Consider the following 71,676-nt stretch of genomic DNA (forward strand, 5'->3'; position numbering starts at 1 on the left):
TTCATACCAAGGTCACCTCTTAGCCTCTGTGGTTCAGAAATCAAACATTACTCTATTTTATTTCAAAAATGTGACCTCAGATTATGCCCTTTTCGTGCCAGTTAAGTTCAAACAAAATCTTGTAGATATTATAGCAGTGGTTCTCAATCAGAGGACATTTTTTTTTTCTGCTATATGCACCTAGTGGATAGACACTTAGAAGGATGCTAAACATCCTACAATGCACAGGGCAGTGCCCCACAAAATAATTACCTGGCTTAATATGTCAACAATGCCAAGGTTGAGAAACTCTGTATTAGAGAAAAGCTGATAAATGTCTTTTTTCCAGTAAGTTTATGATATGCTTTTATTATTCAACCATTCACAAAATATTTATTGAACATCTTTAGGGCACTATGAAGAAGAGCCACAAAGTCAAAGAGGAAATAATAATAAAAATTTTAGATTATTGTACATATTGTAAAAGAAATAAATCGATAACAACAGAGAGTAACCAGGAGGTGCACTAGATAATATGGTCAAGGAAGACTTACCTTCCTGAGGAAATTAGTGTGTGAGTGTGTGCTTTAAGGTGGACTGATTAAATAAAAGGGCGCTACAGAAATGTATTACTCAGCTTCCACAGTAATATGAATTGAAATAGAAGTTCTGGCTTTTCTTGAATAATTTGACTCCCACTGTTACTATGATTTATGGAATGCCTACTAACATACTAGAAATTTTATTTATATTCCAAATTCCCAGCAAGATGGGTACTATCTCCATTTTTACAGATGAGGAAACTGAGGCCCAAGATGAATTTGAAGACTACATAGCTATTACCTACTAATGACATGTTTAGTGCTTTACATACATTTTCAAATATTACATACACCCTATGAAGTGGAACACAGGAAGGCTTAGTAATTTCTCAAGGTCACACAACTGGCAAATTAATAAGTATATACAGTCAAGATTCACTCCCATGAAGTCAAATTCCAGGAGGGCCAGTGCTCTTACAAGCTGTACTCTTGAGTATATCACTATTGCCCAGGACTAAACCTGATCCAAATCTGTCTGGCTCCAAAGACTAAGAAATGTTCCTTTCTCTTTTCTGTACAAGATTCCGCATATGAAATGTGGGAAGCAGTCCAAAAAAATCTCAAAGTTCTATTTCTGTTAAAAAATGCTATTATTCCTTCCCAGCTGGTATGGCTCAGTGGTTGATTGTCGACCCCTACACCAGGAGGTTGCTGGTTCAATTCCTGGTCAGGGCACAAGCCCAGACTGTGGGCTGATCCCCAGTGGAGGTGGGAGCATGCAGGAGGCAGCTGAGTGATGCTCTCTCTCATCAATATTTCTATCTCTCTCCCTCTCCCTTCTTCTCTCTCTAAAATCAATAAAGAAAAATATGTGTTAGAAAATGCTATTATTCCTATGTTTACCTGGCAGGGGAGCTACCATGATCAGGAAGGTGGTTTTCCCAGGGCAAGGCTCACCCATTGCACTCTGGGTGTGTTGACCCTTGCGATTTACCGAAATGTGGGAAATTTGACTGCATAATTTGTGATAGTGGAGGACTGTGTTCACATTCTCCCCTAGGGGAAAAATGCTATGATTCCATGAATTTTAATATAAGGTTTTGATATGTCAAAAAAATGGCAGGGGAAGGGGGGTTGTAAGGTTCAACAAAAATAATTATACCTACTTATATTTTCAACTTTAAGAATACAATCATTATGTCCATTGGTTGCAGTGTCATCCTGTACACCAAAAGGTGGTAGGTTTGGTTCCTGGTTGGGCTTCTACCATCATTTTATTAGGAGTACTCTAAAAGAGCAGGACTTGCCCTGGCCGGTTTGCTCAGTGGTTAGAGCATAGGCCTGCAGTCTAGAGAGACCCGGGTTCGGTTCCCGCTAAGGGCACGTACTTTGGTTGCAGTTTGTCCCCGGCCCTGGTTGGTCGTGCGGGTGGCAGCCACTCGATGTGTACCTTCCACGTCGATGTTTCTCTCTCTCTCTCTTCCTCTCCCTCCCTCCCACTCTATCTGAACAAAAAATGGAAAAATGTCCTCGGGTGAGGATAAAAAAAATAAAAAAATAAAAAAAAATAAAAGAGCAGGACTTTAAACTTAAAGAAAGGGGGTTTAACATGGTGGCAAAGTAGGTGGATCTTTCTCACATCTCCTCCCAGAATCAAACTGGAATTAAAACTAAATTGGGGAATATCCACCCTGAATCGCCAGCTGAAGACTGGCTAAAGAGGAGACTTTTAAACAAGAAAGGGCAGAAACCACTTTGAGACTGCACCTGTACAACAGCTTGCATGATATGGTTGGTGTTGAGCCTCACATTCAGCCAGCGTGAGAGAAGATCCCACTGATGAACAGGACAACAATCAAGACCCAATTACAACAGGGGAGCCCAAAAATCCCACAAAAGGGACACTGCTAGAACATCCAGATCAAGAATTCAAGGAGATGATACCTCTGCGTCCCACAGGACACTTACTACAAAAGGCTACCCAAATAATACTGGGAGTCATAGTAGTTATATCTAATAACTAGAAACAAACATAAAGAGACAACTAAAATGGGGGAGACAGAGAAACAAATCTCAAATGAAAGAAAAGCAGGACTCTCCAGAAAAAGTGCTAAATGAAATGGAAGTAAGCAACTTTCAAATATATAGAGTTCAGAGTAATGGTTATAAGAATACTCAAGGAACTTACTGAGAACTACAAGGAACTTAATGGGAACTACAAGGAGCGTAGTGTGAACTACATCAGCATGAGAAAGGAATATAGAAACCATGAATAAGAACCAGTCAGAAATGAAGACTATTATATCTGACATCAAGAATACACTGGGACGACTTCCGGTCAAGATGGCGGCGTAGGTAAACGCGGTATCGCGTCCTCCCACAACCACATCAAAGTTACAACTAAACTACAGAACAACCATCATTCAAAACCGCCTGACATCAAGCTGAATGGAAGTCCTACAACTACGGAATTAAATCAGCAGCCACATCCAGACTGGTAGGAGGGGCGGCGGTGCGAGGGGCGGCGGCAGCGCGATGGGCTGGTCCCACACCCAAGCGTGGTGAATAAAAATCAGGAGGCTCCCGCGGCTGGGAAGGTCCTTCCTGAGGACTGAGGGGTCCCTGTACCACACCAGGTGCCCCGCTCAGGGTTCCAGTGCCAGGAAGAGAATCCCCATAACTTCTTGCTGGAAAAACCAGCGGGAACTGAGGCTCAGGAAAGCTGACCTGGCTGGAGCCCCAGGCAGCTCCTTAAAGGGCCCGCGCACGGACTTATCGGACTCTCTCCCTCTGAGCTTGGAGGGGAGGCAGCTCGAGGGGCACCAGAGACATACAGGGAAGAACTGAGCTGTTTGGCACTGGAGCGAGGGCTGGAGAGGGGACTTTCTCTGGGACAAACGTGCTGTAAGAGGCCTTTGTTCCCTTGGTGAGCCCTTCCCTGGGGCGGCAGACAGTCTCCATATCTGGGACTCCAACAACCTGGCTCACACTGGTAGCCCCGCCCTGCTGACTCCCTGAGGCCCCGCCCCACCCAGCTTTCAGGCCCACCCAAGCTGTTGCCACTTGCTCAAACATAGGATTGGCCGGTCTTGGATCCTGATTTGGGTTTTTCCTAAATTCTTTCAAACGAGCAGCATCTGGTCTCAGCGAGCCCCATACCTCTCATTAAGTAATACACTGAAACAAACACAGGGAGGTAGCCAAAATGAGGAGACAAAGAAACAGGTCCCAAATGAAAGAACAGAACAAAACCCCAATAAAAGAACTAAGCGAAATGGAGATAAGCAACCTAACAGATACTGAGTTCAAAATACTGCTTATAAGGATGCTCAATGAACTTAGTGAGAACCTCAGTGAACTTAGGGAGGGCCTCAAGAGCATTAAAAAGGACCAGTTAGAAATCATGGATACAGTTAGAATTGAAGGAGGCATTAACTGAAATAAAGAGTAATTTACACAGCTTCAATAATAGAGTATGTAAATCCAAGGAGCAAACCATCAATTTGGAATATAAGGAAGCAAAAAACGCCCAATCAGAACAGCATAAAGAAAAAAGAATCCAAAAAAATGAGGATAGTGTAAGAAGCCTCTGGGACAACTTCAAGCGGGCCAACATTCACATCTTGGGGGTGCCGGAAGGAGAAGAGAGAGAACAAGAAATCGAAAACCTGTTTGAAACAATAATGGCAGAAAACTTTCCTAACTTGGTGAAGGAAACAGATGTACAAGTCCAGGAAGCACAGAGAGTCCCAAACAAGATGAACCCCAAGAGGCCCACACCAAGACACATCATCATCAAAATGCAAAAGGTTCAAGACAAAGAGAGAATCTTAAAAGCAGCAAGAGAAAGGCAGCTAGTTACCTACAAGGGAGTTCCCATTAGGCTGTCAGCTGATTTCTCAAAAGAAACTTTGCAGGCCAGAAAGGAGTGGCAAGAAATATTCAGAGTGATGAAAACCAAGAACCTACAACCAAAATTACTCTATCCTGCAAAGCTGTTATTTAGAATCGATGGACATATAAAGAGTTTCCCAGACAAGAAAAAGTTAAAGGAGTTCATCACTACCAAACCGTTATTATATGAAATGATGAAGGGTCTTTTTGAAGAAAAAGATAAAAAGTATGAACAAACAAAATGGCAATGAATACATATCTATCAACAATGGAATCTACAAACAAAATGAACAGGTAGAACAGAAACATTCCCATAGATACAGAGAACATTTTGTTGGTTGCCAGCTGGGAGGGGGGTTGGGGGAATGGGTGAAAAAGGTAAAGGGATTAAGAAGCACAAATTCATTGCTAGACTGACAAACCTCAAAGGGAAAGGGGTTGGGGGGGTGGGAAGAAATAAACCAAAGAACTTATATGCATAACCAATGGACACAGACAATAGTGTGGGAAAAGGTGGGGGGGGGGGGCGGGAGGGGGAGGAGGGGGTCAATGGGGGAAAAATGTGGAACATCTGTAATACATTTTACATCCAACAATAAAGATTTGAAAAAAAAAAACAACAACACTGGAATGAATTAAAAGCAGGCTTGAGCAGCAAAATGAAAATAAACAAACAAACCACTTAAAAGCATGAGGAGAGTTTATCAATATGAAATGGAACAACACCCACATCATAGGGGTACCAGAAGGAGGATAGACTAAGCAAATGATAGAGAACCTGATAATGACAAAAAACTTTCTTCACCCGGTGAAGGAAAAAGTCACACAAGTACAGGAAGCACAGAGGGTCCCAATCAAGATTAACACAAAGAGACCCACACCAAAACACATCATAATTAAAATGGCAAATATTAAAGACAAAGAGAGAATCTTAAAGGCAGCAAGAGAAAGACAGTTACCTACAAGGAAGCTTTTATAAGGTTGTCATCTGAGTTGTCAACCGAAACACTACAGGCCAGAAGGCAATGGCATTAAGTATTCAAAGTAATGAAAAGAAAGGATTTGAAACCAAGACTACTCTATCCAGTAAGGCTATCATTAAAAATTGAAGGTGAAATAAAGAAGTTCCCAGCCCAGCCGGTGTGGCTCAGTGACTGGGTGTCGACCCATGCACCAAGAGGTCGCTGGTTCGATTCCCCATCAGGACACATGCCCAGGTTGTAGGCCAAATCCCCAGTGGGGGGCATGCAGGAGGCAGCTAGTCGATGTTCATGCTCATCAATGTTTCTATATCTCTCTCCCTCTCCCTTCCTCTCTCTGTAAAATCAATAAAAATAAATAAATAAATATCTTTTTTTTTTAAAAAAGAACTTCCCAGACCAAAAAAAGGGGGGGGGGGGGGGTTACAGGAGTTTATTACCACCAAACCAGCATTGCAAGAAATGTTAAAGGGCCCTGGCTGGTTTGGTTCAGTGGTTAGAGTGTCAGCCCACAGATTGAAAAGTCATGGGTTCGATTCCCAGTTAAGGGCAAGTACCTGGATTGCAGGTCCAATCCCTGACCCCAGTTGGGGTCATGCAGGAGGTGTGTGTTTCTCTCTCCCTCTCTCCCTTCCACTCTATCTAAAAATCCATGGAAAAATATCCTTGGGTGAGTATTAACAACAACAAAAAGGAAATGTTAAAGGGACTGCTGTAAGAAGAAGAAGAAACAGAAAGAGAGAGGAACATAGGCATCAAGAATTAAAATGGCAATATATAAGTACCTATCAATAATAACCTTAAATGTAAATAGAATGAATGCTCCAATCAAAAAACATAGGGTAGCTGAATGGATAAGAAAATGTGACTCATATATATGCTGCCTACAAGAGACCCACCTCAGAAGAAAATACTCACATAATATGAAAGTGAAAGGACGGAACATTTTTTTCCATGCAAATGGAAACAAATAAAAAAAGTGGGGTTAGCAATACTTATATCTGACAAAATAGACTTCAAAACAAAGGCTATAACAAGAGACAAAGAAGATCACTACATAATACTAAAGAGGATATAACCCTGGTAAATGTATATGAACCCAATACAGGAGGACCTAAATATATTAAAAAACTCCTGGAGGATTTTAAGGGAGAGATAGACAGCAATACAGTCATAATAGGAGACTCTAACACCCCTCTGACGTCACTGGATAGATCTTGCAGACAAAAAATTAACAAGGAAATAGCAATCTTTTTTTTTTTATCCTCACCCGAGGACATTTTTCCATTTTTTGTTCAGGTAGAGTGGGAGGGAGAGAGAGGAACAGAGAGAGAGAGAGAGAGAGAAGACATCAATGTGAAAGGAACACATCAGGTGGCTGCCACCCGCACAACCGACCAGGGCCGGGGACAAACTGCAACCGAGGTACGCGCCCTTAACGGGAACTGAACCCGGGTCTCTCAGGACTGCAGGCCGACACTCTAACCGCTGAGCCAAACCGGCCAGGGCGGAAATAGCAATCTTAAACAACACACTAGATCAGATGGATTTAATTGATATTTACAGAACGTTTCATCACAAAGCAGCAGAATATACATTCTTCTCAAGCGCATTTGGAACTTTCATGTAAGGACACAAAATAAGTCTTTACAAGTTCAAGAAGATTGAAATCATATCGCGCATCTTCTAGGATCATAACAGCATGAAACTAGGAATCAACAACAATAAAATAACTCAAAAACATGCAAACACATGGTGGCTAAATAGGATGTTGTTAAACAATGAATGAGTTACCTATGAGATCAAGGAAAAAATAAAGAAATTCCTGGAAACAAATGAAAATGAACACACAAACACCCCAAATCTATGGGACACAGTGAAAGCAGTTCTGAGAGGGGAGTTCATAGCATTTACAGGCCTATCTAAAGTAACAAGAAAAAACTCAAATAAACTATCTAACCCTGTAACTAAAATAATTAGAAAGAGAACAACAAGAAAAGCCCAGAGGAAGTAGAAGGAAGGAATTAATAAAGGTCAGAGTGGAAAAAAATGACATAGAGACTAAAAAAAAAAATACAAAAGCCCTTGCTGATTTGGCTCAATGGTTAGAGCATTGGCCACGGACCAAAGAGTCTCAGGTTTGATTCCAGTCAAGGGCATGTACCTCAGTTGTGGTTTGTCCCCAGCCCTGGTTGGTGTTGCACGAAAGGCAACCAATCAATGTGTCTCTCTCATGTCAATGTTTCTTTCTCTCTCTCTCTCTCTCTCTCTCTCTCTCTCTCTCTCTCTCCCCCTCCTACTCTGTCTGAAGATAAACAGAAAAAGTATCCTTGGGCAAGGATTTAAAAAAATACAAAAGATAAATGAAACCAAGGCCTGGTACTTTGAAAAGATAAACAAGATTAATGAACCTTTAGCCAGACTCATCAAGAAACAAAGAGACAGGACCCAAATAAATATAAGCAGAAATGAAAGAGGCGAAGCAACAACTGACACCACAGAAATACAAAGGACTGTAAGAAAACACTATGAACATCTATATGCCAACAAACTGGCCAACCTGGGAGAAATGGACAAATTCCTGGAAACACACAATTTTCCTAAACTAAGTCAGGAGAAATCAGAAAAAATGAATAGGCCAGTAATAACTAATGAAATTGAAGCATTAATAAAAATTCAAAAAAATTAAAAACTCCCAGGAAACAAAGTCCTGGACCAGATGGAGTCACAGGAAAGTTTTACCAAACATTCAAAGAAGAACTAACATTTATTCTCCTTAATCTATTCCAAGAGGAGGAAGACTTCCAAACTCTTTTTATGAGGCCAGTATAATCCTAATTCCAAAACCAGATAAAGACACTACAAAGAAAGAGAATTACAGGCCAATATCCCTGATGAACATAGATGCTAAAATCATCAACAAAATATTAGCAAACTGGATCCAGCAATACATTAAAAGATCATACACCATGACCAAATGGAATTTATTCTGGGGATACAAGGCTGGTACAATATCTGCAAATCAAAAAATGTAATACATGACATTAACAAAATGAAGGATAAAAACCACATGATCATATCAATAGATGCAGAAAAAGCATTTGGCAAAATATAGCATTCCTTTTTGATAAAAACTCTCAGCAAAGTGGGAATAGAGGGGTCATATTTTAAAATAATAAAGGCCATGAATGAGAAGCCTAAAGCCAACATCATATTCAATGGGCAAAAACTAAAAGCATTTCCCTTAAGAACAGAAACAAGACAGGGGTGTCTGCTTTCACCATGCTTATCCAACACAGCACTGGAAATCCTAGCTACAGTGATCAGACAAGAAGGAAAAATAAAAGGCATCAAAATTGAAAAGGAGGAAGTAAAACTGTCATTATTTGCAGATGACATGATATTGTACATAGAATACCCTACAGACTTCACCAAAAAACAACCAGATTTAATAAATAAATTTGGCAAAGTAGCAAGATACAAAATTAACATCCAGAAATCAATGGCATTTTTATACACCAATAAAGAGAAACGAAAAAAACAATCCATTTACCATTGCAACGACAACAAAAATAAGATACCTACGAGTAAACTTAACCAAGGAGATAAAAGACCTGTACTCAGGAAACTATAGGACATTGAAAAAGGAAATTGGGAATGATACAAACAAGTGGAAGCAAATACCCTGTTCATGGATTGGAAGAATTAATATCATTAAAATGTCCGTATTACCCAAAGCAATATATAGATTCAACACAATCTATATTAAAATAACATCGGCATATTTCAAAGATCTAGAACAAATATTCCATACATTTATATGGAATCAAAAAGGGCTCCAAGTAGCCACAACAATCTTGTGAGAAAAGAACAAAGTTGGAGGGACATAACATCAGATATCAAACTATACTACAAAGCCATTGTAATAAAAACAGCCTGGTACTGGCAGGCATATAGATCAGTGCAACACAACAGAGGACCCAGAAATAGAACCACACCAATATGGTTAATTAATATTTGACCAGGAGGCAAAAGCATACAATGGAGTAAAGACAGTCTCTTTGATAAATGGTGTTGGGGAAATTGGACAGGCACATACAAAAAAAAAAAATGCAACTAGACCACCAACTTACACCATACACAAGAATAAACTCAAAATGGATAGAAGACTTAAAATGCAAGTTGTGAAACCATAAAAATCCTAGAAGAAAACATAGGCAGTAAAATCTCAGACATCTCATGTAGCAGAATTTTTACGGATACATTTCCTAAGACAAAAGAAACAAATAAAAAAATAAACAAATGGGACTACATCAAACTAAAAAGCTTCTGCACAGCAATGGAAACTATCCTCAAAATGAAAATGGTACCCACTGTATGAGAGAACATAGTTGCCAATGATACATCTGATAAGGGGTTAATTTCCAAAATATATAATGAACCCATACAACCCAACAAAAGTAAGACAATCCAATTAAAACACAAGGACGTGAATAGACACTTCTTCAAAGAGGACATACAGATGGCCAAGAGACATATGAAAAAATGCTTAACATTACTAATCATTCAGAGAGATGCAAAGTAAAACTACACTGAGGTTATCATCTAACACCGGCCAACATCAATAAATCAACAAACAAGTGCTGGGGCGGATGTGGAGAAAACGGAACCCTAGTACACTGGAGGTGGGAAGGCTGACTGGTACAGGCACTTTGAAAAACTGTATGGAGTTCCCTTAAGAAATTAAAAATGGAACTGCTGTTTGACCCAGCCATGACACTTCTGGGAATATATTCTAAGATTCCCGAAATATCAATAGGAAAAAATATATGAACCCCTATGGTCATAGCAGGGTTATGTACAACAGCTAAGATCTGGAAACAACAGACCCAGTGCCCTCAGTGGATGAATGGATAAAAAAAAATCTGTGGAACATTTACACAACAAAATACTATGAAGCTATAAAAAGGGATATCTTACCCTTTGGGACAGCATGGATGAACTTGGAGATTATTATGCTAAGCAAAATAAGCCAGTCAGGGAAATACAAATATCACATGATCTCAATTGATGAATAAATAGATCTAGAGATAGAGATGCAAGGAACAAACTAAGAGATCTCAGGGGGAAGGGGAGTAGGGGTGGGGACAGGAAGACATTAACCAAAGAATGTATATGCACGTATGCATAGCCCTTGGGTACAGCTAATAGTGTGGTGAAGGCTTGGGGTAGGATGGGGTCCAGGTGGAGTGGGGTAAAGAGGGGGAAATGGGGGACATCTTTACTACTGTCAACAACCACAAAGAATAAAATCACCTTTGGAAAGCTACTATTATTATCCCCATGTTAAGAGTGAGTTAAGTGCAGCACTTGATTAAGTAGCTTAAGTGCCAGGCCATCCATAAAAACAACACACACACACACACACACACACCACACGCACGCACGCACTTACAACTCATTTTATATGTAACAAATCAGGGCTTCTAGTCTTTTCTCTTTTCTCTAATTTAACGTAAGGATTGCCGCATTGCTCAGGAGTTAGGTAACAACTCCCAACTGCTCTAGTTAGACGCATTTGGACTGTGCTTGTATTTCTAAAGCCTGAGGGAGAGAGAGCAAGAAGATTCTAGGCAAACTTAAAGACACAGACGGGTATAAAAGACCTGCAATGGCAGCAGGGCTCCCCCATTTCTCTCTCTCTTCATGCTGGACTGTTTCCTGGACGCTTTGCAGGGCGAGACAAAGGTGTTTCAGATCAAGCAAGCAACACGTTATCCAATACGTACTATACGGCTAGGAGTGGCCGGGACAGGACCCGGCTGCCCGGTCAGACGTACCAGCAGTAAGTAGCACGTGGAACCCCCGAGTTCCAAACCACGCCTCATCCAAAAATGCTTTCTTTAGAAAACAAACAACAAAAGAAACCTGATATTTTATTCCACAAAAGAATACCCTGCCGGCTGATGAATACAAGAACATTTAACGTAAACCCTGTGCTTATCATTCGCGGTTTAAACGGAGAATTTCCCACATAACCCACCAGTTGTGCGGTAACCTAGACAGGAATACAAAACAAAGGAGCACACACCACCACAGGGCGATGGCTTCAGAATGCGCGGAAAAGCGCTGGAGGGAAACCTGCTCTCGCGAGAGTTCTCCAAGACAAAGCCAGTTCCCAGCACGCACCGCGGCCGGAACTACAAGTGCCAGCATGCAAAGCGCACACCGACACCCAGCAGGACTACATTCCCCGATATGCTCCCCTGACAAGTGGTCGGCCCCCTCAGCTGCGGGGGTCTCCTTCTGTCATCTCAGTCTCTCGTTAGAGTCTAGGGGTCGGACAGCACTATCCACGAATAAACCACGAAGATGACGATTTTGGGAGCCATTCTTCATCGCCCGTTGGATGAACAGCAAAGAGCCTGAGGCTAGGACGGAGGAGGGTGGCGCGGGAGGGTGGCCTGGCCGGCTGAGCCAATGGCGCGGGAGCGGCTCTCCTGCGCCATGGCAACGGCGGTCATCCCCCGCGGGGACCAGGGCCCCATTGGGTGGAATCTTTCGAGAAGGCTCGAGAAGGAAGCGGAAGTGGCACGTGGAGGGGCCGGTGGAGGCGCCGGTGAGTAAATGCCGCAGATTCTGGAAAGTTCTGATCAGTGCGATACATAAGGCAGAGGAGTTGAGACCTCCCCTTTTGGGCCGGTAGTTGGGCGCCAAGCGGGGAGCGAGCGGCTGCGGATCCAGGCAGTCACCGGAGCGGCCCGCGGAGACCCGGCGCTGCCTGCCTCGGGGTGAGCCCCCTGCGAGCTGCCACTGTCCCTGGGAAGCCGGGGCGCCCGAGTGACAGAGGAGCAGTCGGACCCCGCGGGAGCCGCGCGCAGCGGCCGGAGGACGCAGACCCAGACCCGGGGCGAAGGTGCACCGCCAGCCAGTCATGTCGGTGGTGGGGCTGGACGTGGGCTCCCAGAGCTGCTACATCGCGGTGGCCCGGGCCGGGGGCATCGAGACCATCGCCAATGAGTTCAGCGACCGGTGTACCCCGTAAGTGGAGCCTGCGGGTGCTGGGGCAGGGCCTGGGCAAGGGAAGAAGCCCGGAGCGGGCTGCGGGACTTCTGGTCCAGGGCTGGTCCTGGAGCGCCGGGCGGATGGAGAGCGGCGTGGGGGCCCGCGGCCCTGCCGGCCGGCTGTCCACGAGCTGGTTAGAGGGTGACTCCGGGGGGCGCCGGGCTGCGGCCGAGCCCACGACTTGGCTCTTTTGGGGCAAGCTGCAGCCAGCGCCTTCCGCGCCCGCCCCCGGCCACCACCCGGCTGCTCCGAGCCGCCCCCAGCCGGTCCTCTCCCTCCGAGAGCCCTGCGGCCGAGCTTTTTCTTCCGCATTGTGAATCTCGAAATTTACTGGAAGCTTCCGGCGCCTGTCTGCCGCTGCTTGTTCTGCGAGCAGGGGACTGTTGTTAGCGACCGCAGAGTCACTCCTTCAGGAGATGAATCTACCTTTTCTTACCCCTGCTCCTGGTTGCTAACGTGCTGTCCTCGGTGCCTGGAATCATTGTGGAAGATGGAAACATCCTTTTTCCCTCATTTTACAGAAGGAATCTTGTTCTGATTCCTTTATTAATTTTGCACAGTTTAAAGTAGGGAAAGTAAAAATTGCCTACTTTTGTGCTAGAGTGCTAGAACTTAATAGGGTGGATGTCCCTGAATTAAATGTTATATTCGACAGCAGCGTAGGGTGGGCAAAGGGTGACATTTTAAAAAGCAACCTTTTGAGCCTGCTTGTTTTCTGAAGATAAACATGCAAACATGCCCGCATGTGCATAGATGAAAACAACTGCTTCTCAGGGAAATGTACGTTATTTTTAATTTATTTTTAAATTCCTTTAACCCAAGATAAAAGGCGTAGAATAAAACTGAACTGAAAGATAAAATCATTGGGCTTCTATCACTGAGTGCAGACGAACATTTATGAAAGAGAATGGAAAATCAGAAAATAGCAAAACACTTGACAATACTAGCAGCACTGGGAAGATTGTTATTCCCCGAGCATGCCTTGAATCTACCATTTGCAAATCTACAGCCTGTTAGCTATGCAAAGGGTTCTGTAATTGGAGTTTGGTAAGAAAGAACACAGCATTGCAGGCTTCCATGCTTAAATGCTGTTTACATCTTTGTTCTCTGATCCCTATAAAGGAAAGAAAAGATGTTCAATTGAGGGTAGGAAAAATTGTATATGTGGTTGTAGTGACTACTGTAAAACAACAGGCATGGCTCTCAAAAATGTAAACGGAGGGCAGTGTTGGAGTTCCCTTTCATGTTTCTGATAAAATTGATGTTTGACTCAATTGCATTGGCTACTGTTAATTTCTGTTTAATGTAATTAACTTGCTTTCTTTGAAAAATGAGTACATTTGTTCTGCATGTGTATTTAAACTTGTTTTAGCCTGGTACTTAATGCCCTCAGTATGTTCTTCATTTTGTTCATCTAATTTACCATTACAACTACCTGCCCTAATTCCTAATTCACCTACCTCCTCCCTGACTCTTCCTGTGTTTGTGTTTGTCTCTGCTCTGTGCTATGCTCCTTTTCCATTCCTGGAAGGCAGTCTCACAGTTATAGGTCCCTTTTCCTGTCTTCAAAGCTGACTTAAATGCAACTGGTTATTCATGCCTTTCTTTCAGCGCTGATAACTCGGTTCTGCTGTTGTGCTTCTCTGCATCATTTTTACTTAGCTTTCTGAAGTAGAATCTTCCACGAAAGACCTTCTTTTGTGCTTTTAAACTCTAGATGCATAATTTAGGTCCCCTTGTGTGGTTTTAAAGAGTAACTTGATTCCAAAGAGGCAGGTGGAATCAGGACAGCAATAGAAGTAACAGTGATATTTAGATTTGTAGGCTTGGTGACTGAGAAGTAGAGAGGTACACCATATTTTTTGTTAGTCATGTATCTAGCGCCAAGTTAATAATACTCTTTAACTATTAAAAGCATTTTCAGAGTTAATGTCCACCTCCTAATAACTGGGGACCTGGAGAGTTGAAATGTGAAGTAAAATACACATGGGAACTATCCCTTGAGTCATGAGCAGACTTTTATTTTGGGGGGAGGTGGGAAGTAGGACTGCCACCAAGATTAGCAGTTAAATGGACAGACCCCAACCCCTTCTGAGTATTTGAAGTTTAGACTCCAAAGTTGTGCTATACCGGTGCCCCTCCCTGCCCCAAACCATGGGTGGACTCTTTAGATTAGATTTTCTCTCTTGTCAGTTAAAAATGTCCACATTTATTTTTTTTTAACTTTTTAAAAACATATTTTGTATTTCTTATAGATCAGTCATATCATTTGGGTCAAAAAACAGAACAATTGGAGTTGCAGCCAAAAATCAGGTAGGTTCTTTAAAAGAATTCTGGTCAATTTTTAAGGTGGAGGTTTTAAAGGTAAAATCTCAAGGACATGCGATAATATGAAATACCTAACTGTTGTTGAGTTTTAAAAATGTAATGTGAGTATCTCCATGAGCTCTTATCAGCAGTTCTCAACCTGTGGGTTGTGACCCTTTTGAGGGCCGGACGACCCTTTCACAGGGGTCCCCTAAGACATAACAGTAGGAAAATTACAGTTATGAAGTAGCAACGAAAATAATTTTATGGTTGGGGGTCACCACAACATGAGGAACTGTATTAAAGGGTTGCGGCATTAGGAAGGTTGAGAACCACTGCCTTAGATGGTTCATTTTTCCTTCTGTTCCCTTCTTAGTTTATTGAATAAGATCTACTTTTACTGTCTAATCTGCCAACCTTAATTTTTAGTAACGTTATTCACTACCTTCTAATTTATGTGAAGTTTCTTATGGTACTCATTTAAGAATTAAAGAGTCCTTCTAGAAGTTCTATGTTTAAAAGTGTTTTCAGGTTCCTTAATAATTAAAGAAGGACTGGGAGAATTTTTTGTCTAGACCTGTGCTGTCTTAAATGGTAGCCTTAGCTACACATGGCTGCTGAGCACTTGAAATGTGCCTAATCTGAATTGAAATGAGAAGGAAAAGTACACATGAGATTTTTGAAAACTTAAATAAAGTATCTCACTAGTATTTTACATTTGAGTACATGTTGAAATGGTAGTATTTTAGATGCATTAGGCTAAATAGCTATTGAAATTAATTTCATCTGTTACTACTTAATGTGACCAGAAAATGTATAAATGTCCTTCCCATTTAGGGCTAACCTTATAACTTTTGGAGTTGGGGGAAAAAATACAGTTAAAAAATATAAAATCCCTTTTGAGCGGCTTTAAGAAAGATACTTAAGCCCTGGCCAGTTTGGCTCAGCGGTTAGAGCGTCGGCCTGCGGTCCGGAGAGACCTGGGTTCGGTTCCGCTAAGGGCACGTACTTCGGTTGCAGTTTGTCCCCGGCCCTAGTTGGTCATGCGGGTGGCAGCCACTCGATGTGTCCCTTCACGTCGATGTTTCTCTCTCTCTCTCTCCCTCCCACTCTATCTGTACAAAAAATGGAAAAATATCCTCGGGTGAGGATAAAAAAAAAAAAAGAAAGATACTTAAGCCCTGGCCGGTTTGGCTCAGCGGTTGGAGTGTTGGCCTGCGGACCAGAGTCCTGGGTTCGGTTCCCACTAGGGGCACATACCAAAAAAAAAAGATACTTAAAAAATTATTTTAGCCCTGGTTGCAGTTTGTCCCCGGCCCTGGTTGGTCACACGGGTAGCAGCCACTCGATGTGTCCCTTTCACGTCGATGTTTTTCTCTCTCTCTCTGTTCCTCTCTCTCTCCCACTCTACCTGAAGAAAAAAATGGAAAAATGTCCTTGGGTGAGGATAAAAATATATGTATATATTATTTTAAACACAGAATAAGTATTTCTAAAAAAGAAACAAAATTCTAAACCCTGGGACACTATATAGGGCTAGTTGGAAGAGATACAAAGGAGAAAAGAGAAATAGATATGCATGCTCAAAACAACATACCCAAAAGGAGAGAAACACTTCTATTGTGTTTTTGTGGATATGTGAGGAGAATCAGTTGAGGATCTGATCTGGCCTGTGGATCACTAGACATTCTTCATCTCAGTTGTAGAATCACAAGGAATTTTAGATTATAAATATGTTTAAATTTTATATTGTTTAAAAACAAATAGTGCCAAACTGTATTCTTTCCTCTAAAAGAAGGTCAGAGAAAAAAAGTAGTTGGTGAACTATTTTGGTATTTTTGAGCTAGTTACTTTAGAAGTCTTAGTTTTTAATCTTTTATTTTAATTACTTCTGAATTTTCATTTATTTAATCCTCACCCGAGGATATTTTTCCATTGATTTTCAGAGAGGGAGAGAAGGAGAGAGAGAGAAAAACGTGGATGTGAGAGAGACACATTGATTGGTTGCCTCTCGCATGACCCCAACCAGGGCCAGGGATCAAACTGCAACAAAGGTACGTGCCCTTGACCAGAATTGAACCCACGACTCTTTGGTCCTCAGGCTGACTAGAGCCAAACCAGCCAGGGCTATTTATGTATTTTATTTTAAAAAATTTTTTTTCTTTTATTGATTTTAGAGAGGAAGGGGGAGGGGAGAGAAACATCAATGAGCCCTGGCCAGTTTGGTTCAGCGATTAGAGCATCGGCCTGAGGTCCCGAGAGACCTGGGTTCGGTTCCCGCTCAGGGCACGTATCTCGGTTGCAATTTGTCCCCGGCCCTGGTTGGTCATGCAGGTGGCAGCCACCCGATGTGTCCCTTTCACGTCGATGTTTCTCTCTCTCTCTCTCCCTCCCACTCTACTTGAACAAAAAATGTCCTCAGGTGAGGATAAAAAGAAACATCGATGAGAGAGAACATTGATTGGCCACCTCCTGCATGCCCCCCACTGGGGATTTGGCCCACAACCTGGGCATGTGTCCTGACCGGGAATTGAACCTGCGACCTCTTGGTGCATGGGTCGATGCTCAACCACTAAGCCACACTGGCTGGACTATTTCTGTATTTTAAATAAGGTTCTTTCTGCTGATACCTTTGAGTGAAATAATGTTGTGATGTGGGACTTTTTAATCCAGAGCCTAATCATCAAAAATATGTACATGCAGTTGAAAGCATTATGTCATTTAGAAAGGTTTGGATTTTCCTTGCCTCTTCTGCTTTTTGGCATAGATAATTAGCATTGCATGCTATTGGTAGGAAAGGTAGCAATCCATGTATTTTGTGCCACAAAATGTTTCTTTGGGCCACTTAGCAATTTATGAGACTCTAACAATGAACTCTGTATTTAAAAAAATGTAATTTGACTGTAGTGCATCTAGATCTCCTTATTTATTCATTCAGTGGGTAGAAAACAAGTTTAATGGGGAACAGGAATGAATTTAAGTGATGCACTTCTTGGTGGTTGCTTCAGAGTTTTTGTGCTTGTTTCACTATTTCGAGTTTATCCTGCAGATTTTGAAATCTGTCTTAAAGTCTGTGGTGGCAGTACTACCTCTTGTCTTTCTCACTGCCTATCTATAGGAAAAGGAGAAAAAATGAAGTCCGTTCATTGATGGAAATCAGGGCTCTGAGAAAGTTACTTATATCCCCGTGGTTTGAGTTCTTTCTACAAGTGACCTTTTTGTAAAATTTCTGTAAGTACTAATAGGTGTTCAAAGTAGGAAATAATTTTAAATCTCTAATTTCTTGTGCAGCAAATCACTCATGCAAACAATACAGTGTTTAACTTCAAGAGGTTTCACGGCCGAACATTTAATGACCCCTTCGTTCAAAAAGAGAAGGAAAACTTAAGTTACGCTTTGGTTCCGATGAAAAATGGTGGAGTTGGAATAAAGGTAATATAATTGAGCAACCTTAGAGTCTTTGTAGGAAACTTAACTCATCTATAAGGTACTTAATTCTTAATGAAAATTTAACTCTCATTTCTTAATTGGACACTATGGTCTTTTTTATTCCTTTTTTTTCTACCTAGCTTCTTTTAAACTGTAGGTATATCTTTCAATTGTCTTTGAAAATTATTTATACAGTGTATACTGCTATAACAATTTGTGTTTCTTGTAACTTCTTGGCAATTGTAAAATTTAGTGGTGTTTAAAAATCCTAAATTGTGTTGTCATGTTAAACAAAAGTGTCCAGTTGTGTTGTTTAGAGAGCCATCTTGTAATATAACCAGAAATCTTTTTTTAAACTCACAGAGGCATTCCTGTCTTATGATCTACACAAAATAATATTTATCCCAGTGATTCAGCTCTTTAGTTAGAGTGGAAATTTACTACCTTCTATAAATGTTTTGACTAGTACTTTGGGTGGGGAAAATATGCCCTAGTTTTTTTTTTTCCTCTTCATCTCTGGGGAGAAGTTTGTTCTTTTTTTTTTTGCTTCCCTTTCCCACTTTCCTTTTCTCTTTCTTCCCTAAACTGCTGTAACAGTAGAGATTTTGTGGAATAGAATACGTAATAATATTTGGGAGTTAATATTAGCAGGTAGTTTTCAGTACTACTGGTTAAAACATTGTCTTTCTTCAACATAGGTGATGTACATGGATGAAGAACACCTGTTTAGTGTGGAACAAATTACAGCCATGCTGTTGACTAAGTTAAAGGAAACTGCTGAAAACAACCTCAAGAAACCAGTAACAGATTGTGTTATTTCAGTAAGTAGAATTCAGCAAGGCAGTATGTTTCATTTTAACGTGCCTGCTTTATGTTACTCTAAAGTATCCAGTGTGTGAAAGCAGTTCTGTTACCAGGGATCACAATTCTGTGGGACTGTTAACATAGAGTATTTCAGAGGAGGTTCAAAGGGTAGTTTTACCGAGAAGCTGCAAAAGTTTTTGAGGAGATGCAAATCAAAGTATCCTATGAGGTCTTTTGAAAGACCGACTGGTTAGTAGAATCAGGGATATTCTGATAGTTAATGCACTGTTAGAAAACTTGTGTATGTCCATGAGAGGTTTTCCAAATTCCACCCCTCAAGTTGACAACCAGTGCGTTAGAAGTTTTAAAATGTAACCTATCAGTAGTGACAAAACCTATATTTTCAGCACTAGCCAACCCACCTTCAGTGGAAAATCGATCAATTATCAGAGAGTATTTGAAATGGACAAAAGCCACCTTTTATTTGGACACCAAAAAGGTCGTTTTAAATTCTGTCCTCCCAAATGTCCAGGGTAACGTCTTGATCTGCTCTTCCCCCGGGCTGTCTGTAATGGACTTACCTGCACCGTGGTCCTCATGCCATGGCAGGGTAGGAGGCCTGCCCTCACTAGTCAAAGCCTTTGTGGCAGCGTGTCCTGTGGTGTGAAAGAACAGAGACACAGCTAAAATGCCTCCTCTTGCCCTTGTAAGACAGAATGTGATTTACCGGAGTGGTATGGCCTGTTGACTTGGAGAAATTACATTGATCTCTGGTAAATTTAAAGAATTAAGTTATAAATCCGTGGTCCTTCCTTTTTTTTTTTTTTCCTTTAACTTGATGAAGAATACTGATGAAAGCAGTGTTCTGATTTGAAAGGTGAACAGAGACCCATGTTGGCTCTTGTACTTAGGGGGGGGTGGGGGGATGGGAAAGTCAGCCACAATGCTAAGTTTCCCCAGGTACTTTTCTAGTGAAGTTCTTTTGTGAATGTATTGTTAGATATTCTTCTCGAAGAGTATCCTAGTTAAAATGCGGTCCTAGAAAGTGATCAAAGTAATTTGGCTAGAAGCGCCAGTCACTTAGCACCATAAAAAGCTCCATCCCTTGAACTGTTTGTGAGTGTGGTTCTTTTTTCATGTCTTTATTGATTTTTTTAGAGGGAAAGGGAGCGTGAGAGAGAAACATCCATTGGCAGCCTCCCACATGCCCCATACTGGGGTCGAGCCTGCAGCCCCAGGCATCTACCCTGACAGAGAATCAAACCAGCAACCTCTTGGAGAGTGAGATGACACTCAACCAACTGAACCACACCAGCTGGGCGTCCCTAGAGCTATTTTGCTCTTCTTTCTCTTAGGAAAGTCAACAGGCTCCGCACTCCCCCTGCCCAAATGTTTTTACAATCTTAACAGGGCTACTGAATTAGAAGGTACCCCATCATCTAGTAATGCTTGAACTCAATAGATAATAAAACAAAAGGGCAGTGGCATGTGCTAGAATTAGTTCTATATTAAGTTTCTATAGTTTTTACCTATAGTTAATTATATTTAACATTAAATGTTAACTTAGCATTATAATTTCCAAATGTCAGTAGAAATTTAAGACTTTTGGAAATGGTATTTCATTCACTTAAATGTAAAGCTTTCCGTTAGATTTATGTAAGTCAGTATTCTTAGAAATATGGATTAATTTTTACTTTGAGTTAAAATTTGGTTATAATAAAACCTAATTTGATACTATAAAATTAGAACAATCTTTTCAAAAGTAAGTTACTGTTTTGAATGTTAATGAATATGCCAGAAACTTAGCCTGAAGTTCTGTTTCTGTCTTATGACTTGGTGAGGCACCTATTTAGCTGGCCTGTTAGGAATTTATTGCAAGTGGTTATAAGGAATTTGTATATATTTTTGTGTTCTAGATATGTTAAAATTCTCTCCTTCCTGTCTGTAGGTCCCCTCTTTCTTCACAGATGCTGAGAGGCGATCAGTATTAGATGCTGCACAAATTGTTGGCCTGAACTGCTTACGACTCATGAATGACATGACAGCTGGTAAGAAAAGCTTTTTGTGTGAAGTGACATGCTGTCAGAACTAGAGTTAAGACATACCAGGAACGATTACTAAACATTTTCTCGTGTTGATGTAGATATGCAGTCTACTAAAAAATGTGTTAGGTTTGAAAGCAGTGTTTTCAGATACTTACGTTTAATGAGAAATGAGCACTTTTTTAGACTTATAAATCTGTGTTCATTAGAACATTCTTTTATATTTATATAGGGTGGGGCAAAATTAGGTTTACAGTTGTGAGTAGGCAAAACAGAATTTGTTCTTACGTTATTATTTATTAATTGTATTATGTCCCATACAAACAACTGTAAATCTACTTTTGCTCCAACCAGTATATATCTTAATTTTTTGAATTAGGTGTGTTGGATTTGTTTTTAAATTTTCTTATGTTGTTTTTATAGTTAAGAAATAAGTTTTCCCAAAATCTTATGATTTCAGATTTCACAACTTTCTTAACTACAATTACTGATGAAGTTAAAAACAATTTCCTCCTATATTTCCTCAAATATGTCGTCAGGCACTGATCATATCTCTGGCAAATACCAAGCTGCCATGTGCCAGGTGTTGGTTAGGGGTAGATGTAATGTTGAGCCAAGTAGTCACCGTTAACCTCCTCCTAGAGCTTTTACCAGTTTATCACATTTCAGGTGAACAAAAAGTAGTTAAAATTTAGTGTCAGGAAAACAAGACTTTTTTTTTCTAATAGTGTATTTTAAGTCTTAACGTTTCAGAGGTGTGTACTTAGGTATAGTTGTTTAGAAAAACTGGTTTCAAAGTTCACAAAAGCTAACAAACTCTTTAAGGGAGATCAGTTTTTTTGCCTTGGATCTAAAAATAACTGGTAGGAGCTGGAGTTAATGTAGTTGTATATTAAGTTCTAAATGATTTTGGATGAGCAGTCTCCTGACTGGTCGAGGTTCAAATGTGAATATTGTGCAGTAAGTCTGATAACTGTTTGTGGTTACATGTCATCGTATGTGTTCTCCATCACATCTGCCTATATACTGAAAAGTAATAGAGCATTGTTCTAAAATCAGAGCCAATAAAAATAGTGTGAAGTCAGGTATAAAAACAGTGTGTTCAGCTTTAGCTGTTTGAAATATAGGCAAGTTTTCTGCATGTGTAATTATATTTTAACAGTGAAGTGTCTAAGAAAATGTGAACGAAAGAATTGAAACTCACTTATTTTTTTGTAGTTGCTTTGAACTATGGAATTTATAAGCCCGATCTCCCAGGCCTGGATGAGAAACCTCGGATAGTGGTTTTTGTTGATATGGGACATTCAGCTTTTCAGGTGTCTGCCTGTGCCTTTAACAAGGGAAAATTGAAGGTAAAGTCAAAAACTGGAATTTAGTGACCAAAACCTATTAAATGTATTATATTTGTCATTACTTTAAGCAACCGAGCTTCTTGACCGTGATCTTGGTAATGAAAAGTGTTGGGTAGTGGTATGAATAAGTTAATTGTTCCTAAGTTTGATGTTTATAAAGATGATGTCTTAGCCTACTCTAATATTCTTGCTTAGGCAAGAAAAGCTTTTTTAGCTCATCTTCTGTGTAATCATTAAAAATCAAAACTATCTTAGAGATTTAGTATTTCATTTGAATTTCATAGTCACATTTTTCCTAACTGACTTGGACTTCATGTTGTAACTTAGATATCAAGTCTTGAGCCTGTTAGTCTTCAGTTGTTTGAGTAGGGCTGTTTTAAGATTGTAGTAAAAAAAAATTTGCTTGAAAATAACCAGATTATTTATTGTTTTAAATAAATTAGGTACTGGGAACGGCTTTTGATCCTTTCTTAGGAGGAAAAAACTTTGATGAAAAGTTAGTAGAACATTTTTGTGCAGAATTTAAAACTAAGTACAAGTTGGATGTAAAATCCAAAATTCGAGCCCTACTTCGTCTGTATCAAGAGTGTGAGAAATTGAAAAAGCAGATGAGCTCCATCAGCATGGACCTGCCACTGAACATTGAGTGCTTCATGAATGACCAGGACGTGATGGGAAAGATGAACAGGTGCGTCTTGAATTCTGCCAGAGTAAATAGGGGTTGATTCTAGCTGTGGTGCTGTGTGTTTTGGCCCACAGTTGAGTGCTACATGAACACCTTTAGAACTAAGGGCACTTCTGCAAAGAGGCTATTTAGAAATACCTCCACTAAGCACCCTCATGATGAAGTCTTTTTGGCATTTTCCACTTTTTAGTACTTCTGGGCCAATAACTAAATAGTGGTTTCACCAAACATTTCACAGAAATATTTTGAAGTCTGTGGAAATATTTTAATAAGAATTGGACCACATAAAACACTTAGGAGTGTGATATGTCAGTCTTCGTGTATCTTCATGTAAAAGTGTTTCTTCCAGTGATACCCAGGAGAACTGATTTTTCTCCTCTACCCCCCCTTTCTGCACCTGTTTTGTAAGTTACAAATTAGTCAGTATAAACGTGGCCCATGTGAAATCCAGGGTGTCTGATAAAAAATGAGATTCATTGGGTTGATAAGATATATTGTTTAAAAACAAGATATTGGCCTTTAGGTAATTTTTCTAAAATTATTTATTCTAATCTTATTTATCAAGGGCACAATTTGAAGAACTCTGTGCCGAACTCCTGCAAAAGATAGAAGTCCCCCTTCATTCACTGATGGAACAGACTCAGCTCAAAGTAGAAGATGTGAGTGCTGTTGAGATCGTTGGAGGCACTACCCGAATTCCAGGTGTAAAAGAAAAAATCGCCAAGTTCTTTGAAAAAGATGTTAGCACAACACTCAATGCTGACGAAGCAGTTGCCAGAGGCTGTGCCCTGCAGGTATGTTTCCAAGCCCTTCTGCGCTCCTGCCAGACACCTCTTCCACATCACGGCGTCGTGGTGTGCACAACTAGGTATCACAGGGGAGCTGCTTTTAAATAAGGCCGTAAGGCTGTGGGCAAACGATCTTCAAATGCGGAAGATCCAAGAAATTTAAGATGAAAGGAACTGTGGAGCTGGTGTTTCTCAAACTGGTGATAAGGAACTGGCATGATTCTGGGGTGTCATAAAATGGCTATTGCTCAGGAATTAGCTGCAGGGTGGGTGACAGTTGTTACAAAGCACAAAGGAGCGCATCCGAAGGCAGTCCGGAGTAATGCAGAACTGATGTGGAGGACAGTTTGCCAGGGATAAGGGTATTCTTAACTGATTTTGGGCGAGAGCTTCTCCTCCATATTGCTTTTAACCTGCTTATCAAGTAAGAAGGCAGCTCAGAGGCCTTATGTTTGACAAAAGCCCCAAATCTAGAAGTTATTGATTTAAAAAATTAATAGTTTATATTTAGGACATTGTAGTCAAATAAATTAAGTAGTTTTAACTCAAGTTTCAAGTTAATGTGCTTGAGTTTATCTGGTAAGCCTATTTTTTTTAGTATAAAGAAGGAGATTCTGTAGACAAAGGTATTTAGATAGACTACCCTTTAAAACTTGAAAGAAGATGACTATGTAGCTACTTATTACTGATTTTCTATTGTATTATCATGACCCACCCTGGGGTTTTTGTTTCTGCTTTTTCCTTGATAATGGAATATGCCTCCTTAGCTAATTCTAATTCCCAGAAATCTGGGAAGTTTTTATAGTTGATATATACTGTCAGCAATTTTGCATTAGAATTTAATCCTACCCATCCATTTGAATTGACTTTTATGTCAAAAGGTGAGTGGAATTATTTGTGTGCTCATGATAATTCTTCCTTTCTGTCTTTTCTGAAGTGTGCAATCCTGTCTCCAGCATTTAAAGTTAGAGAGTTTTCCGTCACAGATGCAGTTCCTTTTCCAATATCTCTGGTCTGGAGCCATGATTCAGAATACACTGAAGGGTATGTATCAGGGAATAACTTTCAGCTAATGTATTTTAATACACAGAATGACTTGTGTGGTGGTGTGTCTGATTAATCTACCTGGGATTTAGCACCAAGCAAACCTGTCAAAGTATTTCTGTCGTTTTGGTGTTGTGAATGGTGAGATAGACTTGATACACATTTTCGAATGTGCCTGCTATGTTTGTGTAGCACAATAAGCAAAGCACTTGACACACTGACTGCTCTTCCTTCCTCTAGTGTTCATGAAGTGTTCGGTCGAAACCATGCTGCTCCCTTCTCCAAAGTTCTCACCTTCTTCAGAAGTGGGCCTTTTGAACTGGAAGCTTTCTATTCTGATCCTCAAGGAGTTCCATATCCAGAAGCAAAAATAGGTAAAGCAATTAATTGTGTATATTTACTCCTAAAGAATTTACTTAGTGTACAAACTGGAAACTTTTTTTATTAGCAGTGTTGAGTGGAACATATTGCCAAGTGAAGGCATTTTTGATTTAGTGTAATGGTGATGGAGAAATCTGCTTTTTATTGATGAATAATCTGGCCTTCAGAGGTGAAATGACTTGCTGGTTAGTGCTGCTGCTACTTCTAAGGATCTATATGTAGGAACACTGGGGCGTTTTTCCTATTCTCATCTATATTTAAGGAATTACCACCTACTTTTAACATTAACCTTTTCTTTATATGAAATATCACTTGTAGAATGTTACTTCACATTTAAAACCTGGCTTAGAAACCATTGAGCACGTCTCAAATGTGCCTTTGTATCTTTAAAAAGTACATCTTTTTTTGGTACATTTTCTTTAAGAGGCTTGACACTGTCCATCTGTTTGACCCATAGTGACTCTAGAACTCTGTGGAAGAGCCTGAGACATCTTCCCAAGCGGCCATGTCTCCCAGGCCGTGGGTACAGTCTGCCAGATCTTCTCAGGACTCACCCTTGCCCACAGCTTTTCACAACAGCTGTGGAAGGAATTCAACCTGGCCCTGGCCGGTTGTCTAGTTCTTCTTACTCCTTCAAATTTAAAATGTTCTGACACAGGAGTTGTTGCTTTTTTTTAACAGTTTTTACAAATTTATTGGGAAGGAATTAGTTTACAGAATTGTTGAATATAGACTAAAGTTTTGGCAGGCTATATTTTATGCACAACTTTCCATTATGCTGAGGATAAAATCCAAGCTCTAAATTTAGCATGGCACAAAATTTTTTCTATGATCACCCAAACTGAAAAGGTTTGCCCAAACTTAAATCTCTATCATGAGCCTTCCTAGATACCACATACTGAATGCTGTTTTTTAAATGTGTCTTATGGCAGTTATTTTCTGAACTAGTGTAGTGAATTAATCATTAATGAAGGTCTATTCCATCATCTCTCACTGTCCTGGAAGTTAAACCTGTAACTTTCTGTGTGTTTGTGTGGACAGCACCTTAAGTACAAGGCTGTTAAATCCCATATAGTGCTCTGCACATAACATGTTCACTATACTTAGTTTGGGTTTTAAATTTAAGTACTGGAATAGAATTACTATCAGAGACATGGTCATTGACACTTAGTTCTGGTTCCGTAGTTTTGCCGTCTCACTGTAAACACGTACCAGCTCAGTCCACCAGCATGGAACGGTCAGCTAAACTGCAGCAGGTCACACAGCCAGGATTCGAGCCCAGAGTGGGTCAGAGTCAGCATGCAGCTCTCAGTAGTGTGCTGGAGCTACTCTGTTCTGCATAATAATTTCAGGCTTTGATAAAGGTTTTAGCTCACCTTGCCTATCTAAAACCTAGGAAACTCGTTTGATTATTCAATCAGAAAAAAAGGCTGCCTCCTGCACGCCCCCTACCAGGGATCGAGCCCGCAGCCGAGGCCTGGCCCTGACCGGGAATTGAACCGGCAACCTTCTGGTGCACAGGACAATGCCAACCAGCTGAGCCACACTGGCCAGGGTGAAGAAGCCTTGGTCTTCTTTAGAGAGGTATAGATTCAGTTCTAAAATTGCCGATTTCTGTCGTTCAGGCCGCTTCATAGTTCAGAATGTTACTGCGCAGAAAGATGGAGAAAAATCGAGAGTGAAAGTGAAAGTGCGAGTCAACACCCACGGCATTTTCACCGTCTCTACAGCGTCTATGGTGGAGAAGGTCCCTGCCGAGGACAGCGAGCTGCCTTCTGTTGAAGCAGACATAGAGTGTCAGAGCCAGAGGCCTCCAGAAAACCCAGACGCGGAGGTAGGTTTGGGGATGAGCCTCTGAGTTTGAGTACTTAGTTGACTTAATCCTAAACTGTAAGAGAAGGGTAGGGAGGGGTTGTAATAGGTTTTGCTTACTCTTGATTAGCATTTGGGGTGATGATAATTAGCAATTGCTATATGATGTTAATATACAGCCTAGAATGTAGTGAATTATGATTAATCTGTGTAACAACTTGAGCTGGCATATGACAATTTGAGTAAAGTTTCTTTGTATTATTTTTTAAAGACATAGACCACATATTGAGAAGTCTGATGTTGACTGCTGATTAAGAAAAAGAAAAGACTACTACAAAAACTATTTGGTGAAATATGTACCAAATATCTAAGCACTTTTTTTTAATATCAAAATTGGCTTTGGTAATTCAGAAGTTACTTGCTTTTCATGGTTTGCCATATTGTGGGAGGAAGAAAGGGTTTTTCTAGAGAGCATAGAAAGTTGTTACTTGTCATGGTCTTAATTTAGACTTACTCTAGCATTAGTGCTAGTATTAAGTGGTCAACAGAGGAACTTTAAGAAACTTTAAAATAGATCAGCTAGTAAGTTTACTTCTGTATAATAATCAGCAATAGCTTAAATGAGGAGGCAGGTGGTACAGTATTTTAGATAGGATATGAGACCAATTGTCAAAAGACCTCCATTTCTAGAACATGGTGGGAACATGAATGTCTGATCCTTAGTGTTCTTATCTAGAAAATCTTCCAGTATGATGAGTAGAGTGACCAGGGCCATGTGTTTTCTCATTTGGCTGCAGACACCATTGTTCTAATGCCTGTGGTGTCGGTCTGCTAGGGCCTTCTGGACCTATCAGGGGTGCCCAGCCTCTGAACACTTCAGTGTCCGCCTTCCATCTCGAGCTCTGGCAGAAAAACATGAGAGACTTGAGGTGGGCAGGAAGGATTGAGGTCACTAACATGTAGCATGTAACCTTTATGCGGAGATCATTTGGTTAAAACGAGGTGGGGACAGAGGATCTGCCTAGCCATGAGCTGTCCCAGGGAGCCCTGAATAATTGATGGTTGGCTCTTTCACGTAACTGTTCAGTTCTGAAACGGAGACATGTCCATGTGCATGATGGCTCCTGGTGAGATCAGGTTCTGGAACCGTGTTTCTTGGACAGGCCTGGAGTAAACCTGTTTCCTCTGCTTTCGAGTGTCAATATCTGTACCAGGCTAGGTGGAAGTTTCTTAAAAGAGAATTATTGTCATCACATCTATCAAAACGCCTACTGTTTGTGGTATTTAACTATATTAAGTGCTGCCATTCAAATAACTCTTTATAGATTTAAAATTTCTAAGACGTTTTTAGATATTTTGGGTTCTATTGCTTTTATTCAGTGTCTTTCCCCCACCTGTTAAGATTTCAGAAATTAAGCGTACTGTCTCGGGTGTCCTGTAACCTTTACATTTATCCAAGTACACCTGCTTTCTACATCCTTTGTGCCTGGGCTTTCATTTCAGAAAAATGTCCAGCAAGACAGCAGTGAAGCTGGAACACAGCCCCAGGTACAAACTGATGGTCAACAGACCTCACAGTCTCCCCCTTCACCTGAACTTACCTCAGAAGAGAACAAAACCCCAGATGCTGACAAAGTGAGTGATGCTTCTAGTTCATTCCATTGGACAATGTTGCAACATGTGATCATTAATAATATCATTAAATCTACAGTTTCAAGAGCAAGCACCAAATTGTCTTATTTAGTCTCTATAAAATTTTTTTTCTGTTGATTTTCTATGTGTTTTTCAACTATAAAACCAGTTGAAGGTATTTAGGCTCAACTAAGGGAACTGAATATCCATGCCCTGCTTTGGCCCCGAAGGCTTCTCTTGGTGTAGTGCTGCACCAAGCAACAAGAGCAGACACTTAGCATTGGTTGTCTTCTCTAGTGCCAGAGGTACCTGGTGCTGGGAGGAGCAGAAGTGGGCACATCCCAGGGCTGTGTGGGCTACGGGAGTCGAGTAAACCTCCTCCTCCTTCTCTCACATTAACGGTCAAATTGCAGTAAATGTATTAGGATGATCTAGAAATAACAGATTGCTTATCAAAGTAATTGTTCTTTTGCCCTGCTTCCACAGTGTGTGTTGGAAGCTAAATTAAATAGTTGTATTGTATTCCTTTAAAAATGTCAGTTTCTAATCAAATCTTTAAAATTTATGGTCAGATACCAGACATTAGAAGTTTTCTTTGTTTCTCTAGATCACTCTGCTTTGCAGAAGTTCACTTCTTAGCAAGTTGCATGTTAATTATTAACATTCCATTCGTGCTTTGGCTTTCTCATTGTGGGTACAATTCTTTACCCTGGACAAATTACAGAATTGTTCATTGGGGTCAAAATATGTTTTCTATGTGGTGGAAGTTCCCCGTTTTTAATGACATTGTGCCCTGATTGCTCCTGTGGAGGTTCGGATGTGAACCGTAGGTCCTGGTTCTGGTTTCTGAAAGCCTTCCTCATTTTCTCCCACTGGGGTTAATGATGCTGACTTTGTAGTAACAACCCCTTGATGAGCATCACTCCTGTCACTCACCTTGAGCTTTAACGAGCAGTGCTGATGATGTCGATACCTGCCTGGATCATGCCATCGGTTGGCACCTCGTGCTCTTGGCTGTTAGTGGAGAAAGAGCACCAGCGTCAGCCCCTTTGGAACATCCTCACATATCTCCTCGGCGGTTTACTCCACGTTAATGCCATATTGTGATGTGTTGATTTTGTCAGTAGTTGGTTTAATGTTGTACTGCCGTGTAGTCTTATCCTGACTTAACTGCCAGACGCAACTGTCATCCATTTGTTTTCCAAATATCTGTTGCTCTCTGGTGTTTTTCTAAGTGTAGATACCATCTGATCCATTTGTCTTTCTTGTGGTTCATGCCCCCAGAGCATGCACAGTATATTGGCGGGTTCTTCTGTGGGTTAGAGGGAGGAAGACACAGAGTTCAGGGAGATCAGCTGGGTCATTGCTAGAAACACCGCTTAGAGCAGTTTAGAGATGTGGGGTTTCTAAGGAGCACGGAAATAGAAGTCTGGGAAGCAAGAGTTCTCATCCCATCTTTATAATTTTAGGCAGATCACTGAACCCTTTTCAAGTCCCAGTTTTTTTCTAAAAACTGCCTAGAATTTTAACATTCTTTATAGCTCCCCAAAAGTATCCATTGCAGTGCTTACTGTGACCTGTGGGCTGGTTCTCTTCCTATTATACCAAACCAGCCAACTAGAGGGCGTGTGACATACCCCTGGTTATCTTCTGTTTCCTACGTTGTGTTTTTCATCACTTGTGCAAAGCGGGAACCTGCTGAAATGGAGATAACACGGAAAAGGCTTGGAAACTTGAAGGCTTCTTTAGCCATGTATTTATATATTTTGAAAAACCTACAATAAATTGTTAGCAGTCGTAGCATCATTCTATTTGCTATTTTAAGACTCTTTTTATGTCTTAACCTAGGAGAGTTGCTTATGAGAAGTGGTATGTCTCAGAGGCAGATAGTAGGAATAAGGATACACACACACACGTGTGTGATCTACAAATATAGTAGGACATTTTGAAAGCTAATTTTCAGTGTGCTAATTGTAATTAAGGCAGGTAGAATACTGGGACATTAGGACTTAGGTATGTCTATATTGCAGAGATTGGGTTGACCCCGACATTTCTAGCTTTGGTCAGTTTGTCCTTGGTTATTGTCAAATTCTAGACTAGAATATGAAGATGCAGCAATTTAATAATATTTTAATATTTTTGACTCTTTGGAGTCATAAACGTTGCTTAAAGGGGTGAGAATGGAAAGACCAATGGAGAAAAGCTTTAGCAGGGGAGATTACATTTAATATGAAGAGAGAAATGTCCTGGTGGGTTCTCAAATCAAAGTGTGACAAGCTTACGTGTCATTGCAGCCCTGATTCAAAACAGGCAGTGGGAACCAGATGTCCTTATACCCTTTATTTTTGCCTATGTCATCAAGTGTGATTAGGGGTTTGTTTTTATCAAGGATTATTTAAGAATTTTCTTTTTTTTTTCACCCTCCTTCCCAAGGCAAATGAAAAGAAAGTTGACCAGCCTCCAGAAGCTAAAAAACCCAAAATCAAAGTGGTGAATGTGGAGCTACCTGTTGAGGCCAACTTGGTCTGGCAGTTGGGGAGAGACCTGCTCAACATGTACATCGAAACAGAGGTAGGTGCTCCCAATACATATTTTTTTTATTTTGGAATATGTTTAGTTGTTTGGCCCTGTTGCCCATATTTCTAATAAATAATGGCCATAATCCTCAGTATCCTAAGTGTTACATAGTTTTAGAGCTAGGATGAGACCAAATTTAATGGTATTTCAGTTTATTTATTTTGATTAGAAAGAGAAACATCAATTTGTTGTTCCACTTATTTATGCATTCATTGGTTGATTCTTGGATGTGCCCTGACTGGGGATCAAACCCACAACCTTGGCGTATCGGGACTATGCTCCAACCAACTGAGCTTAGTTTAATTTTTTTTAAACAAATTTTGTTTATATTTTTGCTTCCTTATGAAAAAAGAGATCTGTAATGTTCTGCTTGGTATAAAATTAAGTCCTTGTGAAGAAACTGAGTGCCAGTATTTCCCAGCACAGAGCTCAATACAGTTGATACTTCAGACCACACTGAGTGTTTCTGTCAAAACGTGCTCTTCTGTAGTGTGTAGAGTGTGTTAAATAGTTAAGATTCAGTTTCTCTGTACTCTGATGGGAACGCTGCATTTAGAAACTTAACAATAAATATAAGTAAGTGGGCTCTAAGTAATTTATCCTTGATTTTCCAGTGTGGCAGAGTGGTCTGATCATTATCTGTTGGCCAGTATGAATCCCAGTACGAGCCAACCATATAAGTACGTACAAGAAAACGAAATGATATTAAAGCCATGAATTTTTTTCCCCTTAGTGTAAAATCTCAAATGAGAAAACTATGTAATTTTTTTATATAATGTTAGAAAATGAAGAACTTAGTAGGGTTTGTTGAAAGAGTTTTATAAGGTATAGTTTAGAACTGTTAGCACTGCTTTTTTCTTTCTTTTTGTATAATTTGTTACAGGTGACAGAAGGCTGGAATTAACCTTTTCTGTTCCTTGGCAGGGAAAGATGATAATGCAGGACAAATTGGAGAAGGAAAGGAATGATGCTAAAAACGCAGTGGAGGAGTATGTGTATGAGTTCCGGGACAAGCTGTGCGGACCATATGAGAAGTTCATCTGTGAGCAGGTGTGTTTGGAGCCTGGTTTTTATTCAGATATTAGTGTTTCATATCAGACCTAATATTTGAACCTCTACTAGATTATGTAGTGAGCTCTTTGGAAACAAAACAACTTGAAATAGAAATTGTATAAACAGTCCTAGAGAGAGTCTCACTAGTGATGTGCGATTTTGTTCTATCTAGTTTATACCAGTGACTCTTCAGTTGTTACCATCTAGAAGAAAGAGCCAATCAAATTCAGAGCCTGTGACATTCACAGTTACAGAGGCTGAAAAGATAAATAGAAACTCCTTGCTTTCAAAGACCTCAAAATTTTTTTATGACTTGGTTGCTCTTATTGTTTATCTTAAAAATAAAAAAAAATGGTTTTCCCATTATTCCAAACTTTATCAGCCCCATTTCCCCTAGCCCTGTCTAAGCTCCCAAAGTCAGTAGGGTTCTGAGTAAGTCCCAGAAACACAACTGTGAAGGATGAGACTTGGAAAAAAATTGGCTAGGTCTAGGATGGTTGAAGGATTAATTCTGAAGTTAGAAGAATTTAAATTAGGGGTCTATTTTAGTCCTAAGATCCTGTGATACATTTCAGTTCTTGGCTCTGCCCAAACATTTCCTAGTTTGGTTATGGTGGTGATTCTGAGGTGTAGAGATAACCCAAACCAGGCTAGCTGTCCTAAGGCTAAAGTAGCAGTACATAGTTTCTGTGACTTGGGCAGGAAGGAGTTTGTCCTGTGTTCAGTGCTTGACTTGTCAGCTTGTCTCGGTTCCCTTCCAGTACTTTGTAGTTGTGGAAGCGAATGGAAAGGTGCTAATGGTTTAAAGAGGAGGAAGATAATTGCCCTTCCTACTCAGATTTCAATGTGGAAATTGTCCATAATTGGACTTCTAACATAATATTGTAAGTCAGTAAGAGTGATTTACCAAAAATTCCCAAATGTCTAGGTGAAAAAAAGAAGCCAAAGAAAAATTGCCGACCCCTTGTGTGAAATGCTGTGTGGGGCTCACAGTAGACTGTATTGCTCCTGATACTCTTTGAAAAATATGTTTTTACTGATTTTCTATAGAGAGAGGAAGGGAGAGAGGGGTAGAAACACTGATGTGAGAGAGAAACATCAGTTGGCCGCCTCCTGCACATCCCCTACTGGGGATCGAGCCTGCAACCTAGGCATGCGCCCTGACCAGGAACTGAACTGGGACCTCTGAATCCATGGGACAATACTCAGTCCACTGCGCCACACTGGCCAGGATACTTGATACTTTATAGTGAAGAGAATTTAGTTGGTCCGAGTGCCATCCTAGAAATAAGAGCGGATACTTGGTGTTTAACATTTCTGTGACTCTCCATCACGTTGGTTCTCATGTTTCACATACAGGACCATCAGAACTTCTTGAAACTGCTCACAGAGACTGAGGACTGGCTCTATGAGGAGGGAGAGGACCAAGCGAAACAAGCCTATGTGGACAAGTTGGAAGAATTAATGGTAGGCCTTCCTTTCCCAAAACTCTGAAAGCAGTGCTTGTGTTTTAGACTATAGACTTTTAAAATATGGTTATGAGAAATAGTAATTTGTTTAAAATAAATGTTTTAGAAAATTGGCACTCCAGTTAAAGTTCGATTTCAAGAAGCTGAGGAACGACCAAAAGCATTTGAAGACCTGGGCCAGAGGCTGCAGCACTATGCCAAGATAGCAGCCGACTTCAGAGCGAGCGTAAGTCTTCCTGCACCGGAAGAGGGGACCGGAGGTTTTAATTAGCTAATATTGAAGTTGAGGAGCTTTAGTGGTGAGCAGGTGATGTTCTTTTTTTAAATATGTTTTTATTGATTAGAGAGAGAGAGGAAGGGAGAGGGAGAGATAGAAATATCACTGTGAGAGAGAAACATCGAGTGGCTGCCTCCTGCACACCCCCTACTGGGGATCGAGCCTGCAACCCGGGCACGTGCCGACCGGGACGTGAACCAGGACCTCTCAGTTCATGGGATGATGCTCATTCCACCGAGCCACACCACCTGGGCCAGGTGATGTTCTTAAATGAGGAATTTATTTTGGTTTTTGAGACCAGAGATAGATTTAAATTTCATAGAAAATGTTGTCAAGTTAGCTGGCACTGTTAAATACTTAATTCTACCGAATGACTGCTTTTTCCATTCAGGATGAAAAGTATAACCATATTGATGAATCTGAAATGAAAAAGGTTGAGAAATCCGTGAATGAAGTGATGGAGTGGATGAATAACGTCATGAATGCCCAGGCTAGAAAGAGTCTCGATCAGGATCCGGTTGTACGTGCTCAAGAGATTAAAGCAAAAATAAAGGTGAGTGTTATTGTCTATTCATTGCTGTGTTTTCTTAGGGGCTGAAGTTGTAATCAATTGGACCCTGAGCCTGGCCATTTTTCCTGTAAATCTCTCACCTCGTCCTGACTGAAACCAGATGAAACCAGATTTCATTTATTACTGATACCACAAAATTCTGAAGACTTCCTAAGTTTCTGTTAAAGGTCCATTTCATTTAGTCATTCAGCTCACCGAAAGTATTTGTTGAGCCCCTGCCACGTGCCAGCTATTGTAGCAGGTTCCAGACTTCCAGTGTATGAAGAAAGTCCCTGCCCTGTGGACGTCCCCTGCTAGTATGAGGGCGACTTGACGGTAAACACGTGTGGACTATATGAGATGGTGTGTAAAGTGCTGATGGTACAGATGGAGTCAGAGGGATCAAGAAACTCTAGACAGTGGAGGGGGACCCGGTTCAGTGTTTTGTCAGAAATCCTTGCCAAGTGCCTGAGGCTTGAAGGAAGTTGGGAAAAAACCCAAGGAACTGCTTTCTGCCTGGAAGAATATTCAGAAACAGTGAAGATTAAGGAAACGTGAGCCTTTGGGGAGTCAGTGGGCTCCAGTGATTCCAGCTCTTGGGTTTTTCCGATCTCGAGGCAAAGTTACTTTACTTCTCTGAACCAGTTCCCTCTTCCACCAGGTAGGGCATTGTGATTCCTACCTTTTAATACTGTTATGAGGATTATAATGCACGAGTACTTAGCAAGATGCTGAGACATCACAGGAGTCTATTCAATTCTCTCCGATTGGGCTTCAAGCTAAGGTTTTGAGCAAGTGTAATGAGTAAGTGGGATTCTTTGAGATGGTAGGAAAGTATTGGTTCAAGTACGTAGGAAAGGAATTGAAAATGAACTGGATGGATCTGAGTCAGTCTGATTACTTGCTTTTGTTTTCATTTCTTAGGAGTTGAAGAACATCTGTGAACCTGTTGTAACACAACCCAAACCAAAAATTGAATCACCCAAACTGGAAAGAACTCCAAATGGCCCAAATACTGATAAAAAGGAAGACGACTTAGATCAAGGCAAAAATAATTTCGGTGCTGAACCTCCACATCAGAATGGTGAATGTTACCCCAATGAGAAGAGTTCTGTTCACATGGACTTGGACTAAATAACATGAAATTTGGCTTCATCCTTCAATTGATAAAATATTTTTGCTGTAGTATGTGACTCTACATAACATACTGAGACTATTTATATTTTCTTTTTTAAGGATGTCTAGAACTTTTGTGTACTATATGGAAAAAGAAAACGCTTAAGTCCATAGTCTTTATGATCCTAAAAGGGAAAATTGCCTTGGTGACTTTCAGATTCCTGTGGAATTGTGAATTCATACTAAGCTTCTGTGCAGTATTAGCATTTGCATCACTGAGGATGGAACTGACTTGTCTTTTGGAGAAGCTAAAAGAAACTGTACTGCTTGCTCAACGGGGCCGTGGGTAAATCGTTAGCATTTGTTCCTGCCAAGGTAGTTTTCTTGCATCTCGCTCCATTTCAGCATGTGTATGGATGTTCATCAACACCAGTCTGATTTCACAGGGGCTTTCTATCTGTCCAATAGAGGATGACTTTTGCTTTGGATATCATTAAAATTCACTGAGTTACGCAAACGCTAGTGGAATGTGTTAGCAGCATGCAGAGCAAATCTTTCAAATGTATCTCTCGTACCACAGTGCACTGTCAGGTGAAGGCGTCAGGCGGAGACGTGTGGGTCTGTGTGTGGCCGGTATTGTGAAGCCTTTTATGAGCTTTAAAATAAAGTTCATCTTGTGTCATTTCTAAACGGTTTTGTCTGGGTTTTTTGCTGCCTCTTATATGTGCTCTTTTCTAAATGAAAATGTCTTTGTACTGACGGACAAGTAGTGTATGTTTATCACATTTAAAGTTTTAAAAATATAAAGTTTAATATAATCTATAATCCACCATCCTGAACAACGCTTGGACCTTGTTGCATACCCTTCAAATCTTCCAACGACAGGCGTGTGGCAGGGTGGGTAATACGGTACAGTGTATAGACTGCTTTGTCAAGCGATCCCAGGCGCCTAAGTGCATGAGGGGTGGGCAAAGGTGGGTTTACAGTTTGTATGGAAGAGACATGTAGGTTGTGATCATTACAGTAGCTTTACTGACTCTGTACCTACTTTGGCTCACCCTGTATAGTTATGTGTTAACACTTCACTGCTGTGCTGAGTTCCATCAAATGAAAGACATACATAAAGTATTTTTAACCAATCCCAGTATTGGATTTAGGTGTTTCCCGAGTTGTTGCTATTATAAATAATGCTGCAATAAACATTTTCTGGTTTTTATTTTCTAAGGAGGAAATTGAAGTAGTGTTAGGGCTGGGGTGAGGAGAAGAAAATAGAGGGGGTAAAAAGTAACCAGGTGCCACAGTTTGGGCTCAGATGGGGGCCAGCATGCCCCCACCAAGGAGCGATGTAGCTATTGATTTCCCAGTCTGTTAGACTCCCTACCACTGAGCTACTACTGTGTACCAGGTGTGTCACAGCTTAACCCTTAACCCACGATCACAGGAAGTGTCAAGAATTGGGAACAAACTCGGGCACTGAAATGTCGGTGTCCCCACTCCAAGCAGCCATTCTGCACTCAGTGACGTCTTCGTTTGTGTGTCTGGTGTGGGCGTCAGCGTTTCTTTCACACTGGTTTGCCTCTTAGTTCATGAACTGAATAGTTGATGCATTCTCATTTCTAATGTTGAATGTTGATTTTATAGAAAATGTTACAGATCTTAACCATTTGTCAATATTCATTCTCTCACTTTGTAATTTCAACTTTTATCACTTAGAAACCTTGAATTTTATAATCTCATGGGTTTTCCTACGCTCTCTAACACACACTAGTACATGCTCCGGGGGAACGTGTACCTGTTGGCGAGGTGAAGCTAGGCTTCTGTGTAGAGTCAGGAAACTCATGAAAACACAAGATGAAGATTTTTTAGAAACATGAATGAGAAAGTTTTTTTCTACCAAAAATTAGTACCTGATGATAATGGAGTAGTATTAGTTTGGCCTAAATCAGTTCGTTTTTATTAAAGGGTAGACATTTTTGATTGCTTTCCTTTTCTGTAAAGATGAGCAGTATTTCAAAAAGGGGCTCAACTGACTCCGGTTTGCGGACCTCAGGACCGTATTTTTGGATGTGGGACGGAAAACAGACTGTTTTATAATAGTGACACTGGCTTGCACAATTGTGACATATAGACCAATTTGGGTCAATGCTCTAACAAGGGATTGAATTTTGTATTTAATTTTCACATGAGTTGTCACTTTATGACAGTACTTGCAGCTGTAGTATAGTGTGGGCCCCCTAGTTCGTACTCCACCTCGTGAGAGTGCTGCACGTACGTAAGGTGGGAAGAGCAGCTTCGGTGGGGGAGAGGTGAGATTTGGTTTCACGTCCAAGGGCCTGGACTGTTGGCCCCACCCCCACCCCAAGCACTGTCTTTAGGCAGATGGTTCAGCTTGTCAGCCTCCCTCCCATCCTGGACCAGGTGACACGACCCAGGCTGGCCGGGCTGGCCGCTGTGGATTCCCCTACTGCCAGGTCTCAACCTCAGCACTATGACATTTGGGGTCGGGATGTGGGGGCTGCCCTGGGCCTGTTTGGCCTCTCACTTGATGCCCCTGATGTGACAACCGAAAATGACCCCGCCCTTGAGAAACCCTGCTCTAGGGAAAGCGACTTGGAACTTCAAAATTAGATGCAAACAGACAAGTACATAAATACCTTCCAGTGACACGGACAGGTTCTCTCTCTCAGGTTTCACAGTAATCTTTAGAGGATATCATCTGTTTACACGTGGGGAAAGTGGGGACAGTCTGATCAAACTCAAAGGTAGATCAGAACACGGGTCCGACAGATTCCGAGACGCCCTCCGGCAGCAGAATGGCGAAAGCACGCACCAGGTGTGAAAAACGTCTCCGCAAACTGGGAGGACTCAAAATCTGTTCTCTGAAATGATTCATGAAATCCAACCCTGGAGTGACAGGTGTAGACAAGTCATGCACAGAGCCTGGTGAAGGACTGGTTGCTCTCGTGTGCCCCCAAGACACCCCGAGTTACATGCACCCTCTTTCATGTGGGAGGACAGAGGCCCAGCTGTATTGTGTTTATAGCTCAAGTGCCCAGCACGGGGCCCTCCCTTCTGTCGGTCTGTTGCCGCCTGGTTCTTGCCCCGCTGGCCCTGCTGTTCCCCAGCCGGGGTCGTCCGGAAGACCTCAGCTGCTGCCCGGAGCTGACTGCACGCCACCCAGAGTTGTTGAGCCCACAGTGGATTTCAAACGCCATTCCTCAGAGAATCTGAGGTTCCATGACAAACACGTCTGGAAGAGCAGAGTTGGAGGTAGAAGTCCGGAGGCGGTCAATCCAAGTTTTGGTTGGTTTCAAGGTGGCTGGGGGTGGGCACCCAGCCAGGGCCTGGGGACTTTCACAGGCTGGTGGGAGCAGGGCTTTGAGCCGGGCGCTCTCCGGCCACTGGGGCCTACCCTGGCCTGGCGTGTGCACAGGCCACGTCCCTGGTGGGGCGCATCCTTTCCTACACACGCCAGTAACCCCGCTTTCTTTCTAGAGGACAGGTCGGGTGCCAGAGCAGAGCAGTCACAGTCTGAGGACGTTCTTCTGGGCTTGGGGGAGCCCTGGACTTGTTGAAGGGGGAAGAGGGTCCCTGCTGATGGTGATGAGCCCTCCTCCGGAACCACAGAGATGGTGGAGCAGGGCTGTGGCTTCTGGTAGGGCAGGAGACCCCCCAGGGTCACTGGGCGCCCCGTACTATCTCCCTAGCCACAGCAGTCCCCCGAACCTCCTACACTCAGGCGTACAAACGTGCACACACATCACACATCTCATGCCATGCACACTACACGAACACCCGCACCCCGCCCAGCCCACCTCCACCCCCCCCTGTCTCTTCGCCTGCCAGGCCTCCCGCTGGCCAGGGATCCCAGCCAGACCTGAACGCTTCCTGATAGCCCCAGCTCGTCGCCTGGGCAGGAGAGCATCACTTCTCAGGACCTGCTTACAGTTCCCTCCCCCACGACACCGTGCTGCTCAAGGGCAGGAATGGTCTCTCGATTCTGTTTGCGTCCCCAGGGCTTCACACGGTACCTGGTGCGTAAATGAAACGTTAATTAAATGAACAGATGAGTAATTAGTGGATAGGCACTGGCCAGACCCCACAGACCTTAGTGTCTGTATCCATGTCCTGTGGTCGCTGCAACAATAACCACATACTGGGTGGCTTAAAGCAACAGGGACTTACTGTCTCACAGACCTGAGGCCCGAAGCCCGAAATCAAGGTGTTGGCAGGGTCTCGCGCCCTCTGAGGGCTCCAGGGAAGGATCCTTCTTGCCTCATCCAGCTCCTGGCGGTCCCAGTGTCCGTGAGCTTGTGGCCACATCTCTGTTCTTTACACCCGTTTTCCCTGTGTGTGCTGATACATAATCTCCTTCGAGTCTCTCTTTTATAAGGACACTGGGATGGCAGTTAGAGCCCACCCGCACGTCCAGGTGGTCTCGCCTCACGGTCCTGCCAGCACATCTCCACTTCCCGCGAGGGGCCCATCCGCAGCTCCAGGGGTTAGAAGTCGCTGTCTTCGGGGCCGTTCTGAGCCCACGACCGCGCTCCACGGTGGCTGGGAAAATACTGCCGACGGCTTCTTGCAGTGTTTTCCTGTCTGTTTCACCAGAGAGAAAGCTCCCAGAAACAATGTCCTTTGTTGTCTAGGAAAATTAAACCCGTAATTAAACATGTTTGAGCCTTGCCTGAGCCAGTTTGGCTCAGCAGTTAGAGTGTTAGCCCACGGACCGAAAGGTTTCAGGTTTGCTTCTGGGTCAAAGGCACCCACCTGGGCTGCAATCTATAGATGTGTCTCTCTCACATCGATGTTTCTCTCTCCCTCCCTCCCTCCCTTCCACTCTATCTAAAAATCAATGCAAGCCCTGGCCAGTTTGGCTCAGCGGTTAGAGCGTCGGCCTGCGGTCCTGAGAGGCCCGGGTTCGGTTCCCGCTAAGGGCACGTACCTCGGTTGCAGTTTGTTCCCGGCCCTGGTCGGTCGTGCGGGTGGCAGCCACTTGATGTGTCCCTTTCACATCGATGTTTCTCTCTCTCTCTCTGTTCCTCTCTCTCCCTCCCACTCTACCTGAACAAAAAATGGAAAAATGTCCTCGGGTGAGGATAAAAAAATAAAATAAAATGAAATAAAATAAAAATCAATGCAAAAATATCCTCAAGTGAGGATTAACAAAAAAAAAAAAAATTAACAATTAAAAAAAATGTTAAGCCTGTAGTAATACCTCTGATGAAAATACAGGTGCACGGGAGTGACATCTTCTTCAGCGGAGTCTCCAGTGGTGAGAGGGAGAAGGGAAAGGGGGTGCCTTTCAGGACGGGTCATAGGGGAAGGTACCACTTGTCAAACCAGCCAGATCATTTGGGATTAGCCTCTGAGCTACCAAATGTCCTCTGGGCGTCTGGGGACTGAGCTTGCGGGGAGGACGGGCCCAGGTTTAACCTGAGCTCAGAAAGGGCAGGGGTGGTATGAGAGATGCAAGGAGACGATGACCGCAGGGAGGCGCCCTGGAGGATGGATGCAGGGAGAACTGTAGCCTCCGGGGTCCAGAAGAATGGTCTTTCCGCAGAGGGATCCGGCCGAGCGTCCAGGAGCTGCAGCCAGCCTCCCGTGAGCACCCGGGGAGGAGAAATGACCACGCTCCCTCCTCTGAGTCCCTGCCTTCGACTGAAGCATCCTGAGGAGGCAAACACACGTGTGAGGGGCAGCCCAGCAGTGCAGCTCTGAGTCGTCCCGCACAGGACAGGAGACAGCCTGTCCCTCTAGCACAGTGGTTCTCACCTTCCCAGTGCCACGACCCTTCAATACAGTTCCTCAAGTTGTGGTGACCCCCAACCATAAAATTATTTCCGTTGCTACTTCATAACTGTAATTTTGCTCCTGTTATGAATCGCCATTGGAAATATGTGTTTTCCGATGGTCTTAGGCGACCCCTGTGAAAGGGTCGTTCGAGCCCCAAAGGGGTTGCGATCCCCAGGTTGAGAGCGAGTCTAACACCACTGATTAGAGACCAGGATCTCGGTCGACTTCCTTACACGTCGGGATCACTGGCTTCTGGCTCCTCAGCCTCCTGGTGGTAAGAACGGGGTGGGGGGACCCAGCTCAGCTCAGGGGAGCTTTCTGGCGGACTGCCAGGCATCTCAGCTGACAGTAAAATGGCACCTTAGTTCCATTTTTCATTGCTCCTCTTCCCTGTCTCTCCCTGAGATCTCACTGGGGAGAAGGGGCCATTGGCAGGGCAGATTCAGAGTCTCCTGGGACCCCCGCTCCAAACCCCATCCCGCCCCACCCCTCTGGCCACCTTCCATGCACATTCTTCTCGCTGACGCCCCGAGGCCTCGCGCTGTCCTGTGCGTATGGAGGGAAAGAGGACAGGAACCCAGAGACGTCGTCCTCCTTCTTGCTAATGCATTTGAACAAGTTACCTCTCCGTATGGACTGAACGTCAGCGCCCCAACCCAGATGTACGTGTTGAAGCCCTAACCCCAGTGCGACGGTACTGGGAGGTGGGATCTTTGGGGGGATGAAGTTCAGGGGTCATGGGAGTGAAGCCCGTGATGGACTCAGCGCCCTGTGAGAAGAGAAGGAGGCTGGAGCTGCCCTCCCTGTCCTGTGAGGGCACAGCAAGAAGGCTGCGTCGGCGTGCAGGGGCCTGGGCAGGGTTGTGCTGAGCGAAATAAAAGTCAGAGAAAGACAAGTATCATGTGAGCTCACTTATCTGTGAAATCTAATGAACAAAATGAACGGACGAACAAAATAGGCCCAGAGGCGTGGAAACATGGAACAGACTGACACATCTCAGGGGGAGGGGTTGATGGGAAGAGATTGACCAAAGAACTCATATGCATATATGCATAGCCCCTGGGCACAGACAGCAGTGTGGGGAAGGCCTGGGGTGGGGTGGGGGCTTGGCGCAGGGGGCAAAGAGGGGGGAAATGGGGTCATCTGTAATACTGTCAACAATAAATAAATGAATGAAGGCTGCCATCTGCAAGCTAGCAATAGTGTTTGTCTCACAGAATCGTTGGGAGGGAGGACTGAAAGCAGAGTGTGGGAGCTCTTCACATGTGAGAGTGAAGAAGCTGACTGTTGGATAAAAAAGACTTCCCTAGCCTGGCCGGTGTGGTTGAGCATTGACCCTGTACCAAGAGGTCGCCAGTTCGATTCCCGGTCAGGGCACATGCCCAGGTTGGGGGCCAAATCCCCAGTGGGGGGCATGCAGGAGGCGGCCAGTCGATGTTCTCTCTCATCGATGTTTCCATCTCTCCACCCCCCCCCCCGTCTCTAAAATCAATAGAGAAATAATAATAATAACGACTTCCATAGAAGAGGCTGAAGGGAGCATACCCTAACCAGACGTCATACCTGAGTCAGCGTCTCCCACATATGTTCCTTAGGACACTCATTCCACCAGTTGCCCCTTGCCAAAGGGGTTCTCTGGGCCAGCACGTGTCCTGGGGTTTTATCAGGCACCTGGGAAGAGTAAGGGCTCAGAGATGTACTGGGGTAAACAGGCCCATTTAAGTGTCTTGAATCCAGCATTTTCCAGACTTCTTTCTTCAGAGAACTGAGGGTTGTGGTGGCTGTTCCTGCCCCTGTGCTGATGGACAGGAGCGGGCGAGAAAGCAGGGTCTGGCTGGGAGGTGGGAGGAGCGGGGGCGGCAGGGAGGCGCTGTCAGAGCCCGCTGCTTCGCCCCTGCTCATTCCAGGAGGCTGACCGGTGGGAGCGGCACCGGAGTGCCTGGGACTCCGCTTGATGTGATTTACTGGGTGGGTTTGGTTGTGAACGCTGCTGACTTCGAATAGTGGCGCCAGTTCCCCAGGGATTAGTTCATAGAGGAAGCGCTGCCCTCAGCAAAGTGGCTCTAAAGCAGAGAACTCAATTCAAAATGCAGCGAGCGGGCGGGCTGGGACCCCAGGGTCTAAACTCTAAATGCTGTCGTCCACAAAGCAAGGATTGCAAACGAGGACTCCATTACAATAGCAAGAAACCACTGCTGAACGGTTTATAAAAAGCAGGTGGCAAAAGAGGCTGGACAAGTGATGCTGGTTGCTTAGGAGGCTCAGAGATTCAGAGACAGAGGGGCTCAACTTTCCGGGAGCAAGCTGCTGTCCGCCCCGGAGCTGAGGGGACTAAGGCTCAGGACGTAAAGATGGGCTCCGGGCCATCAGCAAGTTGGTGGCAGGGCTGGGCCAGTTCCTTCCAGGCCTCTGGAGCCTGGATTCAGAGGGAAGGAGAAAACTCAGGATTCAAACCCCGGTGAAGAAGGAAGGAAGGAAGGAAGGAAGAAAGGAAGGAAGGAAGGAAGGAAGGAGGAAGGAGGAAGGAGGAAGGAAGGAGGAAGGAAGGGAGGAAGGAAGGGAGGAAGGAAGGAAGGAAGGAAGAAGGAGGAAGGAAGGAGGAAGGAAAGGAGGAAGGAAGGGAGGAAGGAAGGAAGAAGGAGGAAGGAGGAAGGAAGGGAGGAAGGAAGGGAGGAAGGAAGGAAGGAAGAAGGAAGGAAGGAGGAAGGAAGGAGGAAGGAAGGAAGGAAGGAAGGAGGAAGGAAGGAGGAAGGAAGGGAGGGAGGGAGGAAGGAAGAGGAGGAAGGAAGGAAGGAAGGAAGGAAGGAGGAAGGAGGAAGGAAGGAGGAAGGAAAGGAGGAAGGAAGGGAGGAAGGAAGGGAGGAAGGAGGAAGAAGGAAGGAAGGGAGGAAGGAAGGGAGGAAGGAAGGAAGGAAGAAGGAAGGAGGAAGGAAGGAAGGAAGGAAGGAAGGAAGGAAGGAAGGAAGGAAGGAAGAAGGAGGAAGGAGGAAGGAAGGGAGGAAGGAAGAGGAGGAAGGAAGGAAGGAAGGAAGGAGGAAGGAGGAAGGAGGAAGGAAGGAGGAAGGAAAGGAGGAAGGAAGGAAGAAGGAGGAAGGAGGAAGGAAGGGAGGAAGGAAGGGAGGAAGGAAGGAAGGAAGGAGAAAGGAAGGAGGAAGGAAGGAGGAAGGAAGGAAGGAAGGAAGGAGGAAGGAAGGAGGAAGGAAGGGAGGGAGGGAGGAAGGAAGGAAGGAAGGAAGGAAGGAAGGAAGGAGGAAGGAAGGAAGGAAGGAAGGAAGGAAGGAAGGAAGGAAGGAAGGAAGGAGGAAGGAAGGGGGAAGGAAGGCAGGAAGGCAGGCACAGTCTGACAGTCTCAGGCCGTGGCCGTCAGCTGTTTGACCTCAGGAGATGTGCAGAGTTTGTCTGGGCACCACGCACTCCTCTTGGTGGTAGTGGCAGAGCCCGGGCACCTTCCTGGCTCGAGGGGAGCGGCCACTGTGAAAGGAACCGGGCCCCCATCCTCCGCTGGCTGGTCTGAGATCAATAGCGACCCAGGACACAGCTGCAAGTCCCTTTGCTAGTGGAACCCCAGAGGACTCCTGGTCAGTCTCTCTGTGCAGCTCAAGCTGCAAATTGAAGCTGGAGACGGCTGTGGCCATGTCTCCTGCCACGTGGACAGAACTGGTCTGCGGAGGGGACAGACAGCCCACAGGGGCCGCAGTCGGAAGGACCATCCTGACAGTGCCAGTTCCTGGTCACAGCTTTCCCCACAAGTCCGCGTATCGCTGCATTTCTCATTTGACCTGAGCTCGTTAACGTGGGTTTCCTCACTATGTGGGATTTTCCAGAGCACCAGCCGAGGTCTGGTTCATGTCCGGGTGGGGCAGAGAAACCTCAGGGGACAGCTGTGCACCTTACCCGGAAAGCAGGGCGACTTCTCCCTTCATAGCTGGGCGAATACTGCCGGGTGGAAATCAGTCACGGTGGGGGTCTGAGGGATTGAGGGATTGTTGTTGTTGTTAATCCTCACCTGAGGATATTTTTCCATTGATTTCTTTAGAGAGAGTAGAAGGGATGGAGAGAGAGAGAGACGGACGCATCTATCTGTTGGTTAGCACCAGGGCAGGGGGTCAGTAGTCACTGCAGCTGGTCCTGGCGTCACCCACCTGGTTTTGCTGCTTTTCTGGACCAGGGGCTGAAACAGCGGAGGCCTCGATGTTATCTCTAGGGAGGTGACCCGTTTCTGGCTGTAATTGCTCGGCCAGCCTGTTCGGCTGTCAGTTTCCCCGTTCCACTTGCCAAGGACTTTCCCCGGCTTCTCCCCATCCTGCCTCAGCAGGACCTTCGGGGGCCCAGGCTGTCCCAGCTTTGGGAGCCCCAGGGCCTGACTCCACCCACGCCCTCAGGAGGTCGCAGGGGTTCCACGGGGTTCCACAGGGTTCCACGGGGCTCCTGCGGGAGGAGCAGCGAGGTGGCCCTGCCTCGACTGGCCTTGAGGACAGATCGTCGGCCACGGAGTTCATCGTGGGGCCTGAGGGGTGGCCCTTGACCACAGGGATGCCCAGACCACACTGGGGCTCCCTGGAGCGTCCCGAGTCATGCAGGTAGCACACTGACTGGTGAGCTTTGAGTTGTGGCCTCTCTGTACTCACAGGCTGGGGTCTCGGGGCAAGTACTCACGCAGATGACACGGTGGCCTAGGACACCTCAGCAGGAAAGGCTGTCTTATGTCAGGAGGACCCTTGCTTCACCCTGGACATTTCTGTAGGCGGATCTGCCGGTGCCAAACGCACACCATCGATTGGTGTCTTTCCTCCCAGTTGCCAGGATGCCATCTCCTGGGGAGGAAGGGGTAGAGTTTCTCAGGCTGGAAGCAAATATGGGAGCGGGAGCCGGTGGCCACACAGATGGCAGGGAGCAAGTCTGACTCGTCAGTTACACCAATTTTTCCACCTTACAACAAGGGGGCGGAATCGGTTAGATACAAGGGCATTTCCCCTCCGCGTTCCAACTACCAGCTCACATGAGATGTTTCCAGATGGATGCTTTCCTGCTCTCTGTCAACCTGCTCTTGCTGGGTTGTGTCTGATATGCTGGAGGAACAGCTTCTGACACCCAGACTCCAATCAATGTGTTTCGGTTTTGTAAGACGGATATTCAGAGAAACATAGCATTTTCTGGGCTGGAACAAAACTTCTAGATCAGCTCATCACACCCCTCATTTTATAGATCAGCAGCAGTGATTGCAGGAGGCCACACAAGGGACTCGGGAGAACCTGTGTGTAGGGCCCAGGGGACCCCGACTCGCAGCCAGTGCTGCAAACACCCTATTCTGTAGTTTCACAGTTCAGATCCCCATCAAGTGGCCTAGGGGCACCATCCAAGGGCACATTTCTTTTTTCCTCATTGTATTTTTCTTGGAAGGAGCTCACAGACTGTTTCCTGGGGTACTTGTAATCAAATTGGAAACACCTGATGGTTTCCTTACACAACATCACGGTCACTCATGAGTCTATTGTCTGAACGGCATTACCCTTTGGAGAGCAAACATCATGCAAGTCATATATTTTGATTGTGTTGAACTGAGTATCCCCCCCCCCCCACACACACACACACACTCCGGCCCAAGCTTCTGTGCACATCAGCACCTCCCCCTCTTCCGCCTCCCCCTGTGCTTTTGTTTTCCAAATTACAGGCCTATCAAAATTAATGAACTCATTTATTTTCTCTGTATCAAATGCACACGGAAATGATTATATTTCTAAATGGGCCAATAATGCTGTGTGGCCACATCTGAGCTACCGGAGCCCCTCTTCATAACCTTGGGAACGCTTTGGAGAGCCGACCGTGTAAATGTGCGAGGCCTCCGACAAGACAGTGTCCTGTGCTTGCCTGGCCCCTTACTTTCCCGCTGTGAGCAGGTTTGGGGCTGTACGCAGAAGCCGCGGGGAGGATATGCCGAGAGATCGGTATTCCAGGAGGCTGCGCAGGAGAAGCCTAGGAGACGTTATTTTGCTGGCAGAGCAGGTGTCCTGCTATGAGTTGTAACATAACCAGTGAGCAATAGCTCAAGAAATGACCTTCTTTTCCATTTATTAAAGGACAAGTATTTCTTGGAAGTCCTTTTATTTCACTGAGCTCTAAATCGAGATTCCATCTACCAGGGCCTCTCAAAGCCTCTCATTCCAATTTTGACTTTTACAGATTTCACCACTAAACCTGACATTTTTCCCTTTCGCTTGTTAGGAAGGCCGGCTTGCAGATGTACTTCCTGGTGCTCCGTGCGTGCTGCGGGTTGCAACTTCAGTGTCTGTCTCTCTTGCATGTGGTGGTTGGGTTGAACATGGGGCTGAGGCTCCGTGCATTCCAAGGCCACGGGCAATGAACAACATTTTTGGTGGCCAAAAAAAGGACAAAGTCCAGTGACACTGGGAGATGAGCTCCCACATCCCACAGCAAGACCTCCTGACCCTGGTCAGCTGTGTAACTGTGGGACACACTTTTCTTCTGGGTCATGCCTTGACCCTTTCACGCTGTGGTTTGTATTCCATGCTGATCTGCCTGCAAGTGGCAACGTCAACACAGGTGCCTTGGATGCGCCTGGACCAACCTTGGCTCTGGTCTCCTCCCCCACGTTGTCCTGCCCCTCCTCCCTGTGTGAGTAGCAGGAACGTGGCGTCTAGCCCTGGGCGAGCAGGTCAGCTCTGGGTAACCTTGGGAAGGCTTTGGAGAGCCCGAAGAACGCTCTGGGGCTCTGTTAGAATGTCACAGGGCAATCTAGGGTGGCTCCAGGAGGTAGGAGTGAAAATATTTCAGTGGCTGCTCTGCCCAAAGAACCCTGAAAGAGTAGAGAGAAATCAATAAGTGGTAAGCATAGGATAGAACGTAACCTGTCGTCTAACCACAGCAGAGCTCTGCTAGGTCTTTCTTAATCCTCGCTAGGTCAGCTCTATCAAACTCAGCTCTGCTGCTGTAGATCTTTAGAAACAATGGGCCCTGGAGAGTCAAGCCTACCAGTGCCACCTACAAAATGCATCATGTGATGAATAAGCTACTCAGTAGTTACTCAGAACATGCAGCAGAGATTAAAAATAGTTCTAGTGCCCTGGCCAGTTGACTCAGGTGGTTGCGTGTTACACTGTCACCAGAAGGTTGTGGGTTTGATTCCTAGTCAGTGCACATGCCTGCGTTTCAGGTTTGATCCGCAGTTGGTGCGCATAAGGGGGGCAACCAATCAATGTTTCTCTCTCACATTAATGTTTCTCTCTCTCTCTCAAGGCAATAAAAATCTATCTTTGGGTGAAGATTAAAAAATAGTGCTAGCCCTGACCGGTTTGGCTCAGTGGTAGAGTGTCACCCCACGGACCAATGAGTCACGGGTTTGATTCCAGCCAAGGGCACGTACCTCGGTTGCAGTTACATTTCTTCCCCGGCCCTGATCGGGGTCGTGCAGGAGGCAACCAGTCGATGTGTCCCTCTCACATCGATGTTTCTCTCTCTCTACCTCTCTCTCCCTCCCACTCCATCTGAAGATAAATAGAAAAATATCTTCGGGTGAGGATTTAAAAAAGAAATAGTTCTACAAGCCAAGCAGAGAAAGACAAATATCACAGGATCTCACTTATTTGTGGAATATAATGAACATGACCGTCTGAGGAACGGGGTAGTCCCAGAAACGTGGAACTCGGGTACAGACTGACAATCCCCTGAAGAGGGGGCAGGGAGGAGAGATAAACCACAGAACTTATACGCATGTGTGCATGAACAATGGACATGGACAACAAAGGTGGGGACTGGGTGGGGAGGGAGGGAGGGAGAGGGGGTATCAGTGGGATAAAAAGGAGAAACATCTGTAACAAAAATAAATTAATTAAAAAAAGAAAAAAGAAATAGTTCTAGAACCTGCCTCAAGGAGTGAGCTAGGGAGACCGGACAACCTGCTGAAGCAGGTATAGAGTCTCTCTTGGCCATAAGCAGGCAGCCCATTCAGGCTCCTCCTTTCCCACCACCCGCATTCGCCAGTGCTGAACGGTTCCCACCACGATGGGACTCTGGGTAACACATTTCCTAACTAAACTCATTGCCTTCAATCCAGCTGGGTTCTCTAAGTTTTCGTGCCTTTGATTTTGCTAATGTTTGTGAAAGTAAGCTGACTTTATGGTATGGACTAAATTATGTCCCTCCCACCCCTACCCCCCAAAGTCATAGGCTGAATCCCGAACCCCCAATGTGACTGTGTTTGGAGATGGGGCCTTTAAGGAGGTAATCAAGGTTGAAGGGTAGGGCGGGATCTGATAGAATTGGTGTCCTGAGGACACAGCAGGAAGGCGGCCGTCTGCAGTCCAGGAGGAGAGCCCTCGCCAGACCCCCGCCACGCTGGTGTCCTGATTTCAGGCTCCCAGTCTCCGGAACTGCTCACAGGGGACAAAGTCCTATTGCTTAAGCTGACGAGCCTTTGGTAATCTCAGACTGACACGCTCGGCCTCAGAGTTCACGACTCACTGGATGCTCCCTCTGTGGCCCTGGCTGGCTGCGATGCTGGCCAGATGGATGCTCCGTACCCACGTACTCCCCGGTCATGCTCCACAAGTGCACAGTGTGGTCGAGGGAGGGCGTCAGCGGAAACTTGTCTTCTTCTATCAGCCCCAAACTAATGGTAGAAGGGAGGAGAGATGCTTCCTGGCTGCTCCAGCATGAAAAGTTCATTGGGACCACATGTCAACACCCTGTTCCTTAAAGGTGAAATATCAAAACCAGGTTAATCTGAATTATTCCTGATACCGTTCTGGCTATATAGTTCATGTCCTGCCCTTAGCACTGATACCTTTCAGCTTCAGTGAAAAATATCTTAAACTTACCAAGCCTCTCAACTTACACTAAAATACCTTCTCCATTCAATGAAAACAATGATCTATTTACAAGACAAATGAAGACTTCCGATCTCTTCCGTTGCTCTGCGCAGACAACATAGATGGCTTGGTTTCATTCACAGCAGAATTATAACACTGCTTTCTTCTTTTGACCAAATCAGAGGGCTCCTGAGAGAATCCATTTGATCAAAGCTGTAGAAAGTATTTTAACTCTAAACGGAATGGTACTCACTATGTCACCATGCTGATGTGGGCCCACCAGAACGTCACATCTAAATCAAAGCAAAGAATACACCGGAGTATGGTGGAGACGTAGCCATCATGATACGGGACACTGTGTCTCAGTCCCTGCAGGATGGGGTCAGGTCTGGTCCGTGTCCAGCAAGGAGAGAGGTACTGGGGTGGCAAATCATTGGTCTTGAGACATTCATTTGATAAATGTTCATCGAGTACCTACTATGTGCCGGACCCCATGCCAAGACATGTCAAGTGGGACTCATGCAAGGAGCTTGTGTTATGATTTTCTTCAGTGCTCAGGGTTTGGCAAGCATGCAGGAGTGGGCAAGTAATCAAAGCGATTTTTAGAACAGCCTGGTAAAAGCTACGCTCCCAGTACTTAGAGTAAAGACCAATGCAAGGCAGCTCACTCTTACTTCTAAATCATAATTTGTCTTATTTCAGCACTTATACTTCTCCCGTGGTAGAGCAGGAAGTGGTGACTGGAGGCAATATGTGAATATTTACCTCTAAGTTGACTTCACAGAAATGTATGTAATGGAATATTATATAGGCATTTAAGTATGTTAAATATTAAATATGCTAAATAGACCTAAATATGCTTATTTGGAAAGTTGTCTAGGAGACAGAAAAAAAAGCCCTGAAAATTACATTGTGTGTGTGTGTGAGTTTCGGTCTATACATATAAACATATATATTCATTAAAACTCTCTGGATGGACATTGAAATTCATGAATATTGTTACTAGGAGGCAGAAATGGCAGGTTAGGTTGCAGAGGAGGTCACAAAAACAACTTCTATTTTTTATTTTCCATTTTTAGTGCTGCTTGATTATTTTCCTAAAAATGAGCACTTTCACAATGGTATGCAAGGGTTTTAAAATTATTAACATATTTTTGTTATTACCAAAGAATTATGTATCCAGAAAAATTAGAGAATGATTTTTTAAAAAATGAACGAAACAGCCTGGTTTGTATGGTTCAGTGGTTGAGCATCGGCCCAGGCACCAAGAGGTCGCTGGTTGAATGCCTGGTCAGGGTACATGCCCAGGTTGTGGGCCTTATCCCCAGTGGGGGACATGCAGGAGGCGTCCAATTGATGTTCTCTCTCACTGATGTTTCTATCTCTCTCTCCCTCTCCCTTATTCTGTCTTTAAAATCAATAAAGAAAAAAAATTTTTTTAAATGAACAAAATCTATCTATAATGTCAGCTACAGAGAGAATGTTTGTTAAAGCCTTGGTGTATCTCTTTCTAGACTTTCAACTTCCCATATACTTCTTTGTTTAACAAAGATAGACTCCTACTGTAATGTTTTGCACTACAATTCTTTCACTTAACAACTTGCTCATGAATAGTTTTCCCATGAGATCACTTTCACATACAGCCTCATTATGCGATGACTCAGCGGTATGCCAGCGATGTTGCACATCTAAGTTGTCTCTACTTATCTACTCTCTCTTATAAGCAATGTGTCTATTCACAACCTTAGAACTAAATCTTTGTATATTTTTTCTTGTTTCTTTCAGCCAAATCCTCAGAGGCAGACCTGCTGGGAAAGCTGTAGACGCATGCTCTCAGCCCGCCCTCCACACAGCGTGCCCCTCTGCGCTGTGCAGGGGAGGGTGCCTGTCCATTCCGTGTCCTTCCAGCGCTGAATAGAGCATTTGTCTCTACTCCGTTCCTAAGGGTTTAAGAGACCCCCTTCTCAGTGGCACAGTTTAATTTTACCAACGAGAATTTCAAACTAAAAGTTTTTAACATGAAGAACTACTCTTAGGAGGCCATGGCTCTGGTCCCCATAGGCCATAGTCCTTGATGTCGTAGACATGCACAAAGTCTCCCTGATCAGCCACGCAAGCAAGGGTGTCTCCTGCTGTCACCACCATGCTGCTGACTTGGACTTTGCCTCTAGACTGAAAGATGTGCCCATCCCCCACCCCCACACATGGCCCATCACACACACACACACACACATGGCCCATCACACACATACACACAGGCACATACACACACACAAACACACACACAGGGCCCATCACACACATACACATACACACACACACACACAGGGCCCATCACACACACACACACACACACACACACACACACACACAGGACCCATTACTGATGAAGCCTCCCTGTCAGACAATAGCAAGTGGAATGCTGTGACCTGTTTATAGAAAGAACTAGACTCTGCCTGCATTGATTAATCCGCACTAACTAGAAATGCTGGGCAGATCCATAAAGCTAGGGGCTTGGAGCCCGGCAGGTTCCCATGTCACTCTGCCAGGGTAGTCAAAATAAATAAAGCAAACCCGAAGCATGGAAGCTATTTTCATCGACTGCCCGCTCACAGGAGTGAAGTTGCCATGGGACTGGCCCCACCAAACAGCCTCCCGGGAGGTGACAGAATCTGGGAGGGGCTGGAGGAGGGCGGTGGTGCTGGCACTGTGCAGGGCTGGCTGAGCTCCTGGGGGGCAGTCAGCCTGGGCTCTGAGGAGAGGGAACGAACGGCCAGAGGGAATAGAGGAAGTGGAGGGGAGCTGTGAATTCCGGGGACCCTTTCTCCCCAAAGCAGCCTGAGCGGCCTGGCTGAGAGAGCATGCACCCGTGGGCCGCGCTCACCCGGGCCGTGGGTCACCAGGGGGGCAGCAGCTCCAGCCCGGCTGCCCGACTTCCGAAAGGTCAGGCAGGTAACACTCTGGTCTGGGCCTGGAGATGAAGAGAGACTGTTGCGCCCCCGACAGAGCTCACAGTCTTCTCCCCTAGCTGTCCCGTGTCACAGAGCAGCCCGGCCGGGCCTGAAGCAGGCGTGGAGCACCCTGCAGGGCCGGCGGCCTCACAGGGGAAGACCCAGCCCAGCCTCCCTGGGGTCAAAGTCAGTGTGAAGGCTACGGGCCCGGCATGGCCTCCGCACTCCGGGACTTGTGCAGAAGAACAGGGATTGGGAAGTTGGTGTGAGCTTGAGGGAGGGGCTGGAGAGGCCTGGAAAACCCAAGCAGGTGGGGCACTGGGGGCTTAGCCTGGGACCCTATGGGCACGTCCCAAGGGGTCAAACTCCCTAAGAATTCCTGGATTGGAATAAACATCGTTAACCTTTATGTCACCTTTAACGTGTGTTAACATGTCAAGTCATGTGACATGGATGATGAGTCCCACAGTTAGATTAAGAAATGGAGAGTTAGAAAATTTCAAAGCGTGACCCAAGGCCATAAAGATGCTCATTCTTTCATCTCCTTGTTTTTCTTATTGGCGTTTGTCTGTCCAGTAGGACCTACGCGTTGTCTGCGAGCTCTGGGAAGAAGGGGACGCGGAAGGAACTACCCGCAAGGAACGAGTAAGGTGCTCCGGCACACACAGGCGGGGCCTTGAGGAGGGTGGAGAAGCAGGAGTCAGAGGAGGCCTCCCAGGGGAAGGAAGCAGCACCAGATACGGAATCTCACTCAAAAGGTGGACTGGGCCCTGGGCATCTGAGGCCACTCTAGGCAGCGTTGATGACAGACCCTGATCTTCACAACAGCGAAGTGTTTAAGGAACTTCTAAACCCAGTTCCCACCTCCCTGGTCCTCTACCCCTCCTGCAGACCTTCAGCACCGTCCACACAGGGGCCACATTTGTCCAGCTTAGTATTTATCTCTAATCCTCTCACAGTGCTTATCTGGTAGGTAGATTGCCAATATTTGCAGTTGAATAAAAATCCTACAAACTGACCTAGATGCAAACCCCCATGAGCCACAGAGAAGGGCGTTACTTGGACATTGGGAGTGTGGGCAAAGATCTCTATTTTATCCTCTTTGAGTCTGCGGGCTCAGACGGGGCATTGCCAACACTGGAGGAGAAGCCAATGGTCTCATGTCAATAAGGAGCTGTTTGAATAATGGGGTTGGTGCTGGAGTTCAACACAAGAGGTGCTGCTTTTATGTTTTACCACTGTGGGGACACCCATGACTCAGGCTGTTAATCATTCAACAATATTTAGTTTGTCCTACTCTGCCCCTGGCACTGTGTGGTGCACTGGGGAAACCACGGTGGGCGTGGCCAACTCAGGCCCCACCCTCAAATGGATGATGATCAGAGCCAGGATTATTGGCTCATGGACACTTTCTGTGTGCCTGGCACTGAGCTCAGCACTTTCTCAACATTGCCATTTTTAATGATCAAAACAATCCTAGGTAGACATTATGCTCCCGATTTCACAGAAACTGTGACCCTGCCACTGTGGTTTAGAAATAACTCAATTGGCCCTGGCCAATTTGGCTCAGCGGTTAGAGCATCGGCCTGCAGACCAGAGAGTCTCGGGTTCAGTTCCCACTAAGGGCCACGTACCTTGGTTGCAGTTTGTCCCTACCCAGGTTGGGGTCGTGTGGGTGGCAGCCGGTCGATGTGTCTCTCTCACATTAATGTTTCTCTCTCTCTTCTTCCCTCCCTCCCTCCCACTCTATCTGAAGATAAATGCAAAAATGTCCTCGGGTGGGGATAAAAAAAAAAAGAATAAAAAAAGAAAAAGAAAAACTCTATTGCAAAGTCCCACAGCTAATAGAAGGAGGGGCTGAGATTCAAACCTAGATGTATTTGCATCCAAAACCCACACTCTTGACATTGGACTTTGTGGTTGTCTTTATGGGGACCGAGGGTTCTCAGAGGCAGGACGGAGGGTCACCACATGGCACTGTGGCTCCCGGCCTGTCTCAGTTCCAGTATCCTCCCTGATGCCTGGGATGCACCACGAGTTATTTGGGCTAAGTGTTTTCTCACTCCCAGGTTATTAAGCTCTGGGGTCGTTGATGTACAGGACAAAGGGAAATGAAAGAGGAGAAGATTCTGCAAAGATAAATTCCCTTCACTAATAATAAAATATTTTCACCAAAGAGGTGGAAAACTTGTACAATGAAAAGCACAAAACACTCCTGAAAGGAGAAAAAAAAAAGGAAACACATCTTATATTCACAGATTGCAACACTTAATATTTTAAAAATGTTAATACTGACAAAAGTGATCTACAGATTCAATATAAGCTTTGTGACAATTTAATAATATTTTTTTGCAGAAATAGAAAAATCCATCCTAAAATTTATATGAAATTTCAAGGGTCCCTGGATATCTAAAACTATTTGAAAATGAAGAACAAGACTAGAGGACTTACACTTCCTGAGTTCAAAACTTACCACAATGCCACAGTAATCAGAAGAGTGTGGTGTTAGCATAAAGACAGACATACAGACCAATGAAACAGAATGGACTGCCTCAAAAGAAATTCTCACATATATGTCCAAATGATTTTTGACAAGGGTGCCAAGACTGTTTAATAGGGAAAGGACCATCTCTTCAATGAATGGTGCTGAGAAACTGGACATTCACATGCAAAAGAATGAAGTTATACCCTTACCAAGCACCATATATAAAAGTGAACTCAATGTGGATCAAGGACCTAAATGCAAGACTTAAAACAATAATATTCTTAGAAGAAAATACAGGACAAAACTTCACAACATTGGATTTGGCAGTGATTTCTTGTCTATGACACCAAAGACACAGACAAGAAAAAAAACAGACAAATTGGCCTTCATAAAAATTAAAAAATGTTGTGCATCAAAGACACTCTCCACAGAATAAAAGGGCAACCCACAGAATAAAAGCAAATATTTGCAAATCATATGTCTAGAAAGGGGTTAATATCTAGAATATATATAAAACTTCTATAACTCAAGACAAAAAATAAACAACTCTATTCAAAAGTGGGCAAAGGACTTGAATAGACATTTCTCCAAAGAAGACATACAAATGGCCATTAAGTACAAGAAAAGACGTTCAACATCACTAATCATTAAGGAAAGGCAAATCAAACCATGGTGAGATACCACTTCAAACCATTAAGATGGTTATTATGAAACAAACCAATGAATGAACAGAATATAACAAGTATTGTCCCGGATGTGGAAAATCAGAACCATGTTCACTGCTAGTGGGGATGTAAAATGGTGCAGCCACCATGGAAAATGGTATGGGGTGTTCCTAAAAATATTAAAAATAGAATTAACATACAATCTAGAAAGTCTCCTTCTGAATGTATATCCAAACAAAGAATTAAAGCAGGGTCTCAGAGAGATGTCTGTGTATCCCCACGTCATTGCAGCATTATTCATAATAGCTAAAGCTTGGAAGCAACTCAGTGTCCATCAGGCGATGAATGGATAGGCAAACAGTGGTTTATACATACCATAGAATATCATTTAGCCTTAAAAAGGAAGAAAATTATGACATGTGTTACAACATGGATGAAACTCAAGCATGTTGTGTTAAGTGAAAGAAGCCATTCACAGAAAACCAAATACTCTACGGATCCGCTTACATGAGGTACCAAGAGCCAAATTCATAGAGACAGAAAGTATAATAGTGGTTGCCAGGAGCTGGGAAAGGGGGGAAGGGGAGTTATAGTTAAATAGGTAGAGAGTTTCCGTTTTATAAGATAAAAAGAGTTGTGGGGATGGCCGGTGATGATGGGTACACAACAACGGGGGTGCATTCAATGCCGCTGAACTGTCCACTTAAAAATAATTAAGATAGCAACTTCTATGTCATATTTTACCACATTAAAAAAAGAAGAAAAGAAAAAGTCTTAGTCTCCCAGTGAGCTCACAGGTTTCCCAGATTTTAACCTGGTTGAAATCTCTTGGTCTCCCTCTTTCACCCTTGAATTTTTTTCTCCTTGATGCGGAGGAAGAAGATAACAATCTCCAACATAATGAACAACGAAGCTAAAATGTTGAAGAGTCTGCAGCAAGAACCTGTTTCCAGCTCATTCATGTTCGCTTGCACAGTTGCCTCTGTCCCTCAGCTCCCCCTCTACTGAGAAGGACGTCAGAAGACCTGGCCAGATGGCTTTCACATACGAGGCCGACTCCTTAACCAGCCCCGTGGAGAGACCACTGTGTTCTGCGCTGACCTTCAAGGCCAGGACTGTCATTCCTGGAAGAATGAGGAACTTACACAAAAGCCCATCCCATTTCTGCACTGCAGACATTTGCATTCTTGGTAGCTATGACTGGCTGAGCATTTTTGGAGCAGAAAAGAAATTTCTCAAAACCAGCCATCACGTAACTTTAAGTAGTGCGTGCCTGCAAACAGGGTTTTGAACTAGAGCTGCTGGCTGAAAGGTCGACATGGCATTTTTGGCTGGTGACTTTATTTTCATTTTAATGGCAACGAAAATAAACCTTTAGAAAGAAATGCCACCACTGTCCCCCAAAGAGTTTTAAAACTCAGGCGCACTCAGAAAGAGCGTCATAGAAGAATCTTTTGTGTCCATAGTAAAGGGGGTAGGATTAGTCAGGATGATAAGTCTGCAGGTAGAAATTTCTTTTCAATTCTGTTATGTCTACTGGTTTCAAGTTCTGAGCACTATTCTCCAGTGTCTCTCAAGCACAGGGAGGCTGATTACATTGCTGTATCATTATTATTATTATTATTACTTTATTGATTTTAGAGAGAGAGAAACATCGATGAGAGAGAACATCGATTGGCCACCTCCTACATGCCCTCCACTGGGGATCAGGGCCCACAACCTGAGCATGTGCCCTGACTGAGAATCGAACCAGTGACCTCTTGGTGCATCGGTCGACGCTCAACCACTGAGCCACACCGGCCAGGCACTGTATCATTATCTCACATATGTTGGGCATGTGCATTTTATCTCTGAACTTAGACTGAGCCCTCGAGGGCAGCACCAGGCTTCGTATCTCCCTCGTCTCCTCCACCCGTCTCCTACGGGGTTGTGCCCACAGGAGAGGCTCAGAGACAGTTTCTGATGGACTGAGTCATTAGAACTTTTCCTTGGCTGGCAAGTTACTGCATGCCTAAAGCAGGAGATTGCAGTCTAGGGCTCCTGGCTCTCTAAGGATTTGCTGGTTGGGCTTCAGGAGAGGTAAGACTTCCTCAGTTTCATGCAATAACGCCCAGTGCCCTGTGTTTCCCTGTTGGGTTCCATGAGCAGGAGGCAGTGGGCCCCCTGGCTGATGCAGGTGAGTGTCTACAGACTGCCTCTTGGGAAGAATGACTGGTGTCTGGAGGTGGGAAGAGAAGTGGCAGGAAGCCCCCTGGGCTGTGGTTCCAGCCTCCTTTCCAATCCAGCACAGCCAGCGGCCAAACTGCTGGATAAACGAATCCTCCAGTTGTATCCCGCGTGTATTTCTCAGAATGTTCCGGACCTGGAGAAGGACGTGGTTCCCAGCTAGCGCCCGGCCCCGGGCCTGGCTCATAGCAGGAGCTCGTCACTATGCTTTGAATGAATGGCGAATGCATGAACCCCTGATCACAGCAGCAGAGCGAGAGGGCCTTGACGATATGACAGCAGGGCAGAAAACTCAGGAGAGTGGGGAATCGTTGCAATGCGATATACAAGCAGTAAGATAGATCCAGGGAAGAGGTTTAGGGGAAGGTGAGCAGTGGGAGGGCCCTGGGACCCAGGGGCACCAGAGGGGGCTGGTGACGAGGGCGGCATGAAGGTCTGTGAGCCGCACGGATGAGCGACAGGTCGGGAGAGGATGTCTGACCTGGGCAGTGGGAGCAGGCTGATGGCTGGGCGGGAGGAGCCCTGGAGGTACTGAGACAGAGGAGGACCCTTGGTGCTGCGAGAGCTCTGCGTCCACGAAGCCCAGAGCCTGCGCGGGGAGAGCCCTGGAGGTGGGCGGTGGACGCGGACAGGGCTCCTGGGGTGGCGAGCGGCCCACGAGATGTGCCTGCGGATGCGGATGAGCAGGTGGAACTCAAGGTCCCTCCAAGCGCTGGGAACCTTCATCCTTCAAGTGAAACCCGAAACCAGGCCAACCCCTCTCACCTGGGGAGCATCTCAGAACCGAGGTTCCTTTAGACAGCTGGCCAGGAGTCCAAGCCTGTGGGGGCCTGTGTGGAGTGGTGGCGGAGCCTGCCCCTTGCCCACCTTCTCTATCTCCTGCTCCGTCGGGGGGCTGGGGGTATTCAGCTTGCAGTATGCGTGGCCTGAGATGACAATTCCAAATGACCATCTCCCCACTGTAGCCGGAATTTGCAAGAAGCAAAGGTGGCGTTGAGTCACACAGAGGATGTCCTCCTCGTGCTCACGTTTCTGAGAAAGAAGAGACAGAGAAGATCAGAGTGAGAAACCAAATCCCAGTCCCCCACAGCGCACTTCCCTTCACGTCCCCCCTCCCAGAGGGGGCAGAGGAGTTCCTCCTCCTGTGGTTGCTCACCCCGAGGGCTCCCCGGAACCTTGCGGCCCAGCCCAGAGGACCAGAGCATCTCTCCCTGTCTGAGTCCGTGTGTACATCCCCCGGAGAGGGGCAGCGTCTCCTGGAGTGAGTTCTGTCACCCTCCCCAAGGAGGTGCTGCTCCTGGCAGCTCCCTACCTCCCGGTTGCTGGCAGACAGATGATTTACAAGGAGCCCTGTTTGGGGCTGAAGTGATGGAAATGGGACGATGGAATGAGAGCTGTGGCCGAGGTGGTTTGGTTTCCCGGCAGCCTCAGGTCTAAACTGCAGAGAGTGATATCCCCTTACTCCCTCCCTGGGCCACCCACCTGCCCCACGGTGGTTCACCTGTGGCATCAGGAACCGAATCATCTGTTCTCCTACAAAGTATGAGTTTTGAATAAGGACCCTTAAGAAAGAAAAGAAACCAAAATGTGCTGTTTTTCTTTTCCGAGACCAGTGCCGCAGGGTTAAGGTGTTCCCAGCCATCGTCCTTTCGACTTTCTCGCTGGGTACGGTTTCCACGTGAAGGGATGGGCCTCCCGTGCTCTGGGAAGGTGCCCTTTCTCCCTTGCCCTCACGATCTCCCCACGGAGCATCCTTGAAGACCTAAGATGTCCTTCTGCTTGAAATGAGCTGTGAAGGTGGCATTGGAGGATGGGGAGACCATCAACGCCTCCCTCCTTCCCGCAGCCCCCGCCGCCATCCCGCCTCCTTCTTTGCCTGGGAGCCCCAATGTCTGCGCTTCTCCTGTGCACTCCTGCTGCCCGCGGCGCGGTGGACACGCCCGAGCATGCCTGTCCGGCTCTAAGCCCACTCTCCGGCCGAATTTCCCCCTGTACCTGATGCTCCAGTCCCTCAAACCTTCACAGGCCTTCCTCCTCCCGCGTCCAGATGTGCCTCATGCCCTTCCCCTCACCCAGATGCCTTTCCTGCCTGGGCCTCCTGGGAAAACCCTGGTCATATTTGATAGCTCTTAGAAACAAAGTTATTAGCCCCCCCTCCCCCGTGCTTCTCCGAAGTTTCTACATGATTATGTCATCTGCCACACTGGATGGTTATTATTTTCTTAGCTTATTTTTTCACAGTCTGTGAGAATGTGGGCTGGGATCACATTGTATTCCTGTTTGTATCTTCTGTCTCATCCGCTAAGCACGGCACTATGAGAGTGTTTGATAAACAGGTGTTGACAAATTGATAACTAAATGAATAGATATTTGGATGAACTAACACTTCACTGACTCTTGTGTGGCTTCTGCCCTTGCCATGGCCACGCTTCCCTGTGGTATTTTCTGCATAACTTTGTTCTTTCTCTCAACATTCACCGACCTGCAAGGGCCATGGAGTCAGAGACCATGGGACGGCCATTTTGCTGATCACTGCATCTTCAGAGGACAGCACACCCTTGGCCTGCAGGAGCCATTGCCCAAATGCTGGCTGGATGAGCACATGTTTATTGGGCAGCTACTATAACCCAGGCACTGGGTTGGGTCCTGGGAATACATGGAGTTTGTATTCCAGTGACTTGTGTCTTTGGAATAGTTACAGGGAACACTAGGTAAGGTGGGACAGAGGCAGAGGCACAGTGACCTTTCTTAACACTTGTCTTACTGGCTTGATGTCCAGATAATTTTGAGGAAGGTCATTCAGTCTTGGGAAGTTATGGAAAGTTGGGACCATTTTAGGTGCTGATGAGAACCACAAGAAGTTCACTAATTTAGCCCGGCCAGTGTGGCTCAGTGGTTGAGTGTCGACCCATGCACCAAAAAGTCACTGGTTTGATTCCTGGTCAGGGCACACACATGCCCATATTGTGGGCCAAATCCCCAGGGGGGGCATGCAGGAGGCGGCCAATCGATGTTCTCTCTCATCGATGTTTCTATCTCTCTCCCCCTCTCACCCCTCTCTCTTTAAAATCAATAAAGAAAAAAATGTTTTTTAAATAAAAAAAGAATCTCCTTGATTTTGGGGCAGCAGGATATCATCTCCTAGGCTCTCTGGCTCCCCAAAGATGGCACAGTGAATGGGGACAGTAGTGCATGTCAAACAGAAGAAGGCTGTGGATACCTCTGCAGAAAGTCACACCCACTGCATCCTGGGTTTCCCTTCCTACGCTGCAGGACCCCTGGCTGGGTTCGTGGAGAGCTGCATGGATTTCCTCCTGTCTCCTCACACCCAGCCTGAACACAGGCCATCACTTCCTGGAGCAGAAGCGGCTGCCTGCAGCTCCGTGCTCCTGGCTCCACCACAGCAGAGGCTTGTGAGATGCCTGTGGCCGCCCCAGGCAGGACCAGGGCGTCCGGGTGCCCCCTGAGTAAAGGAGGCCCTCGTCATATGCCAACGTTTGGGTTGAGAGCCAGACCGAGGACCAGGGCTCACTGGTCATCCTACCCGTGTGGCTGCCACTTTCAGAAGTGATGGAGGTCACATGGTGCATCCTGTTCCAAAGCCAAACAGGAGGCAATGAAATGAGCTGCCAGCACACTCAAAACTTCAGAGAGGAGCTTCCACATGTCGGAGGACGCTGCCCATCACCCCACCAGTGACGCAGATTTTCTTTAATAATTTTTCTTCATTGATTTTAGAGAGAGAAGAAGGGTGAGGGAGAGAGATAGAAACATTGATGAGCGAGAATATTGAGTGGCCACCTCCTACATGCCCTCTACTGGGGATCGGGTCCACAACCTGGGCATGTGCCCTGACCGGGAATTGAACTGGTGACTCCCTGGTGCATGGGTCGATGCTCAACCACTGAGCCACACCAGCCGGGCAGTGATGCAGATTTTCAAAATGTCTAAGCAAATCCCCCTGGTGCCAGTGTGAATAAAAAACAATCCACTCCTGACTTCTGGGTGATTGCATTGCAGCAAATCATATGTCAACTGACAAGCTCTCCGCAGATGGTCCACATGGCTTTGCAGTGACAATAAGACTCATAGCTGTTGCATTGTGCAGAACAAAAGCCATCAGCTCCAGAGCCTGTGATTTCAAAGGACAAATTCAACGCCAAGACGTCTCAGGTAGTCATCTCTCAAGTCATCTGAGGATGAAGGCTTAGGCTGTGCATCAAATAAATAAAGAACTTCTGATGTTTAAAGACTTCTGGGAATCTGTGACTCTCCTGCATAACAAGCAGGGGACACAAATGCCACAGGTAGGTTGGAAATGTGACTGTAGTCAGCATTTTCAGCTTTCCCTGTCTCTTCATCCCCTCCTCCATCTCTAAGCCAGAAAAAAAAAAAAAAAAGATTTTCATCCCGCAGAGATGTTGATGGATGAGATTTTATCTTCTCTTTCTATTTCAAGAGGGACTAGGGCATAAAGACAAGGCGAGGGGAAGAAGGAAGCAACATGGGCGGGACAATGACAACTGGGAACCTACAGTGAGGGGTGGGGGTACGCGAGCTGCGTGGGGAGACCCCTGCATTCGGGGAGGCGGGAACGCGGTCAGCCTGTGCAGAGGGTAAGAAAACCCGGCAAGGTCTGGAGAGCCACAGGGTCAAGGCACAGTCTGCTTTGGATCCCTAGGATCCGCCCCTGGCAGCTTTTAAGCTAGCATGTGGTTATATTGTGATTTTATAATAAGAAATATATATTTGACCCTTGTCCCCGGGCACAGAGCTCCTAGAACCTTGGAGTTTCTGATGGTGAAAGCACGGGGCTCCACACCTCTCCCGCACAGCTTACCCAGACTTACAGCCTTTATAATAAACTGGTGACCAAGGAAACAAAGTGTTTCCCTGCGTCCTGTGGCTGCTCCAGCACATTAACACAACCCAAGGAGGGGTTTCGACGGGCATCCGAAGAGGGGGTTTGGTAGGCCCGAATCCTTAACCTGTGGGATCTGATGTCATCTGCCGGGAGCTAGGTCAGAACTGAGCTGGACTGTAGGACCTCCAGCTGGTGGTGCAGAATTGCTGGTTGGTGCGGGGACCACCCCCCAAACTGGGTGCAGAATCGTTAGACTTCTTTCCGTGGAAGAGAAGTAGAAGGAAGGAACGGAAACAAAGTAAAAGGGTTTTTTAAAGGGAAGGAGGAAGAAAAATGGTATGGAAAAAAGGAAGGTAGGGAGGACATTCCTTTGTCTGTTTTACAGCTTGACTTGTACCAGACAGCAGAGGCATAGAGATTCCTCCAAAACAGGTTTGTTTCTTAAATTTTTATTTATTGGGTTGAAATAGAGAGGAAGGGAGAGAAAGGAGAGAGAGAGAGAGAGAGAGAGAGAGAGAGAGAGAGAGAGAGAAGGAGGGTATAAATAAATCTGATATACCCTCCTGATATAAATCTGAAACATAGTTTTAAAATATCATACTTTTGCACATTTCACTTACAAAAATACATATTTACTCTTCTGTCCCATCCAACAACTATGATGCATCCAGAACCGTAATAGACAATTGCATCTCAATACTGTCCTCAAGCTTACCATCTGTTTGACTTTCCGTGGGATCAGGACTGTGGCCGAATGTTGCCACGTGCAAGCGATCAATGAAGAGAGCAAGGAAATGATCTCCTGTGTTTTTGTGAAGAACAAGATAAAATGGGATTCGAAAAGGATCAGCACAGTCACCAGGTCCATTCCCCGCCCGGCTGATTTCCTGAGTCACTGCTAAGAGCTTGAACCAGGGAGGCAAGAACACAAACAGAAACTGATCAAAAATAGTTTTCACCCTTTCAGTGTTCTGGAGGGGACTTGCTGGATTGTTATTCTTTGACTTATGGTTGCTGGGTTTAATGCCTCCAGTCTGTGACTTGTACCTTCCTGAAGCATTCCGGGGAGCGACACAGTGCTCCCGATTCCCAAACAGTCATCAGAGCGCGCAGAGAAGGCTTCCGATGATACCGGGGAAGAGCCTGGTGCCAAATTACCATCCGGGAGCAGCCTGGGTCCCTGGGAGTTCCTCGACACATTTCCTTCCGGGAAATCCCCTTCACTGTCTTGGTGTCCTCCTCCAGGACAAACTTTGCATCAAAAAAGGTGCCCCACTAAATGCTAAAATGCCCTTCTTATATTTAAGGTGATGTAATACTTATTTTGGTTCACCTCCAAGTAGGTACAATCACAGACTTCACTTGGCTTTTCGTCTGGGAAAATGACATGATCAACATTATATTAAACATGTTTCTCAATCAGTCTTGAATCAGTTTACGCATATTGACTTAATCCAACTCAGGGTTAGAAAAAATTTAGGACTTACTTCCTAGTGTGCAGACCCTGCTGATTCCCTGCTACCCTTATTGCCCAGAAAGGCTGGCTCTGACTTTTCTCAGCGGTAGGAAGGGGCTGCCCTTCCCCTGACAGGACCTACGTAGAGCCCAGCACTTGCTGAGTGAGTGAGTGAACCTGTGCACGCAGGTCAAAGGCAGACCTGGGAACCACACACTCTTCCTTTGAGTGAAATTTGTCTTTTTCACCCTGACACTGGGAGACCGTCTGCCTCTTCTCTTCCTCACAGAAAGTCTTATCAGCCAGAGCCGCGCCCAAATCGCCAAGAACAGACACAGCAAGTGAACACAAGGAGTAAGTTAGAATAAGTAGCCTTGGGGAAAAAAAATCACAATAACACACAAAAGAAACTAGGTTTTAGTTTGCTCACCTTCATTTTGACTTATGTGATGTTTAAAAGGTTTGAAGAAGTGAAACTCTTCTGAGAAGCCAGATAGAAGCCAGGTAATGAGGGGGGATGTTCTAGAGGCATAGGTGCGTCGATGCCAAGTATGCTCCCCCAACCGAGAGGTTTAGCGTCATTGGAAATGAAGTACCAGAGAAAAAGCGTTGTTTACACCATCCTTGATCCCATCTCCTTTGATTAATTTTTTATTTTATTTTCTTTATTGATTTTAGAGAAAGAGGAAGGAAGAGGGAGAGAGAGAGAGATGGAAACATTGATGAGAGAGAACATTGATTGGCTGCCTCCTGCATGCCCCCCACTAGGGATTTGACACACAACCTGGGCATGTGCCCTGACTGGGAATCGAACCAGTGACCCCTTGGTGCATGGGTCGATGCTCAACCACTGAGCCACATTGGCCGAATGAAAGTGTGGGACTTTGAAACAGGAAGCCTGTTGTCTGAATTTATTGGGGTTCATGGCAATACCGGAATCACTTGTCTGACCTTTGACTCCAGTGGGAGAAGGTAAGTGCCTTCTCCAGTGTTTTTGACCACTAGACAGGTGATCCCCAACATACTCTCTGATGGAGGACCCTGTTTCCTAGGCCAGTGTCTGGGGCAGAGATGGCTGTCTGAAAATATGGGGCTAGAACAACATGCGTTGTCCACACATCCTGAGACTCGCGAATCACTTCCTACCAAGGGTCTCCATAAAGGAATGATGCACAATTAAGCAATTGTTGTCGATTATGAGGTCCTAGGGTTAGAATTGCAGCATATAAATTTGGGTGAACACAATTCAGTCCATTTAACACTCAAAAGATTTAGAAATCTTTGGATAAAAATCTTCTGACCTAGGCTCAGATGAAATAGGGGTGGATTGAATTTTGAGCAGCAACATTTATTTAGCATCAATGCAAAGCTGATAGAGAAAGATGACCTGTTTTGGGGGGGAGGATATATCTTCTAAACCCCCAACCTTAAGATTTTTGTTAGTTTAACTAGTTCCAGTCCTATAGTTACTTTCTTTCTTTCTTTTTTTAATATGTTTTTATTATTATTTTTTTTAGAGAGAGAGGAAGGAAGAGGAGAAACATCGATGTGAGAAACATTCACCAGCTGCCTCCTGCACGCCCCCTCCTGGGGATTGAGCCTGCAATCCAGGCATGTGCCCTGACGGGAATGGAACTGGGACCTCTCAGTTCACAGGACCATGCTTGGTCCCCTGAGTCACACCGGCTGGCTGTCGTTACTTCCTTTTAGCCTTGAGCCATCTTTGAGTGAGAATCATCCTTAAAGGGCGATGGTTCAGCTACCCCTAGGAAGGGCTTTCTCTGGGGGTAGCCTGCACCTTAAAGGCAGTGACAGTGGGGAAGGAGAAACACGTGAGGACCATCCTTTCCTAGGACGACCCGATGCTCCCTCTAACCTGCCGCTCTGTCAGACGCTGCTCCATTGACTGTGGAGAAACTTCTGGGTCTCCGACCACAAACCAGAGGCTCTGTCAGTGCTGCCGACGTCCAATCGCAGGGCTCAGCCTCCCTCTGTGCTCCGGGGACGCCAGGTCCCGGGCTGTCGCAGCTCAGGTGCCTTCACCTGCTCTCCTTACCATCGCAATGGACACTGCGTCACTGCAGCGGTTCTCAGCCTGTGGGTCGCGGCCCCTTTGGGGATCGAATGACCCTTTCACAGGGGTCGCCTGAGACCATCGGAAAACACATACTTCCCATGGAGATTCATAACAGTAGCAAATTACAGTTATGAAGTAGCAACAAAAATAATTTTACGGTTGGGGGTCACCACAACACGAGGAACTGCATCAAAGGGTCGCGGCATTAGGAGGGTGGAGCACCACTGCGTGCCTGGGTTTTACTTTAGTGGTCTCAGTCACCTGCAAATACCCCAGTTGCACACCACGTGGGGATTTGCAGTGCGGCTGAGGCCCAGAATGGAACTCGGTACCTGCTGGCATGAGAGAGTGAGCAGAGACCCCAGGTCCCCCCAAGGCAGGCATCCTCCCTCCGGCCTGCGTTCCCGTTACGTGATTAAACAGAACACACCTTTGCTTTCTTTTTTGTTATTATTATTATTTTTTAATTTTTATCCTCACCGAGGACATTTTTCTGTTTTTTATTCAGATAGAGCGGGAGGGAGAGAGAGGAAGAGAGAGAGGGAGAAACATCGACGTGAAAGGGACACATCGAGTGGCTGTCACCCGCACGACCAACCAGGGCCGGGGACAAACTGCAACTGAGGTACGTGCCCTTAGCGGGAACCGAACCCGGGTCTCTCGGGACCGCAGGCCGACGCTCTAACCGCTGAGCCAAACCGGCCAGGGCTCCTTTGCTTTCTGAAACAAAAATATTCCTTCAAGGATGCCCCCTGCCCCTGCTGGTAGTGGAAGTGAAAAGACTGAAGTGAGCAAGAAAGTATCGTCTGAACACCTTGAAGGGTTCTGTTCATAGAATCAAAAAAGTCTAGAGGTGTTATTTACCCTTGTCAGGCACACTCTGCAGGGGAGCCTCACGCCGCAGCAGCCCTTCTGTAGGAGTCGCAGCGCCCCAAGCTTTTGTCCTTTAACGATCCCATCTACTTAAGCAAATTAAAACGCAACCACGCCTCAAATTAAATACCATTTTGCTAGTAAATTTTAAAACAATTTAAAGAGTATTTATAGTTCTAAGAGCTATTGACAACAATGATTTCTTATTCGTTGAAACTTTTATGTTATAAACTACATGTACGTGTGGCAGTTGGGATGTAAGGCTGTGAGCGTTTCATCGAACATTAGTTAATTCTCATGCACTTTTCAAGCCTTCTCAGAGGCATTCGAAGCCGGTGGTCAGCCCAGCGCACAGCCTGTGGGGAAGTGGTCCCCTGAGGAGCCTGGGCTGCATTCTCTGCACAGATACGACTCGTGCCATGTGGTTGAGATGCTACGGATTGTGGGCATAATGTGACAATGATTTCACCGGGCAACACATCTGCAAGCAGAAATACTCGGATCAGCCATTTAATTCAGCAAGTTTCAGAAGGTATGCCTATGAAAGTCACTGTTCTTGAGAGAGGGGCTGTGTTAGCACCAAGTTCGGAGGCCAAGTGCTAAGGGAGCCATTCATGTGGCCTGGATGGGGGAGGGGAGCCGGAACGGTTCTCAAGGAGCTGGTCTGGTTGAGCCTTGAAGAGTAAGAAGGGCGTTGACAGATCAGGAGGGAGAGAAGGCGAAAACAGGCGCTCTGATTCCTGCACCCACGTGCCTGCTGGGTGGCGGGGGCGAGGCTGCTGCAGGTGGAACAGAGGGGCGCCTGAGAACGCAGCCCGGCAGCCCGCGCCAGCTACCAACTGTGCGGGCCAGAGACAGCGGCAAACGCCTGTGTGAGTCAGGGCGGCGAAGACGATTTTCATGGCACAGGTGGAACTTGAATTGGATCTTGAAGGTTGCTAAGGTGAGTGGAGGAAAAGGCAGGCTGTTCTGGGGTGGGGACGGCTAAGGGCTGGGCAGAGCCCGGGGCAGGAATGTGCAGGAGGCTAAGAGGGGGTCAGGTGCTTGTGGTAAATCTGGAAGGTAAATGCTTCTTTAGGAGCATGAGCCCAAACTATGCGGAAATCCATCTTCTTTGATGTGAATTGAGACCGAGTCAGCATACACAATTTTGACCCACATAACACGTAATCTGCTTCTTTCAGTACTTAACACCACCATAGTTTTCGCTAATCTCTGGAGTGGAAACTAGGCAAGAACATATGTGAAGAGAACCGAGTGACGCTGGGGGTGAGTCTCAGCGAGTGTGAACGTGAGAGGAGGTGACAGGCTGCGATGCTCCTGGGGCAGTGAGCCAGGCTCTGGCCGAGAAGGAGCGATGGCCCAGACTCTCTGTGGTAACGCCAGAGCCTAGGCCAGGGATTCAGAAAGTCACTGAACAAATATTAGGAGACTTCAGAACATTTAAGGCTTATGAATGCACTGGGAGGGTGCACCCCGCCCCCCATTTGCTCAAGGACAGAGGAACGTGAATCATGAGATGTGTGTTTGTGAAACGGGAGGTGGACATTGAATGCTCCGTGTCCCGAGATTAGAGTCACAGTGAATCAGGATCGTATTAATCATCTAAACCACACAAGGAGACACCATCCTACTGTACTTGACGGGCCTTCCAAAGAGCTGCACCACAGGCATCAGGAGAAACTGCAAGCTCCCTCTTCCACCTTCACAGAAGTGTGTCCAAACAACTCTTGGTGGTTTGTAGAGTAAAACTGAACCTCACTCAGCTCCAAGGGAGGACAGTGGGGCCGAGCCACACTCACAAGCACACCACTGCCGGAGAGAGCGGTTTGGTACTCACCGATGCCACCGAGCAGCTGGCCACAGGCCTGCAGGCTGGGCGGCAGTGGCCGCACCCCCAGGCTCTGTGTGGGACACAGCCAGATCGGCTCGGGGGCAGGCTGAACTCGTGCAAACAGAGAGACGGGATGAAAACTGAACTGAGCCCTGGCCGGTTTGGCTCAGCAGTTGGAGCATTGGCCTATGGACCAGAGAGTTCTGGGTTCGGTTCCCACTAGGGGCACATACCAAAAAAAAAAAAAAAAAACTGAGTGTGTGAACTGAGTGTGTGACATGGACACCCAGACGGGGCATCCGTTAGTTTATTACAGAATGGTTAAGAGGATAGGCTTGAGTTCAAATGATGAGTCTGTGACCTTGGACAAGTCACTTACTGCTCAAAACTCTAATGTCCTCATCTGTTAAATGAGGATAATGCTATCTACTTTAAAGTGCTATTTTGAGGATGAGATGAGAAACACATAGAATGTCTTTGGTACGGAACCTCACATGCAATGAGCAGTAGCCGATAACCATGACAACTGATGCCACGTGTCTCTCTAGTGCAGGAGGAGGGTGATTTCTGGGACCACAGCGTGGAACTTCCCCCATATTAATTTCCATCTTCCTTAAACAAACGCAAACGTAGTATCTCATTCTCAATCCTCAGGCCTGAAAGATGGTGATTCTCACTCACAGCAGGGGTAAGACAAGACCAGGCCCTGCAGCACCCAGGTGTGAAGGCCCCCCCAAGAGGCCAGCATACAAAATGACAGCCCTCAATGTTAAGGACCCCAGCTCCTTCACACTGGTGTTCTCATCCGTGAAATGGATCCGCTACAGAACTTTTGTGAGTAAATGAGAAAACGGATGTAAAATATCTGGAGGAGCGTGGCTTCAGGAGGATATTTAAGAAACAAATTTTGGTTCCCAGCTGTTCTGCCTTCTCTCTCTCCACTGTCCCACGGACGCTCGGTCCCAGGGCTGGCGGCTGATAGAGAGATCTGGGGCACAAGAGGCCTCAGGCTTAGTGTCTAGAAGGTCTCAATGTGAGTGGGATCCTGGTGCAGCCACTCAGAAAAACAGTATGGAGGGTCCTCAAAAAATTAAGAATAGAGTTACCATATGACCCAGCAGTTTCACTTCTGGGTATCTACCCCCAAAATTTGAAAACACTCATTCTTAAAGACATATGCACTCCTATATTTATTCCAGCATTAATTATAGTAGCCAAGATATGGAAGCAACCTAAGTATCCTTGAATGGATGATTGGATAAAGATATCGTACATATATACAATGGAATATAACCCAACCATAAAAATATCAAATATCGCCATTTACGACCACATGGATGGATCTTGAGAGGATTATACTATGTGAAATAAGTCAAACAAAAAGTGTATGTTTTCACTCATATATGGGATATAACGCAGAAGGCAACAAATGAAAAAACAAAAAAACAAACTCATAGATACAGACATCAGAATGGTGGTTACCAGAGGGTAAGGGGGTCAAAGTCATGGTAACAGAAGTAGACTAGACTTTGTGGGGTGAATGCACAATACAATATAGAGTTGGGCAAAAGTAACTTTACAATTACAGTTAACATGCAATATTATGTTAGTGTAAGGTGTACACCCCAGTGATTAGACATTATATAACTTACTAAGTGATTGTCCTGATAAATCTCACACCCATCTGATACCACACATAGTTAATAGATTATTATTGACTGTATTTCCAATGCTGTACTTTACATCCCCATTACTATTCTATTACTGCCAATTTGTACTTCCCAATCCCTCACTTTTTTCACCTACCCCCCCTCCCATCTGGCAACCATCAAAATGTTCTCTGTAT

General features: G+C 45.1%; 1 protein-coding gene and 1 non-coding gene across 3 annotated transcripts; both read left to right on the top strand.

Moving 5' to 3' along the window:
• Window positions 1-1,416: 1,416 nt before the first annotated feature.
• Window positions 1,417-1,578, top strand: LOC118624831. The gene has a single exon (XR_004958496.1). It is a non-coding gene; the product is annotated as a U1 spliceosomal RNA (small nuclear RNA).
• Window positions 1,579-12,042: 10,464 nt separating this feature from the next.
• On the top strand, window positions 12,043-36,451 carry HSPH1 (heat shock protein family H (Hsp110) member 1). 2 transcript variants are annotated; one of them, XM_036252319.1, is made up of 18 exons: window positions 12,043-12,436; window positions 14,716-14,773; window positions 18,059-18,199; window positions 18,895-19,017; window positions 20,949-21,048; window positions 22,261-22,394; window positions 22,838-23,082; window positions 23,645-23,873; window positions 24,805-24,911; window positions 25,152-25,285; window positions 26,918-27,126; window positions 28,608-28,739; window positions 31,170-31,307; window positions 32,238-32,363; window positions 33,726-33,833; window positions 33,942-34,061; window positions 34,504-34,665; window positions 35,587-36,451. In XM_036252319.1, exons 1-18 carry the CDS (start codon window positions 12,330-12,332, stop codon window positions 35,794-35,796), a joined length of 2,583 nt encoding a protein of 860 aa, XP_036108212.1. In that variant the 5' UTR covers window positions 12,043-12,329; the 3' UTR covers window positions 35,797-36,451. The 2 variants fall into 2 exon arrangements, with proteins under 2 accessions (XP_036108212.1, XP_036108213.1); XM_036252320.1 differs by lacking the exon at window positions 28,608-28,739.
• The last annotated feature ends 35,225 nt before the right edge of the window (window positions 36,452-71,676 follow it).

This window comes from Molossus molossus, unplaced genomic scaffold (genome assembly GCF_014108415.1).
Source record: "Molossus molossus isolate mMolMol1 unplaced genomic scaffold, mMolMol1.p scaffold_m16_p_10, whole genome shotgun sequence".
Lineage (NCBI taxonomy): Eukaryota > Metazoa > Chordata > Mammalia > Chiroptera > Molossidae > Molossus > Molossus molossus.

Excerpts from the sequence above, each read along its gene's own strand:
- HSPH1 (XM_036252319.1), top strand. The coding sequence starts at position 12,330 with ATGTCGGTGGTGGGGCTGGACGTGGGCTCCCAGAGCTGCTACATCGCG. Across the intron at positions 31,308-32,237 it reads ACATGTACATCGAAACAGAG|GGAAAGATGATAATGCAGGA; the intron begins GTAGGTGCTCCC and ends GTTCCTTGGCAG. Across the intron at positions 32,364-33,725 it reads AGAAGTTCATCTGTGAGCAG|GACCATCAGAACTTCTTGAA; the intron begins GTGTGTTTGGAG and ends TTTCACATACAG.